At 45.0% G+C, this 60,948-nt stretch overlaps 4 protein-coding genes across 9 annotated transcripts in view; 1 reads left to right on the top strand and 3 right to left on the bottom strand.

Moving 5' to 3' along the window:
* The window catches only part of colgalt2b (collagen beta(1-O)galactosyltransferase 2b), a 22,472-nt gene extending 17,882 nt beyond the window's left edge, over nucleotides 1-4,590 (bottom strand). Inside the window, exon 1 of one of the 2 annotated variants that reach the window (XM_026159348.2) lies at nucleotides 4,271-4,587. In XM_026159348.2, coding sequence (XP_026015133.1) covers nucleotides 4,271-4,506 — 236 coding nt within the window. In that variant the 5' untranslated portion in view covers nucleotides 4,507-4,587. Of the gene's footprint in view, nucleotides 1-4,270 lie in introns of both variants that reach the window. The other variant, XM_026159349.2, reaches the window with a different exon arrangement.
* Nucleotides 4,591-12,037: 7,447 nt separating this feature from the next.
* On the bottom strand, nucleotides 12,038-43,082 carry LOC113015673 (uncharacterized protein C1orf21 homolog). 3 transcript variants are annotated; one of them, XM_026157781.2, is made up of 7 exons: nucleotides 42,523-42,840; nucleotides 29,199-29,274; nucleotides 27,875-28,004; nucleotides 16,536-16,618; nucleotides 15,440-15,507; nucleotides 14,509-14,569; nucleotides 13,261-13,573 (listed from the first exon to the last, which is right to left on the bottom strand). In XM_026157781.2, the coding sequence occupies exons 3-7, from the start codon at nucleotides 27,963-27,965 to the stop codon at nucleotides 13,526-13,528; spliced, it is 351 nt and encodes a 116-aa protein (XP_026013566.1). In that variant the 5' UTR covers nucleotides 27,966-28,004; nucleotides 29,199-29,274; nucleotides 42,523-42,840; the 3' UTR covers nucleotides 13,261-13,525. The 3 variants fall into 3 exon arrangements, with proteins under 3 accessions (XP_026013565.1, XP_026013566.1, XP_080153443.1); XM_026157780.2 differs by lacking the exon at nucleotides 29,199-29,274 and having other exon boundaries at nucleotides 12,038-13,573; nucleotides 42,523-42,790; XM_080297317.1 differs by lacking the exons at nucleotides 29,199-29,274; nucleotides 42,523-42,840 and adding an exon at nucleotides 42,881-43,082.
* A 247-nt stretch (nucleotides 43,083-43,329) lies between these two features.
* On the bottom strand, nucleotides 43,330-54,323 carry edem3 (ER degradation enhancer, mannosidase alpha-like 3). Of its 2 annotated transcripts, XM_026157778.2 has the most exons (21): nucleotides 53,188-53,489; nucleotides 53,055-53,100; nucleotides 52,839-52,939; nucleotides 52,665-52,704; nucleotides 52,284-52,396; nucleotides 51,991-52,144; nucleotides 51,025-51,159; nucleotides 49,800-49,905; nucleotides 49,513-49,610; nucleotides 48,984-49,109; nucleotides 48,818-48,901; nucleotides 48,522-48,605; nucleotides 48,117-48,241; nucleotides 47,620-47,791; nucleotides 47,381-47,526; nucleotides 47,126-47,270; nucleotides 46,604-46,795; nucleotides 46,229-46,394; nucleotides 45,823-46,008; nucleotides 45,438-45,485; nucleotides 43,330-44,498 (listed from the first exon to the last, which is right to left on the bottom strand). In XM_026157778.2, exons 1-21 carry the CDS (start codon nucleotides 53,274-53,276, stop codon nucleotides 44,140-44,142), a joined length of 2,715 nt encoding a protein of 904 aa, XP_026013563.2. In that variant the 5' UTR covers nucleotides 53,277-53,489; the 3' UTR covers nucleotides 43,330-44,139. The 2 variants fall into 2 exon arrangements, with proteins under 2 accessions (XP_026013563.2, XP_026013564.2); XM_026157779.2 differs by lacking the exon at nucleotides 45,438-45,485 and having other exon boundaries at nucleotides 53,188-54,323.
* A 974-nt stretch (nucleotides 54,324-55,297) lies between these two features.
* On the top strand, nucleotides 55,298-60,520 carry npl (N-acetylneuraminate pyruvate lyase (dihydrodipicolinate synthase)). 2 transcript variants are annotated; one of them, XM_026159836.2, is made up of 12 exons: nucleotides 55,298-55,422; nucleotides 55,639-55,721; nucleotides 55,888-55,961; nucleotides 57,546-57,633; nucleotides 57,808-57,865; nucleotides 58,699-58,774; nucleotides 58,867-58,959; nucleotides 59,071-59,216; nucleotides 59,305-59,351; nucleotides 59,442-59,526; nucleotides 59,621-59,660; nucleotides 59,749-60,520. In XM_026159836.2, exons 2-12 carry the CDS (start codon nucleotides 55,642-55,644, stop codon nucleotides 59,889-59,891), a joined length of 930 nt encoding a protein of 309 aa, XP_026015621.1. In that variant the 5' UTR covers nucleotides 55,298-55,422; nucleotides 55,639-55,641; the 3' UTR covers nucleotides 59,892-60,520. The 2 variants fall into 2 exon arrangements, with proteins under 2 accessions (XP_026015621.1, XP_026015623.1); XM_026159838.2 differs by having other exon boundaries at nucleotides 55,334-55,422; nucleotides 55,621-55,721.
* Nucleotides 60,521-60,948: the final 428 nt, after the last annotated feature.

Raw genomic sequence — 60,948 nt, forward strand, 5'->3', positions numbered from 1 at the left:
CATACTTGTAGCAGAACTAAGGAGATCATTAGACACACTCATATTTTTCCTTAGTAAAAAAAACTTGGGAAATAGAAAAGCACTTTTCTAATCATTCACAAATGCCCACGCTGTCAGCACTAACTCACAACAGTTTATCCCGTCCTCAAAATTTATTCCATACGCTCGGAGGAGCTGCTCTTCTGAAAAGTCCCGCTCTGTCCCAACAAAACCAAGAACAATTTCTCCTTCACTGGTGCAATTCCACAGAGGAATGAGCCCCGAGGTAACACACCTGGCACGGCAAATCTGCTCCGCGCTCCAAAACCGATAAACGTCTAAGCCCGTTTTATTCTTTCCACTTTCCTCCACTGTATCAGTCAGAGGGAATATAAAAAGCCTGGTGAGCAAAGGGCTAAAAGAAAGAAACTATGTACTGATAATCCTGCACAGCATCACAGCTACACTCAGCTTTTACTGGACAATATGACAGAAAACTAGTTCTGTACTGTGAATGCAAAGAACTGCATTCGCAAGAGAATTTTGTGTGTTTGAGCCAACAATAACACAGAGGAACTTTAACAATCAATGCCTATAAGCAGGCACGTGGCGACAGAAGGAAGGAAGAAAACGCTTTCAGCAGGAAGAAACCTCTGCTGCGACCTGTTGGGGGTGAGAGGATGGAGAATGGGCAAAAGCTGCACTGGGGAAGATATCGCCAGAGATGAATAATAACTAATAAATGAATGTAGTGAATAAACCAGAGAGGGAGATGTATTATTACTACCTAACTCTGATTGCATATGTCACGTTATGTCACGTGACGCACATCGGATCTTTTCGTGATGTCATAATGACATGATAGATCAAAGATACCGTGGCATACCTGGCAGGATCTCCAGAGTACACGGCACACTGTTCACCAAGGCCTTCAGCATGTATTCACACAGCCGTGGAACATTGCGAACTTTTACACTCATGGTGCCTGAGGCTTTTGGGTACATGAGGACTTGCAATTATCTCATTATTTAGAAAAAATAAAATAATAGCTGTGGTTGGCTTTTTAGCGTTCCCTGTTATTTTGCAGCTGTGCAATATTTCTATCAATGAAATGTAATGACAAGAACTGCTCATTATGTTAAACGCTATAAAAAACATACCACAAGGACCATTCCCCATTGTGTCTGAGTATAAAGTGCAGTGACGGTCATAAATATGGGTTAAGTGGCTTTACAGGATAATAAACAACACGACATTATGAAAGTGAAAAAGAGAGTCCCCCTGGGAAAAGGCAGCGATGCTGGCGCTCTATTTTCCAGATTGGGTCCACAAATCATCACGACCTCAAACTGAGCACCTGGGAAAGCGCTTCAGATGAACACAGCCTGCAGGCAACACACAGCCGGCAGCCAGCGAAAAGCAGCATTAGCAGGAAACTAATAGGAGGCTGTGCTGAGTTTGAGGTTTTTCATGCATTGTGCATCAAACATAAACACAGTTCAGTGTACGGGGAAATCTCCATCGCCTCCTTTGAAGGTGAAACTCTTAAAACTTTTAACTGGCCAAAGATAAAGCATGAAGTAATCTCAACTCAACCTTGTTTCCTCCTACTGTTACAAGAAGCATCAGAAGAAATACAAGCAATCTAATTTCATTGTTTCCCGTCATGTCCGTGCCTATAAATCACAGAGATGGCAACGCCCTTGATGAGTCACTGAGTTTGACGCTTAAATCCAGTTTCTCTGACTTTATTGTTAGCCTTTCTAAACATCGGCACATTTCTCTTTCAGTGCCCGAAAGGAGAAAAACAACAAGAGGATCGAGGAGAGCAGATTTGGTGGAGCTAGTGTGGGAATGTGGATTAACTAACCTGCTACCATTGTTGACCACCTTCTCTCTGCACAGCTGCCCCCTCTCTTGCTAATTCCCTGCATTCTTTCATTCTTTAGCAGCGGTGTGAGAGCTTTTTTCAAGCCACTGCCACTTCTCTGTGAGACCTGTGCCCGCTTGTAGGGGGAAAACTTTTACAGGCGGGCAGTTTTGTCTGACCTTCCCAAAACTGGTAGAGAGTGGTGAAGATCTGAGCGGATGATCAGATTGCCATAGAAACTGGAATAAAATGAAATGGTCATCCCAACATCCACAGCCCTGTCAGGAGAAAATCTTGCATTAGAAATAGCTGTGTGACCTTACCCAGATGATTTAAAGCGGACAAAAATACTTGAAGACAAAGGATTCAAAACTCTAAAAGCTAAAGAAGCTTCTCAATTTGACATCATATTTTATGTTATTAAAAAGCCGTGGATCCAGTGGAAAATATTTAAGGAACAAACAATTTTAGATTTTTTTTTAATTTAAGTACCGTGAGCTTATTTTACTGAAGACTAGAGAGGACTCTCACTTAAAACATTGGTCTTTCCAGTGTCTCCCTCTAAAAATCACCTGAATCCTTCACCACCTTTCCCGATCTGTTCCTATTGGACTGCATTTTATGAAACGGGTATGGAGAAAGAAAACAGTCCTCTGTGGTGTTCAAGCATGAAGATTCCGAGAGCGAGTACAGTGAGGAACACCGTGTCCCCTCACAAAAGTGAAGCTTCACAGCCACAAACTTTCCCTTTAGGTTTTATCACTTGGCCCATAGACAAGCTGAGGATGGTAGTAAAGCACACCAGCTACGCTCCGGGATGGCTGTGCAACATTAAACCACAGAGTCTTTGGCTCTTACCTTATGGGAACTCCAAACTCATGTCTCTATTTGTCCAAGCAGTCCACAGTCAAACATATAATATAAAATAACAGCTCAGATGCAGTAATGTTGAGGTCATCAGAAGGAATTTGTGTTACTGTTTTATTCTCAAAGTGTTTGCATCACCCATCTATCTGAGGAGCTTCGGACACTCTGATGTTTGGGTTTGAAGCTGTCGCACAGCAGTAATGAGTTTTGTAAAAAATGCTGTAAAACGCTCTGACGCGTATTTATGTGTTTAGGGATAACTGAACTACAATTGGGCATTCATTGGGTGGTTTGGCTTACACGATGGGTAACAGTAATGATGACAGCAGAGAAGCACAGAGCTGCAGTGAAACATGTCATTTTCCGGACCGACTTAACCACACAGACACTTTTTGTTAACTTAGAAAAATAAGAACTTTATAAACATTAAAACTGTTTCACTGTTTCCAATTACTCCTCCTTCAAATTACAATAAGGCAGCACCACATATTACAGACTCAGTGTTCTGGAGGTGTTGCTCAAAGTATTATACTGTTATACTGTTATACTTATACTGTTCACATCCTCTTACATCACCAGATGGATGTTAGTGGAAATATTTTAATCAGCTGCACCTAAAACAGACGTGTGTTAGGTGCTGTTATGTTTCAAGAACGTAAAGCTTTTTTGTGCTTCTACTTTGACTGCAAGGTACAGAGATGCCTGTCGTAGCTGATGGGGCCCTAAACCACTCACAAAGCCATGGCATCTCAGGCACTTTGCTGTGTAATGAAGCCTCCCTCCTCTTTGTGAGTCCCTCTAGTGCCTCTGTGTATTCTCCTGAGGGTCTTTCAATTAGACTCTCTGCAAAGAAAAGCAAGACATTCGGCAAGGGAAGGCTGGGAAACAAAGGAAAACACCGAAAGCCGGAGACCAATGCCAACAACATTGCAAAGCTTCAACACAGAGCTGTTTCTATCTGCCATTTCACATGTTTTGCACTTGGATATTTAAGCCTGTGGAAGCCAGAAATCACCCATCTTTGATATGATCCATCAGCCCGCAGAACCCACATCCTGGGTACACACACACACACACACAGTTTACGCATGACTTCCCGTCCTGCTGTCAGACCAGCTCAGTGTTTCCTTTTATCCCCTTCACCTGCTTTTTATTATCACAGTCAGCTCTATGAGACCAAACGGAACACAGGACCTCACCTGGGGTGAGGCCCCTTCATACCCGGCAGCCCCGCTGCTTTAAAGCCCCGTTTCCGCAGGTTTGTGCTGAATCAGACAGAAGGAACCGTGATTAAGGGTTAAGTCGAACCTAACATGCACAGCAGCCCTTTCATCTTCTCCCACAGTGTGCAATTTGGATGCCGGCAGACACGCGAGTTAAGTACATCATAAAACTCTGCAACAGGTCTCGGAGGTTTCCAAGAATTAACGCGCACACCCGCTGCTTCTCGTTACAGATGCTCAGCATCATGTAGCTCCTGGGTGTGCGCTGAGAATCTACGGGCCACTGCCCGAAATAAAACCAGGGTTTGCAGCCTGTGAGTGCGGCTCTCACCAGATCGCTATGCGCTCTTTCGGGTACTCCAGCCTCTCGATGCAGCCCAGGTAGTATGGCAGGCTGTGCGCCGCGTTACGAGCCACGATGGCGATCATAACCTTGGGCTTCAGCAGGGAGGACTCGGGCTTGACCTGCTCCTGCACCGCCGTCACCAGCTCCGACACCCCGCCGGGCACCAGAGCGCACAGCAGCGCCCACAGCACACCGGCTCCCGCAGTCCGGGCAGCTCGCATCGTCGCTTCCAAAATCCGCCGTGAGTCCAGAGAGTGAGGCAGAGAGAGAGGAGTGAGCCGAGGATCAGCCACGCTGCCACTGGGAGGGAGGGAGGGAGAGAGGAAGGAAGGTGTGGGTGGGTGTAGGTCTCCACACCTCCTTACTCCTCCTACATCCCCGAGGGCTGCTGCTGCCGTGGAGCCCTCATCAAACTTCTCAATTTACTCATAATAATCATTATTATCCAGAGTCTCACTGAACACCTTGGATTCTAATAAATTGCCTCCTTACAGTAAGCTGATGATTCTTAAATCATCTCTATCAGTGTTTAGGGGCGATCGTGGCTCAAGAGTTGGGAGTTCGCCTTATAATCGGAAGGTTGTCGGTTGGAGCCCCGGCTTGGACAGTCTCGGTCGTTGTGTCCTTGGACAAGACACTTCACCCGTTGCCTACTGCTGGTGGTCAGAGGGCCCGGGGGCGCCAGTGTCCGGCAGCCTCGCCTCTGTCAGTGCGCCCCAGGGTGGCTGTGGCTACAATGCAGCTTGCCATCACCTGTGTGTGAATGGGTGGATAATGTAAAGCGCTTTTTGGGTCCTTAGGAACTAGAAAAGCGCTATATATCCATTTAGTAAACTGGGGTAAGTGAGCCCCGCTCGCTATACTTCTCCTCATTTCTCCTCATTCCTGCACGTTTTCCTAAATGTTTCTTTCCTTTTCCACGTCTGGAGCCTTGACAGCCTTCTGGATGCCGCAGAGTTGGAGACCATGAAGTCATCAACTCTGACATCAGAGTGCTGCACTTCGCAGAGTGCTGCACTTTTTTCCCTCTGAAATTCTTACAGCACGGTGCAAAAATCTGCAGCCAACCCGAATCTTTTATCATTTGTTAGAAAAATGGGAAATAGAAGCATTGATTTACTCAAACATTTAAACGTAAACGGAAATATAGTATATGAGACAAAGGCAGCCCTTGAAAGTGAGCAGCAGTGATGTTTGGTGTGAGCAGCTCTCTACCAGCTCTCTGAGGGTCTTCAGGAATAGTTCTCCAGTCTTCTTGAAGGACATTTAAAGCTCTTCTTTGGATGTTTTTGCCTTTTTCTCTGTGCTCTGTCAGAATGACCCCACATTGCTTCAGTAATGCTGAGGTCTGTTGTACAGATGGCTGCAGACACTCACTGTTGTACCTCCCTCCTGACTTTCTCCATTCGCACTGATGATGGTTTGAACTAAAAATTTTAAATGTGGATTCATCTGTCTGTCAGGCCTGTTTCCACCAACTTTCAGTCCAGTTCTTGAGTAGTAGCTCAGTGTTCCAACATTCGAAAGAAGGGACTGCTCTCCAGGTTTCCAGGTTTCAATTAGCAGTAAATGGATGAGCTGAAGGTTCAGATCATCTCTCAGGTCTTTCCTGGATTTTCTCTGTTTCCTGAGGACATGACTTTCAGATATTCTCACACTGCTGTAGATATTTTCAGGCCTCACACTTCTGTTTTGTCCTCGACTTGTAAGTTTTTCTCACATTTGTTAATGAATCATCTCACTGGTGCAAACACTGAAGATACGATTTAAAAATGATTATTTCCACAGTTGCTGTTTATCTCTAGACATTAAATTGATTCATCCCTTGAGTTAAGTGCCATTTTTATGCTTGAATGATTCATTACATTTAACAAAAATGGTCAGGTACAAGTACCAGGACTGAAAGCAGAGTCAAAAGCAGTCAATGTTTCAAGAAAAGAGCTTCAGAAAGCTGGAGAACTGTTTTAAAAAAACAAGAAAGTCTGGCTGTTCAGACGAAAAAACATAAAGAATGAGGGTGGTTAGCAACGTTGCCTCATAGCAAGAAGGTTCTTGCATCAGGCCGGGGTCTTTCTGTGCAGAGTTTGCATGTTCTCCCTGTGTTTGCATGGGTTTTCTCCAAGTGCCCTCCCAAAGAAATCCAGTTAGTGTGGATACGTTAAATGGGAAATCTAAATTACCTATAGGTGTGAATATGAGTGCAAATGGTTGTCTGTGTCTATGTGTTAGCCTTGTGACAAACAGGGTGTACCCTGCCTCTTGCCCTAAAACAGCTGTGATAGGCTCCAGCCCCACCTGTGGCCCTGAAAAGGATCAATCATTCTTTATATTTGTAGACATCCTTAAATTTAAATTTATTCTGATAAGTGAAGGGATGTAGCTCTGTAGCTCTGGTGGTAGAGCAGGTCATCTGTTGATCGGAAGGTTGGTGATTCGATTCCTGGCTTCCCCTAGTCTGCATGCCAAATATCCTTGGACAAGAAACTAACCCCAAATTGCTCTCCGATGCATCCATCAAAGTATGAATGTGTGTGTGAATGTTAGTTAGAAAGCGCTTAGAAAATGTGCTTGTGTGAATGGGTGAATGCACAAGTTGTGTAAAGTGCTTTGAGTGCTCAGAAGAGTAGAAAAGCGCTATATAAGAAGCAGTCTATTTCCCATAAACGTTTCTTTGTGGACTGACATTCTTAACTGAAAACTTGGGTGTCTTTTCTTTTTCATTTTAAAACCTGAAGGTTTTTCAAAGAACTTCTACACAAGAATATTTATCTCCACATGTTACCCTGCAAAACCTTTGTACAGATATAGAAGACAAACCAACCAAAAACAACAATACATACAATGGAAAATAATGTAAAACACATTATCATCAGACAAAGATTCCGTTTCCTCCAATCAAAGAGGAGACACAAGTTAAATGGCAGGTCTAAAACTGAAGTCTGTGATGACATTTAAAAGTGTTTAAAGCCACACTGGAGGCCTTTTTTCCTTGAATAAAAACAAAGTGTCTAACTATCCAATCACATGAGGAAAATGTGTCAAACTCATATGAGAACATTTCAGATACAGAGGCAGAAAGTCACAGTCCACTCGCTTAGTGTGTCTAAAATGCTTCGCCTTGCACTCCAAAAGTCAGCCTCTCTACAGCCATCTCTACATCCTATTATGATATTATATCTTCTGCTCTTATATGATTACAGTAACCCTCGGGTAACCTGTTTTAATTATAGCAGACAGACACAGACAGACAGACAAAGCCGGCTTACTGCTGTCCCTGTCTTGACACAGTTGTGTTTATGTAAGCTAGGATCTCTGCCACCTGGTAATGAGAGTATTCTGCCATGTTGTCTGCTGCTGGATGCTCTCTGTCTGCGTGATGCCTCAGCTCCCTCTAGTGCTTTCCCAAAGACATGAAGAGCGATTCCGAATTACAGTCCTGACACCCCACCCTTACAGATTTCGGACCTGTCCTTTTTATTGCTACACACAGCTGTTTTAAAAAAGGTCAGAGATGAGGATGATGGCAGCTTTCTCAGGGCCACATAAACAGCATCAACATTTAGGTCCAAACTCTGGCCAATCTGGACCGGGAGTCTTCAGGTTTCAGCCTAAAAAAGAAGAAAATGCTCATAAACCCGTGTTAGTCACTGTACTCTGCACTTTCTCTGCAGCTCTCGGAGAACAACCTCGCCCTGCTGGACCAGCGTCAGTTTTAGGCACCGCTGGCTTGAATTCGCTCTTCTGTCACAGCAAAACATCTGCTTTGTAATTTTGGTTGCGTACTTGACGTGAAGCCATTTGTCTTTGCTGTAACTGATCTGTGGATGACAGATAGAGCTGAACTGTCTCTTTTTTTCCCCTCATGTTTGGAAGAAATGTGTTTTAAAAGCTGCCAAGGTTCTGGGTTTGTTAAACTGTGGTTGCTTAAATAACCGTGCTTTCTCTGCTCTGGCTTGAAATAGAAGGGTAAATCCTTCCTAACTGAAAAACTAGAAAACCGTGTCAGAGAAAGCTGGAGGATAAATATGTACTGCTATTTTCTCTACCAGGACGCTCATAAAACCAGCTGAAGAAAGGATTGCGCTTCCTTTGACAACAAAGCAAAGGTTATGCTTACTTTTATTTTGCTGTAGATTCAAATGGAAAATACAAGAGTAAAGGCATAGTCGTGTGAAACATTACCAACCCCGCACATATAACGACAGCTGCACACAGCAGTCTTTTAAAGCTGTTTTGCTATGGCTCACTGTAAGCAAGTGATTTCAGGAGAGGAGAGGTTGCAATCCACTCTAGTTGCAATGCCAGCGAGCTGATTTATATGTGTGGACTCGTACATAGGTGGGCGTCCACCCAGGCTGTCTGGGTGATGTACACCTCTAATAGATAGTGCCTGATCATGCAGAGAGCCCTTTTCAGGGTGTGCACGGGCATGTGTCAGCATCATGGGGAAATCCCAAACCAGCAGATGGTGCTGCCGGTTTATCCTTGCTGAATTAGATTTCTCTTTCTCACACATATACAGTCTTATCTTGAAGGACTTCAGATGGAGACTAAACCACTCATCCCCACTTCCAATGGTCAAATTTTTCCCACACTTGTCAACTAAAAACAGCTCCTATTCCTGAAACACAGCCTCCTCAGGACCACTAGACTCAAGGCTGAAGTCTTTCCTCCAGCGCTGGCTGCTTACTCAGCTGATGGGAATTTGGCAGACTGCAGCAAAATACAATACAAGTGCAGAACCAGAAGCCAATCAGGCTGTGTGGCTATCCATTTCACTCCTTCCTGCACCGCTGGTCACTTCGGTGATGCATGGAATTTGCAAAAAATGTGCTTTTTCATCACACTTGAGCCATCATCAGATCGTGATGTTGACATGAAGTAGACGCATCCAAGCGGTTGCATAATTGCTCATGGGCGTGTATGCGCTCAACAATTAGCTTCCTGAGATTTAAGTAGGTCAGTTCTTGTGGGTGTGCAGCGTGAATGCAAATGCATCTAATTCCACCTTTCGTAAGCCTTGGTCTCCCCCTCGTGAGAGCTGCATCTTCTCCAGGGTAATCCATAGCATGGATCCTTAGAGGTTTTACATACGCCTGGTTAAAAGACACGGACATATCATTAAGTCGCGCTGTAGATGGATGGAAACTGTATGCTTCTCCAAACAAAATGAGAACGAGGAGGTTCAGGGGTTGACATTGTGTTTAGGTATGTTTAGAGCTCACAGAGAGGATTACTCCACAGTGGGTATTAGGCAGCCAGGAAGTGCTGGAGAGAGTTAAGACACTGAGCAGAGGCCTGCTGGGCATCCAGGCAGGAAGCCATCCGTTTGCCTCTCACAGCTGACTCATACTGTCTACGTGGGCAACGTCTGCATGTACACACACACACACAAACATGCACCATGCTCCCACATGCAAGGAATATTTATACGTTCATGTGGCTGTCATACGCAGGCGTAGACATGTTCACCTGCATGTGTGAGGTGATTATTTTCTATCCAAAATGCAGTACTGTCTACACACGTGGTTAAAACTGAAGTTAAGCCAGGTTAAATTTTTATAATACATAAAAATTATTCTGCCCTATAACAGTATCTCAAATTTAAGGCCCGTTGGAGTGCGGCAGTCTTAAAACGTATGATTTAAATTGATTCTTTTTTACACTCTGCTCTCTGTCCTATTAAAAATTAATAGATATAGATCTTCTAAAAGCTATCTAGCCTTCCTCAGACACCTTCAGGCGATCCAAATATCAGAGTATCTTATTTCTGCCTGTCAGTTTATTTTCCTTTGATGCTAATAATCCCAGGATGACCAAATCTGAACATTTGTTTTACAACTTGTGGAATTTTTAAGTCTACATCTGTAATCTGGATTAAAACATAAATCATCCAACCAAGAAAACTCAACACAAGCAGACCTGGAGTCACTCTCAGATTAATTAGTGGGTTTAAATCTCAGTTATTGGTGTTTCTCAGGAGGTGCTAAAGTTTTAAGGCTTTTAGGGGGAGTTTAAAGTCACTGCAGTGTCGTTCCACTTTTAATTCATGAAAGTGAATTTAGCTCAAATATTTTTTAAGAATCTGGATTTAAATCACTCAGAAAGCCAAGAACATGTTGTACCTTAAAAAGACTTTCACACTTTGGGCTGTTCACACACACACACACACACACGCACTGGAAGCAGGGAGGAGTGGGCTCTTTATTGGTACTTACGTCAGGGTGGAAAGAACATTTTCTTGCCCATATTCCTGTCTGAGGTTAACGGGCAACATCCGTCTCCTCCTCACTCTCTCCCTCCTACACTCTCACCTCCCCGACTCCCTCATTTTAATTTCTCGCTCCCGCTCTCCCCCTCTCCGTGTCTGCCTCCAACACTTTTATTTCTCTGTGTGGGAGAGCCTTGCCGCGAGCGCCGTCCCACAGGGAGCCTTTCACGCTGCCGATGTGCTCAGCGGCTGCTGATTGTAACCTCATGCGCCCCTGCAAGTGAGTCATGCAAGGTAAAGGAGGAGTTCGTGTGTGTTACAGAGAGACAGCTATTAAAGACACAGCGGGGCCACCAAATGTTCCCTTCATAACCAGGAGATCGGCTCTACCACTGTTACCCACTCAAGGCATCATACGCGCAGTCCCAAGTGTGCACATTAGGCCGAGCTCAGGAGCACTCTGGGGTTTACAGGCATGTGAAGAAGAAAGCAGGCCCGCTATCTCTGGCAGAAGTTTCCCTAACCGGGTCTTAGAATCAGGTGATTACAAGCCAAGGTGAGCAACAGCATAGAGTAACCCACCAACAGCTGCATTTGTGTATCGTCACTGTTATTTTCAGCACAGAAACAGCTGACACTCACCTGTTTAGCTGTGCTCACCTCCACGTAGGCTGCCTCTCCACCTCCACCCACTACTTCTCCATCGCTTTAGTGCTGATATCACATTTTCCCCATCAAACCATCCTTCAGAGAGCTTAAAAACTGACACCCACTCCACCCAACAATTTTTATCAAAAAGGATTCCAGGTAAAATTTCAGCGAAGTAAAGGCCAACACCACAGCCTCAACAGACCCCTGTTCATCTTTACCAGCATGAATGATATTCATTCAGCTGTGTGCCTGCTGCAGCACACTCCTACATCAAGTCTGAGGGGATATACGAGCATATGATTTAAATATATTTTATATTTATATGATTTAAATGTGAGACGAGGTCGTGTCCCCCTGCATGTTTTACAATTAAGCTTGTAGATCGTGTTGTTTTAAGCAGGATTTCGTTGCCTCCTGAAGCTCTTTGAATAATCTTTGTGCTTGAGAGATGTCACGCTGACCTCCGCTTGACAGTTGGGCTGAATTAGCTCATGCACCCGGAGGGCTCACATTCATATAGATAAATAATTTCAAGAGCCGTGATTTGAATACTCATTGGAGAATTGCTGACATCTAACTGATTTATTTTGACCTAGAAAAAAAAATGTGAGTGCCCACGAAGTTGTTGATCATGGCCAAAATATGTTTATATGTATTTATTAGAACGCCTGCAGAGCAGACTGCAGTACTGAGTCTGTGCCAGCAGGTGGCAGAGCACAGCGCTGCAGTTATGAATGAATGTGCTCTGACTGCATGGCTTCAGGCAGCATGACCACAGAAAAATAGACTGACTTCTCCCTCTTCAGTGCACTGCCGGCATCATGGCGCTCCATTACTCTGCTCCGAGTAGCGGGGGCGCGCACGCGCACATTAACATGGTACACACAGGATCAGAGCTTCTGCGCTTTCTATTTTTAATAGAAAAAAGTATTTAAAATAATACAACAGTAAGTATCCAGTAAAGATGACAACAGCAACAAAACAAAACAAATCAAAGAAAAAGAAAAAAAAGTGATTAGGTCTGTGTCTCCACGGCAACCATGCATCCTCCCCTTAGGCTCAGCCCAGTTTGCTGCTTCAGTGCCAGTGTGTGTGTGTGTGCGCGTGTGTGTGAACACTCAGCCAAAGCAGAAATGTGGAGCTACATGGAACACCTCTGACTGATGCACATGACAGTCTGCTGGTGAAATGAGGAGAACACATTAATGTGTTTGAGTGACTCATATCGATACGCCGAACGTGTGCTGGAATGCGTGTGTGCTACCATATGTACAAGAATAGACTGCACGTGCACGTTAGCACGGCTCTGCCAGGTTCTGGTAAAAGGTGGAGGACGGATTGGGTTGAGACACAGATGCGGTGAATTATGCAGCTTCACTCTGATTGCTGTGGCGGTGAGGGCGATAATGGCTTTGATGAGGATACACTACGATGGAAGCCAAGAGTAAAACAAACTGAAGAAAAGAACATCATGGAAGGGAAGGGCTTGAGTGAATGATTGGCTGGAACAGAATAAAAAACAAAAACAAAAAACAAAAACAGGGTCCTTGACTTCAAGGCAGGAGGAGTTGAGTTTCAAATCACCAGCTCGCTCCATATTCTCTCTTATTAAAATATCCCCAAAATATTCCCCCCTTTCTCCGCCTTCCCTCTTCCTCCCTCACCCGTTCTCTCAGGCTGCCGCGGCCCAGGCCAGCCTGACTGTAGCCAGGCAGGCCAAAGAGTTCAGTGTGGATCCTGGTAGTGTTAGATATCTCCTTCCCTGCGCTCTTTCTTCTCCACTCGTGCATCTCGAGACACCCACCAACATGTTCCTCCTTCCTGGGCCTCCGTATTTGGGAAGTTCTTTTGTCCAATTGCAGAGGTTAAATATAGACAGACAGACAGACAGACAGGAGGACAGATGGAGGCCTGCGAAGCCGCCTTTATCCAGCTCGAGGAAACGGCCGTGCCCAACCCGTCAGAGGCGAGTTCACGCGATGTGTGCACATCCGTCACTGCGTCATCCTCCATCCCTCCCTCCTTTCATCTGCCTGTCACTTCATCCCTCGCCACCTCCATCTGTCCACCCGGGGCCTGAAGGGGTGAGGCGCTAAGTAAGGAGGGCTGTGTATAGTCTCTGAAGAAAGTTTTCTTTATGCCATTCTCTCTCTCTGTCTCAAGCATCCCCCACTCTTTCGCTTGTATTTAAAGTATTATCTTTGCCACATGTTCAACAACTCACAAAATCATACCAACATAAAGTGTCCTGTCAACACCCCATTGGTCAAACACTGATTTAGCGCTCTCTCAGGCACACACACACACACACACACACACACACACACACACACACACGGTGAGGCTCTCTGTGGGGGTGACTCCTGGGGGCCTCTGTGCTATGTCCCATCTTCCTCCTCCTCCTCCTCCGAACAGTAGTCTCGTCCCTGCAAACAAAAGCATGACTATGAGAAGAGCCGACACCTGTTACACCACCTCATTTACACAGACCACCATCATTCGCCATTCGCCGTCATTCTCATTTGTGTAGCTCTCTGTTGACGTCAAACAAGTCACAGAGATGATTTATAGAATCGCATTAAATCTGTGGCATGGCTGGAACACGGCTTTAACTACACACACTGCAGTCACAGACCATAATAGCTGTGACTGTTTGGAGGCAACATCCAGTCTGATTTTAGGTCCCCGTCACACAGGCCTAGAGACCGGTTGCAGAGCGGTTGCTGGCAGTTGCACCTCCCCGTGATTTGGTCACTCATAATTTGCAGGGAACATTCAAACTTCTCCAAGTTTCATAACAGTTTAAAAGCGAAGATGACTGCACTTCTTTACGTTATTTAAAAAAATGTTCCACCTCTCATCCAAGAGGCTCCTTGGGGTCTGATGGATGAGAAGGAACGCCTTTGAAAAAGACCACGGTGACCAAAAACCTACATGGACGTACTCTCCGATTTCAGCTGCAACCAAAACAGGTCCCAGGATGCAACTTTTATTCGCAACTCCTGGAATCAACTCCAGATGTTTGAAATATATCGAATACACCAACATTTTACTATCTTCACGCTGTAGCTACATTTCCTCATCCACGTTTCAAGGCCGAGGTGAAAATTTTAATCCGTCATAGCGAAGCTGAATCGAGGATTACTCATTTCACTTTGGGTGCTTCTGACTGTTTATGAGCTTGCAGCGTAATTCAAGAGGCAGACTAAGAGCAGCGAGCGCTCATCACCGTGGCGATCACCTGTTCCTCCCCCTCAGTGAGGGAGATGTTTAATGGTTTAGGATCCAGCTGTTATTTTAAATGCCCTGCCCCTCCTTCACTGCAACCCTCCCCAACAAACCCCACTTCCGGCCTCCTCACCTTCTCAATCTTCTCATCCAGCATCCTGAAAAATTCCTGCTGGCTTTCTGACGTGTGAATGCTGAGAGACACAGACACAAATGGAAAAGTTAGAGAGGGGGGGAGAGGAAGTTGGAGGATGGAGATGAGGAGGAGGGGGGAGGCAACAAATACATCATGAGAATTTTCCATTACAACCCCCCCACACACATATACAGCACAGACACGCACACACATCCCTCACCGCAGTGTGAGAAACAGTTCTGTTTGGAGGATTTTAAAAGATCATTTAATAAAGAATTAATGCAGCAAAAGACTAAAGACTGCAGCCGGCAGCAGCCGTGATGTACGCACGCAGAGGCTCATCAACATGCACGCAGCGGGGGCCGGCCACGAGGCAGGATTACAAAAGCCAGACACAAAATATCGCTCGCTTCACGTCATAACATTAACATACTGAGGTGACAACTTAATGGAAGCAGCCGCTTATGAACGCATCAGTTCAGCCAGATTCAGACGCGCTTCAGTAATCATTTCTGTTTGTTTTCATTAGAACTCGTCAGAATAAAAAGGCTCCGGCTTGAATTCGAGTGAAATAACGTTCAGCCTGATAACTTCGGCTTATTTTTCATTCGCAAGATTATTTCACATTTTTCTAGGTCCCCTTTCTACTGGCTGCATGGCTCTGAGAGGGGGCCCCCGCCACAGTTTAAGAACCTCCGGCTCAACAGTTCATTTTGAACGTTGAAAACAGACGAAATCAGCGTGGAAACAGAAAGAGAAACTGTGGCTTCCTCTGTCACAAAACAAAAAGAAAATATATTACGTAATGTGAGCAAACTGTACCTTTGACATTTGTCATTCAAATTACCGAAGTTGCCCATAAAGAATAGATGTTATTATTTATTCCCACTGCATGTTTACGAGATTAAACCCGCTACTCATGACTTACTTGGATTTGATGTTTGGTGCAGGAACCTCTTTCTGCTGTTTGCCCTTGTGCTGGACATTACTCTTCTCCTGAAAACGCACGCACATGCACACCATTAGTTTTCATTATCAGCTGATAGATACGTTTAAAACAAACAGCTACATCACTGGAAGCAAATGTCACATCAAACCTGGATTATCAAATTACAATCCTCACCCAGACGGCACTGCGTGACGGGCGTGGGACACGGGAAAGAGGCATAATGTATGTATGCCTAATAAAACTGATTATCGGCTCTGATGAAGGTTGATCACCATGCATGCGTTTCCTGCTGTGTTTCCGCATCATGCATTTTCCACCTCTGAGTCTCTGAGTGAGGATTACTTTGTGAGAGCAAGCAGCTACACGGATGCTGGTCAGACCGCAAACGGCAGACGGACCGGGCTATGTAAAAACGCAGCTTGTGTCTTACAACAACTCATTTGGCGCTATATAAATAAAACTGCATTGAATACAGTCCTTATCTGTTGTGTGTGTCTGTACTGAAAATGCGCATGTGAGACAATATGACTCATGACCGCAGACCAAAACTACCTACAGGTAAAATAAAATAACGTGAACCTGAATATGAAGGCAGACCTAATTTACATGACGCTCATTCTTTTCAGTCAGTTAGTGATCTGGAGAGGATAAAAACCTGTTTTTGCAAGTTTCACCTTTTGAGGAATAATGCATCCAAACATTATTATGTAACAGGGAAGCTGTTCTGCAAATTTCTGAAGCAGAATGACTTTCCCAGTCACGATATAGTACGTCTTTGCACCACTGAAGACCTAAAAGTTTTGCAGGAGGGAGTGAAACCAACCGAGCGATCAGCCCACACATTCCACACACGCCTCATGTTGTTTCTACCTGCATGCGAGGCAAGTTTTGTGTGTGTTTTTTGCACTAAGACAATGTGTGTGTGCGTGCAGGCTGGTCAGGCTGATGGAGCCGCCTCTGGACACAAACAGCAGTCTGTTCGCCTCATCTGATGGACTGTCAGGAAAAGGTCTGCGAGTCTGTGAGCCGATGACAGGCTGTCAGCGGATGGTGTGTGCGTGTTTGTGTGTCTCACCAGGTTCTCCTGGTTGCGTGCATTCACTCGGTTTTCATCCCCTCTCATGTACTTCACCTCCTCCACTCCCTTCTTGTATTCGTCTGGAAAGAGAGAGAATGAGGGATGATTAAAGGAGGGAGGAAAGAACAATAAGTTGCATTTATCAGAAGAAACAGGGACCAAATTCCTTTCAGAAATAGTTTAAGAACGGCTCGTCAGCCTTACTGTAACCTCGCTGCAACAGCAACATGGCCAGCGACTATTCCATTGATTGTTGTTATAATTGGTTCAAGGTAATCTGATAACTATGACCTGATGGGGTGTACTGAAAAGTGGAGATGACAGCTGAGGGATAAGCAGGAGGACACAAGTTTCCATTTTAGCTACAGCAATTCATCTGATGAGAGAGAAAGCAACGACGGGCAGACACCGAGGGAGAATAAGTGAGTAGTGGGTATGTGAAATGAGAGGAGACGAAAAGGGGGGGGAAGAAAAAAGAGGCGATAAGGAGGAGTAAGCTGCAGGGGATTTAAGATCAGTTAAACAGCTTCTGGGCTTCATGGACAGCTTAGACGGTTAAGACAGTTAAGACAAACTCAGAGGCAGCAAGAGCGTTGGCCATCACCAAACGGCGCAACCATCTGCACGGTTCAACCACCGCGCCCAGAACGTCCGGCCTCAATCAAGCCCACAGCTCAGACTCAGGGCAATAAATCATCCAAAGTTATTTTCCCGATACCGTCCGAGCCCCGATGATTAGCCCAAGAACAGCCAAGATATCGCGATGCACACAGTCAACCCACACAAGTGCAAACTGTGCAGACTAACGAACGACAGCCGATACTCATTACGGATCTTATCATTAAGTCCATAAACAAATATCACAGTCCTTTATGACTTCCACTCGGGTGGTTCTGTTTCTGGTTTTCACTGTGTCCACGAACGCGATCGCTTGAAGAGTTTTGAATGCCATGTGATCAAACTTTGTGGGGGGCGTAGAGCGGGGTCGTGTTTACAACCTGGCTCGTGTCCATTGAGGCCTTCAAGGTCAACTTCATGATTTTGTCATGAAAACTGACAAAAAGCCTTAGAACGTGTGCATACAGGGAGTGCAGAATTATTAGGAAAGTTGTATTTTTGAGGAATAACTTTATTATTGAACAACAACCATGTTGTCAATGAATCCAAAAAACTCATTAATATCAAAGCTGAATGTTTTTGGAAGTAGTTTTTAGTTTGTTTTTACTTTTAGCTATTTTAGGGGGATATCTGTGTGTGCAGGTGACTATTACTGTGCATAATTATTAGGCAACTTAACAAAAAACAAATATATACCCATTTCAATTATTTATTTTTACCAGTGAAACCAATATAACATCTCCACATTCACAAATATACATTTCTGACATTCAAAAACAAAACAAAAACAAATCAGCGACCAATATAGCCACCTTTCTTTGCAAGGACACTCAAAAGCCTGCCATCCATGGATTCTGTCAGTGTTTTGATCTGTTCACCATCAACATTGCGTGCAGCAGCAACCACAGCCTCCCAGACACTGTTCAGAGAGGTGTACTGTTTTCCCTCCTTGTAAATCTCACATTTGATGATGGACCACAGGTTCTCAATGGGGTTCAGATCAGGTGAACAAGGAGGCCATGTCATTAGTTTTTCTTCTTTTATACCCTTTCTTGCCAGCCACGCTGTGGAGTACTTGGACGCGTGTGATGGAGCATTGTCCTGCATGAAAATCATGTTTTTCTTGAAGGATGCAGACTTCTTCCTGTACCACTGCTTGAAGGTGTCTTCCAGAAACTGGTAGTAGGACTGGGAGTTGAGCTTGACTCCATCCTCAACCCGAAAAGGCCCCACAAGCTCATCTTTGATGATACCAGCCCAAACCAGTACTCCACCTCCACCTTGCTGGCGTCTGAGTCGGACTGGAACTCTCTGCCCTTTACCAATCCAGCCACGGGCCCATCCATCTGGCCCATCAAGACTCACTCTCATTTCATCAGTCCATAAAACCTTAGAAAAACCAGTCTTGAGATATTTCTTGGCCCGGTCTTGACGTTTCAGCTTGTGTGTCTTGTTCAGTGGTGGTCGTCTTTCAGCCTTTCTTACCTTGGCCATGTCTCTGAGTATTGCACACCTTGTGCTTTTGGGCACTCCAGTGATGTTGCAGCTCTGAAATATGGCCAAACTGGTGGCAAGTGGCATCTTGGCAGCTGCACGCTTGACTTTTCTCAGTTCATGGGCAGTTATTTTGCGCCTTGGTTTTTCCACACGCTTCTTGCGACCCTGTTGACTATTTTGAATGAAACGCTTGATTGTTCGATGATCACGCTTCAGAAGCTTTGCAATTTTGAGACTGCTGCATCCCTCTGCAAGATATCTCACTATTTTTGACTTTTCTGAGCCTGTCAAGTCCTTCTTTTGACCCATTTTGCCAAAGGAAAGGACGTTGCCTAATAATTATGCACACCTGATATAGGGTGTTGATGTCATTAGACCACACCCCTTCTCATTACAGAGATGCACATCACCTAATATGCTTAATTGGTAGTAGGCTTTCGAGCCTATACAGCTTGGAGTAAAACAACATGCATGAAGAGGATGATGTGGACAAAATACTCATTTGCCTAATAATTCTGCACTCCCTGTATGGTCAAAATATAAAAAGTAAGATTTCAAATGTCAGATTTGACCTCTGATCCTCCTTTATGGTGAACAGACTGATCTGAAGGTCAGGACCTGAGTTATTTAAATGTTGCACTGACAACATGCTTACAGGGAATGTCACACAGGGATCGTGTTACTTTATTATGACTTTTTTTAGACACATAACAGTAACAGATTAGAACCGTTTCAATAAATGTACAATTACTAAATGTGTAACCGATGGAGTGAATGCTACATGTGTACTGTATGCACATGAATATATGGAAGATACTCTACTATTCCCTTAAAAGTACACAGTGCCCAGAGAGCGAGCTGCCTGGGCGGATGTTTGTGCTCTCTGGCTGCTTCTTGTTGTATTTTAGATGACATTAATGAGCCTTTAAAGACCAAAGTGAACACACTGTACAGTTCCAGTATGATGAGGCCTACTGCCAGCCATGTGTTTATCATGTTTATTGATGATTATTAATGATCAGTGATGTGGGACGCATTGGAATGGTTTTAGGACCTTTAGACAAGCTCTTAATAAGAGTGACCGTAACGTGAAATGATATGTACGGCACATTTGCGTAACCCCGAGCCCCGCCTAACCTTGAGCAACAACACAAGCTCTGCTGACTACCTCGTAACTGATAAAGCAGCTGAGAAGGCGATAAGTACCAGTGGCTTTATCTCTTACACACTTTGTATTTTGCCCCCACGCTCTCTCTGCAGTGTGTCTGTCGGCGTGACGTCCGTCTGTGCCCCCGCGTACCCGGCTGAAGGGTTCGCCCAACTCCTCACCTGATGTGTGCTTAAGCCCACGATCACCTGTGTTTTTACATCGCGCACGTGTGTCTTTAGAGCCGAAATAATTAGCGAGAGAAAGAGAGAACGCTGGCAGAGATGAAGAGAAAGAGACGAGAGAAACAAATGCCAGCTCCTTTTCTGCTGTTTGTCTCAGGAATGTAAACGAGTCGGAGCAAAGCAGCTCCTGTCTGAACATGCCGACAAACACACACATACGGCGCTGTAACACAGCACAGGCTCACCGAGCTCAGGTCTGCTCTGTAAACACAAGTGCATACGGTGCTACTGTAGGAAACAGTACTAAGAGCTATTTCCTCTGCTCTCCTGATGGCAGAGGGGCAACAGCATCAATTTCAAGCTATATAATCTGTTTTTTTAGGGCAGAGACAAACGAACAGAGGGGGTAAAATTAGCAGCAGCTGCTGGATTTACACTAAATCAGCCTAAACTGGAATTTTAAAGCAAGCATTGAGGAGCATGTGGCATTATAATTTGGGTGAGCTGCAGCCTGAGAGGTTAAAGTGTTTGAATGTTCTGCTTCTGTCACAGGATGGCAGCTGAACGCGATGATAAACGGTAGACAGATCAAAGTGACCCAGCTTGCACCAATCAAGAGTCATCACATCACAGACTTTGCTTCGATTTAGATAGGAGCAAAGAAAGTGGTCACGCTGCGCGAGTTGTATGTGAAGCGTGCGTGCGTGCGCGTGGCACGCTGTGTCACAAGAGATGACATGGGTGTTTCGTCACATCGATGCTGGGCTCGCTTTGGGTGAGAGGGAGGGAGCCCGTCGGAGAGGGGAGAGATGAAAGGGAAGAACTATTTTGAGAAGCTGCGATTTTGTGATGTGGACGTCGTTCACATCTCTGATTACAGAGCGGCGCTCCGCGCTGACCTTAAGATACCAGCAGTCAGAGTGTGTGCGCGCGTGTGTTCACATGTGTGTGTGCGCACAAGCATGTTTCATTGCAGATAGAAATGGAAACGTCTTTGAATCAGCACGTTTGTCATTTCATGCGAGTGCAGTGTTTGTTTGGGTATGAGTCATTTAAATCGCCTTATTTAAGCGTGTGTGTGTGTGTCTGCTCTCATAGCTCTCGCTGGCCTGTCCTGTGGCTATGTCACTCTGTCCTTCCTGCTGTGTGTCCTCCCTCTCAGCCAGCCTGGCTACAAGCCATCATCGGTCTGGCCGTGACACTCACACCTGAACGCGAACCCTCATCTCTAAACAGGCGCGCACACACCAACCATCGCTCCAATGAAATGACTATCAGCTTTGAAAGGAGAAGAGAGAAAAATAATTGTTTATGATATTTTGAACAGAAATCTTGCCGGCAGGGATAAAACGATGAAAAGCAGGAAGAGAACGATCTCAAACAGTTTATTACTGCAAGGCCCGTTTAACATTTCAGCTGGAGTCACTGAACTATCGGAGGAAGGTTATACAGTTAACTACAACTGAACTAAAGCACTGGCTGTGGGAACACATTAGGCAACACCTTGCTAATGCTTCAGAACCATCTTTATACTTTATGGCACAGATTCAGCACACTGCTGGAAACATCCCTGACAGCTGCTGCATCCATGACGTTTACCGCATCCTAAAGTTGCTCTATTGGATCAGATTCATCATCACGAACAAACCAGTTTGAGACTATCTGAGCTATCGGAAGATGGGTACGGTGTGGACTGGCTCTTACATAGAGCTTTTCTACTCAAAGCATCAGCGTCAGAAAGCCTGGGGTGGCTTTAGCTCAGGTGGTAGAGCAGGTTGCCTACTAATCGGAAAGTTGGTGGTTTGACTCCAGTCTGCATGCAACAACTGAAGTGTGAATGTGTGAATGTTAGCTGGGTGAGCTGGTGCAGACTGCAGCTTCACTTTCCTGTATGTAGCTCACAGGAGCCGTTGCAGCCCATGTGCTTCAAGCTTCAACATGCTACGGATTCAGAGATGTTCTTCTGCACACCTAGTTTGTAATGAGTGGTTATTTGAGTTATTGTTGCCTTCCTTCAGCTCAAAGCAGCCAAACCAGTCGAATCATATCATCTCTGTGACGGCGGAGACGGCCACATCGGAAAATCCCAGCAGAGCAACAGTATCTGAAGCACTCACACCAACAACTACATTTACAGTCACTTAAAATCACCTTCCTTCCCCACCCTGGCAATTAGTCTGAACTTCAGGACATCTTGAAAATGTCTACACGCCTCAGTGCCCTGAGTTCCTGCCATGTGATTGGCTAATTAGATGTCCGTATTAGATTAGACTGAGAGGTCACGACTGACTCAGAGCCCTTACGTGTTTATTAAAATGCCAAAAAGATACTCTGATATCTCATCTCTGAGTAATACTCCCACACATTATCACCGAAATAGCAAACTGATAACACAACTAATAAAAGTTATTGACTCATGATTAATCAGTAAAGTAAGTAAGAGATGCAGGAGACACGCCGGGTGCCGATATGTGTTTCCAGAGACTGACACAGCTGCTCACAAATGAAAGTCAGTTACAGCTTGTCTCTCACTGTCACTAAAACTCTTCCAAGATGAAAGGAACCTGAGGAAAGTCTCATCTGTGTGAAAACAGTCAAACTTCACGTAAAAAGAAATAAAAACATTAAGTGGAATTTGCAGTGTTGGGACAGCTTCTCAGAAATATCCAACACTGAGACAGATCATGCTTTTGTTTGATGAAGGCTCTCGTCTGATCTGTCGTAACGAGAAAGTTACAAGCGGAGAAGATTAGCGCAGGCTCTCTGCTCATCTGCGAGCTGAGCTGATGGATTCAATAAGTAAACTTTACTGCATAAACACGACTTTCAGAGAACTCTTACATACGGATGAGACCTCCTGTATGCATAAAGAGCTTAAACACTTCTTGTGTGCATTAGAGCCTCTCCTTGATTATCCCAGTGACATCAGGGGATGGATGGCACCGAATTTCCTTAATTTTAAAGGAAAAAAAAGATTGGGGTCATGCTTTTTAAATCCAGTAGCTCCAGCTGTATCCCTACCTTTGACTTTTCCTCCTTGGTCATACATGAAAAATCCAGCATCACTAATTTAGGTGTGAAAATGGACCCCAGCCTAAAACTTAACCGCCACATGCAAGTCGAGTCCTCCCTGTTTTTAAGTGCTTTCAGTTGAGGCAGCTGTCAAAAATCAAGCCCATCCTGTCTAGATCCCACCTAAAGGCATCACCTCTCGTCTGGATTATTGTTACTCTGCCTCCCTCTCACGTCTACACCCGTTACAAAAACGCTGCTGCACGATTTTCACGACCCTGTCGGCTTGTGGCCTTCATCGGGGTCATGATGAAGCCGAAACGCGTTGGTCTGGTAACCTAATAACTTCTCCATGCACCTGGGACGTAGGTGAAATTGTGCCAGAAAAGCAAACAAGAGCACATAACTCAGATTTTAGCGTAGTACTATTTCAAATCTGGCATTTATGAATGAACTTGTAGCTGATTCAATGTTTTACACTTGATCTCTCATTTTTTTCTACAGCACTTATGTTGTTTTTAAGTGCTTTGGAAATAAAGTGATGATCGTGATGATGAAGTGCATGGGAGCAGATATGCATACACAGACACTTAAATGCTCATTTCCAGCTCCACAAATTTTGTTGTTGGACTCCAGAGTAGCTTCCTGTGATTTTCTGCTTAAAACAATCTTTATTTATCTTATACTGGACCTCAGGACATACTTTAAACCAACCTGCTTTCTGATTGGCTGCCTTTCACAGAAGATTTCAGCCGCAGGTGGTTGGTACCAAGGTCGGTATGACCATCCACCATTTTAACAGTAGAAAATGAGGAAAGGAACAACAGGTCAGCACAGGGCTGGACTGTATTTGAGCTGTCTGTGCATGACTCTGAGTTAGCTTCCTCTTTAGTTCAACTTCTGTAATCAGCTGTGGAGCTTGTGGCTTCTGAAGATCACTGAATGAATCAGGTTTTTTTTGCCTCCCCTCTGAACACAGTCCCACTTAACCACTGAGCTGCTGATGAGCCCTCTATTAAAAACGCAACATACCTTTAAAATCAAGGTCCATTTAACCCAACATCTGCTGTCAGGGGTCACACAAAGGTCATTATCAACCCAAGTTAACCTCTGGTTTCTCAATGATCACGTTCACATGACGGAGGCGGTGTTGTATGATTCACTAGAACCACAGACAGGCCTATTGTCAGCAGACCAGTTGAAAAAACTGACAGATGAGCAGTGTTTAAAAGCTCTGTACGGATGATCATCACTACAAAGAGCTGGTGCATTTGTAAAGTTTAAAGGAAGGAGTGTAATTGAACTGATTAGTATTACATCACTGAGTTCACTGAGACTCGGGAAAATCTGACAGATGAAATCCGTGTTCAGATATGCGGAAGACAGTGTCGGTTTTTAAAATCTCTCAGCTGCAGCCCCGAGAGTGTGAGAGCAGGTACAGAACAAGTATAAAAGCACAATTCAAATGTCAGCCTAGCGCACATGCAAATGTGATATAAAGGTCAACAAGTACAAACATAGGTGCCTTGTTTTCAGATATTAGAGCTGATAGGGAGGATAAAATTAGTAGAAATCTATTTTTCTACTAATGTGCGTCAGGGAAAGACAATACTTTAAAAACTTCCTCTTACTCTCAGCACACTGAGGTCTGAGGCATCTTTCCAGGTCGCAGCCTGCTCTGCAGCAGGTTGTGTCTGCAGCAGAAGTTAACATTGCGATGTATACCAGCAAGAAGTGAACTGCCTTCATAATACTGAAAACCTTCTTCTCCTCCTTCTTTTCCATAAGTGGTCGTCACAGCAGACCGTCTGCCCCCATCCCAGCATCCACCTCTGTCACACCGACCCTCTGCATGTCCTCCTTCACTACATCCATGAATCTTCTTCATCATCCTCTCTGCCTCTGCTGCACATGTGCAACCCATTTCTGCCTCTCTGACTCTGAGCTGCCCCTCTGATGGATTCATTTCAAATGCTGCTCTCACCTCTGGTTCCAAGTCTATCTTTCCATCCCAGGGATTGAACCGGTGACCTTCAGGTCTGTGCGCTGCCCCAGAGAGGAGTCGTTTTCACTCGGCACGCAACGTACACAGAAACGATGTCCTTTGTGACTTTGGGCTGTCAGCTGTGTTTTGTGTTCCTCGAGTTTAACAGGGAACCGACGGCACAATCGGTTAATTCAAGAAAGCAACTGGTCTGTTTTGTTTTTTTCATCTGCGATAATATTTCCAAGGTCTGATTCTCATTCGGCAGTCCGATAAAGAAAGCCCCGAGTTTCTTTGAACAATAATTTCTGAGCAATCCCGTTTTACTCCCAGGAAGTGATTGTAGCGTTGTCTGCTTGTGGCACAGAAGGACAGTAACGTGTTCATTCAGTGAGACAGTTGAACCTTTCAGCACAAAAACTGAGATAAACACTGAAACTGCACACCGCCTTGTTTTCTATAAATGTTGAGCTGCCACATATACAATCAGATATACTTGCTATCTCCACTCTAATCTCCTCTGACTGTAATTATTACAGACATCAGCAGCACGATGTTGTGGAGAGTGTTGCTATTTTCCCTCGTCGTCCCCTCAGCGTTTGTGTAATGGAGCTGAGCCTTTTCCGGTTATTGTGTGAGAGCGACTGAGAGAGGGTTGGGGAGGGGAGGGCAGGGCATTTGGGGGGTTGGTTAGGGTTAGCGGCCGGAGTCTGAATATCTGGGACATACAAATACACACTCACGCACACAGAGGGCACAAGGACAGACTGATTGCCAGACAATCTGTTGGAGGCAGATCTGCATGAGCATGAATAGGGCTTACTGTCTAACTGAGCACACTGATATGAAAACATCAGCGCATACGTGAATACAAACACACCGACGCGCAGCCCGCTGGGGTTACACTTGTGTGCGTATAGGCTGACCAGAGCCGACCAGTGTTTTCCGCCTAAGTCATGAGAAGTAAACCGGATGCTGCGAGCCAGTTTGGCAGCGGTTGTAAAGGGCGGCGAGTCGAGTGGGAAAGAATGACTGCACAGTATGTGACGACAGCGACAGCAGAAAGATGTGCACGCGAAGCGGGTGAAGATAAGGAAGGGGGGCATTAAGAAGGGAGATGCTTTTGGGGTTTTGAGGCCTGGGATAACTCTAATCCGCACAATCCAGGTCACTTCCATCTCTACCTTCACACACACACACACACACACACACCTCGGATATTCATATCTTGTGGGGACATCTAATTGACATAATGCTTTCCCTGGCCCCTTACCCTTAACCTAACCATCAAAAATGAATGCCTAACCCTAGCCCTTACCCTAAATATAACTATAACCCAAATGTAACCCTGACGCTAAAACCACATTTTGAGCCTCAAAAATGCCTTAAAATGTGTGGTCCCCATAAGGGCTGTTGGCCCCCACAAGTATTGTAATTGTCCAATTTTTGGTCCCCACAAAGATATCCCCACACACACTCAAATAGTAGTCCAACCCATGCACTGCCATTCCAGATTTCCCTTTAACCAACTGACAGTGAGACTAGGGGATAGGATGGGACTAAGAGGGAGGAAGGAGGAGGGGATGTGAAAGGACACAAGGTTCTGACCTAATGTTGTGCCAAAGAAGAGAGGAAAAGAGCTGGGAGAAACACTGGGAGATGAAGGCAGGAAGAGAAGGAGGAGGGAGGAGAAGGGGGTGCAGAGACCCAAAATAGTGTGACAGAGAGAAAAAGGAAGAGAAGAGCGAGGCCTTGAAAGGGGGGACGGGAAGACACAGAAGTTGAGAATAGATTGAAGAAAGAAAAAAAAAGGCCTGCAGTGCCAAAATACGTCACTCTCTTCCTCTCTCAAGGAAAAAAATGTTCATCTCATTGCTCTCCTTCATGTCTCCTTGCCGTGTTCTGGCGCTGCTCAGAAGACAAAGCGGGAGACGAGAGGGCAAAAGAGAACAGAGAGGAGCACGAAACAGGGCAGGAGCAGAGTTAGAGAGGGGTTACAGGGAGGAGGTGAGAGGCTGGAGAGGAGTTAGAAAGATCAGAGGGAGAGGGGGATGACAGATAGACAGAGAGAGGGGACCTCCTGTGGATCATCATCTGCCACATCCATTCACCCGCCTGCAGCTATACCAGAGTGTTGCTCCTAATTCTTAATCGCTGTTAATCCCTCCGCCACCCATCATCTCTCTCCGGCTCCAGCTTTTATTCCTGCCCCTCATTACACAACAGCCGGCTACACGCTGCTAAAGCAAAGGAAGCAACTAAGGACTGTAGTATATTCATTACTAATGAATCTCTCTGCATTTTTTATTAATCAAATCTACAAAATTAGGTCGTGTTTGGGAGACACATTTGTAGAAAGTGAGCATTGTTAAAACTGTTGTTCTTTTGAGCTAATCCAGCTGTTTTCAAACCTTTCTGGCTGGTTACCAAAGCAGTATGGACTCATGATGCCCATCAAATAGCCTTTGTCTGCTTTGTGACAGCAGTTTACCATTTACAGTTTCAGAAACCTTCACTTTTTACATTTTTAGCATTTGATGTCAGCGAGAAGACGTTTCTCTGTTGTTCTACTCTAATAAAAACGCAAGAATAGCAATATGGAGATGGAACGAACACGCCAGGTCCCATCCAAGGACACGACTCAACGCCGTCATCTCACTAACTGGTTACTTCCTCTCTTACACGAACTGTCAACACAGACATCTCCAATAAAAGCGGCGGTGTTGACAGTTATTGTCTGAATTGGAGAACTTTACACTCCGCCGAAGTACCGTGAGCTGTAACAATGAGGATGTATATTGTGTGGGCAGGCGGGGTAATGGGTCCACGCTGAGCAATCAACTGAGTGAAATGGAGCAGTGAAGATTTTATTGACATCCGTTCGCGAACTGACCGGTGAAGACGTCGCCGTTGCTGTAGGCCTTGCCGCGTCCCTCCTCATCGCTGGGCACGGCCGACACCTGCTTGGCCGAGGTGCAGCCCATGGCCTCACACTCTGAAACTTCTCCTCATCGCACTCTCACCTGCACAGAGAGAGAAAACAAGACTTCGTATTCACGACAGACACAATAAAACGAACAGCGCTGTTGTTTTTACGGCGCTCTGACAAACATGATCGACGGTTTGAGCTTTTATGGCGACTCCCGATCGGTGCAAAATGTCGTTTATGTTGTTTTTTTTCCATGCAGCACAACCCTCAGAGATGACTTGTCTTCATTTTCCCATCCTTTCCATCCCTCTGAATCAGGAAACCAAAGCACACTTCACAGAAGTGTGAATTCACACCTGGCGTTAAGAGGCTCAGTAGAAAGAGAAATGCACATTTATAGCGCATGCTGCAGGTTATTACTTCCTCATAAGAGTTTCTTTCAGAGCTAAAAATAGCCACTGCCATTAAATACATGGAGCAGCAGCAGCAGGGGTGCAGTGCAGGGTAAATAAAGAGCATAACCCATCTGATATATGCTTTATGCTTTTTATTCTTGTTATACAAAACACCTAAAAAAACTAAAAGAAATGCATAAATAAATAAATGTGTTTTGTGAAACTGAACACAAATGTATTTAAATGTGAAAACTTACAGAGCTAGTCACACCTGAATATTTGGACTTTTGATCTGAAAACATTACTAAGTGATGTTTATAGAAAACCTCTTGGTTGCCTGCGCAAGCAGCAACATCAGCATCCGTACCTTTGGCTGCTTGGTGAATATTCACCACCCTCAAAGTTCTGTTTGTCTCCAGCTGTTAAATGTCCAGTTCCCTCTTTTGCTAAATGCCAAACTATGTTCCTCCGATAGATGTTTGCAGTCTATCTGCAGTGGGCCGTGAAACTGCCAGTGTAAAATACACTGTGTCTGTGAAAACTAAATTAACGGGTGAGCTAAGAGAGTGAAGCTGTTGGTCTAAACAACCAAAAATAATTAGCTGAACTCTACCAGTATCACAGGAGCTGCAGGTGGGCTGATCAGTGACACAGTTCAGGTGTTATTTAGTCTTTGGATTCATTAATACAGAGTTAATGACTCTGCACTTATCACAGTCATTAATTGCAGAGTTAAACTAAAAACTAATTACAGCACAGCCCGCATAGATTTTGTGCCAGATAGCAATGCTGATTTTTATTAGTGAGAAGATAATATTAATATAATCCCCAGTATAAGTGGCTGCAAACGAAAAATACCAAGTTCAAGGACAGGGGAGGAGACACAAACCAACCTCAGGGGGTCACGAGTCCAAACATCTGGCATCAAAATCTGCCAAAGCTGCTGAAACTACCCCTTCTTCTAATATCCTGCAAAAAATTCAACATAAAAAGAATAGGTACATATTACTATATATAAATAGCTCATTAGAAACCTCACCTAAAATTACACCAAGCGTTTCCAGTAGTGACAGTGCATGTATATCATGAGTTATCTGAAATGTAGGAGAAAAAGGCAACTTCAGATGACCCCTCCCTGATTTGTTCAACTGTCTGTCCAAAGTTCATGAATGTAAATGTCTGACTAGCTGTATTTATGAAGTTACACAGAAAAGGAGAAGTGATGGGATTTTATGGGAACTACATAGCAAGTTAATGTGATTATTGCACCACTATCTGCTCAGTAGTGATGCTTCTCTGCTACATGAAGCCAACATTGCTGAAGAGATAAACCCTTCCCTAGATTACACCAATTTGTGTTACCATCCATTAAAAATAAACAAACAAAAAAAATTGTTTTGCATATCGGGCACCATGATATAAGGATGCACTGATCTGTTGACACAGAGTAAAAATCCAATAGCTGTGTTAAATGAGCGAGGTGTTCCTACTCTGAGGAAGACACTGCGATTATTCTTATATGGACTGTTAACATCATCAGGATCAACAACAAAAGTGTAAACAGGACTGCGATGCATAAAATGAACGATAAAGTCTCTCTACATGAGCAAATGCTGCTCTGCTACTGACTGTGACACAGCAAACGCAGAGCAACAGGGAGCCACGTTCACCGCATCAGCATCGACCTTTTCCAGTCCGGATATCCAATCCAAATATCAGATTGGTGATCTGATCTACCTGGAACATCGGCGATACGAATACGGCTCTGTGCTATTATACTGTTTGGCCTGTTCATGCTGTTGGTAAACTGATATACTTAAAATTTGAAATGAATATTTTATTTCTAGATAGACAGACATTGCATATATGCTAAAAAGTGTAATTTTGGCCTGTTGCTAGGCGGTTGCTAGCCATGCATAATGAAACTTTTGTGGATATGAGTTTGATGTCACTCCCCTGAAACACATTTTTTTTATGAGGTGTTGAAAGTTCATAAATGCTAAAAACGAATAGTTTTCATCTGTTGCTAGGCAACTTGATGCATTTTTAATGCCTGATATAGATGAGAACCATCAGATAAGTAGTAAAGCACCTGTAGTTCAAGTTTGAGTGCAGATGGTCTCGGAGGAGTTTACAGACAAAGACACCAACAGACTGATTTTATGCATTACAGTAATATTTTCACTTTCAGCAAACCTGTAACCTGTAAACCAGTCTGACTCGGCCGTTAAGTCTCTGTAATTACTTCAACGCACACACACACACACACACACACACACACACACCTGATTAAATCTGTGCCGCCGGTACATAAATAATAAGAGGCAGGGTGAGGAAGAGGCTTTTTGAAGACACTGAAAATAGAGAGAAAAAGACAAAGAAAGGGAGGGTGGGTTGAGCTGAAGGGGGACAAGGTGGAAGGAAAAGGTCTACAATAGGTGGGACAGAAAGGGTCCAGAGAGGAGGACGAGTGCACAGCTTCAAAAGAACGCCGCCTGGCCCTCGCTGCTCCTTCAGAGCGTTTGAAGTTGACAGGAGGCCGTCTTTAGGTTGCGGCCCACCAGCTTCCATCTCACTGGATATGACACAAAGCACCAGGTGCACAGCGCTCGAGTACCTGCGTGTGCAGGTACTATGTAGCCCAGAATTTACTGGCCAGTATTATCAGCAAACTAAGCTGCTGCTGTTCCCTTTATCACAGGCTGCTTCATTCACTGTCACTTGGCAGGTTGTCACTCGGTGAGGCAGCAGAGGAGTGTCGAGGAGACTGCAACAATTCTCAGGAACAAACCATACATAGCAAAAAAAAGAAGCATCCTGAAATTAATTATCTTTCGTTGCTCCTTTGAGACTCTGAGGTGTGTGAATATTCAGTGCAAGATGAGAGAACTCATATATGAATCCCTTTCTCAGCTCTGCAGGAGAAAAGACATTAATCTCTGGAGCCTGAGCAGAGCTTACACATGAATTTCTCTAAGGGCCTACAGGCAAGAGGGAGTAATACCTTGAGGGCAAGAATCCAGACACTTAGACACACACATGCAAGCTCGGGATGAGTGTGTAGGGTCACCTGTGGCTTGAGTAGGAGTTCTGGTCTAGAGAGCAGCTTATCAGCCCGTCCCAGGCAGCCTGGGATACCTCTTACTACAACTACCACTCTGGAACAACTCAATTATGCCTCACATGTGCTCATAAAGCCACCATCACCTCACACACAGCTGGGAGATCTTAATGCAGCAGTCTGAGGCACGCTGTCGTAAAGACACAGCAATAATCGCATCCCGCATTATCTGTCTCTTGACATTGGCACATAAATGAGGGAAGAAGCACGAGGCATGCACCTGGAAACGCTGCCGGAGGAGCCCATGTTATCTGTCAGAGTTACATCACAGTGAAGTGGAGAATCAAATGCCAGAGATGGAGAAAAAAAGATAGAAAAAGAACATGCCAACAAAGGTAACGGGAGAGAGGACACCAAGAGCGAGCAGTCAAGTCTCTCTTCACTATTAGCGTACAACTGAAGTGAACATTAGATGAACAAAGCACAGAAACTCCCTTTCCGAAAACCACCGGAGGACGTACGCTGAGAAATGTGAGCAGCCGTGATAGACGTGAAGTTTCAAAGGGTCTCTAGTGTGTGGGCAGCATCTGTTTGAAGGCTTTGATTTGTGTGTATTGAAACATCAAATTGTGAGTAGGAGCAGGCTTAAAATAGACCTAGCACTCCCAGAGCTATTGTTGTGTGCAGGGATAATGCTAGGCTGTGGATCCTTAGGCCAAGCTGCTATTACTCGGGTTATGCATATAAGCTACAGCCAGAACGGCAGACTATTACACAGCCAAACACACCTATAAATAAATAACACCAAGGCCAAAGGCTCAGACATTCTTCAGTGGCGCATAATTCAAGAAGTCACATCCTTTCAAAATCAGACTTCTGCTCATTTTAACACTTGGTCTTCTCACAAGCATCACAAAAATCTTTGGCAGGTTTTAACGAGGAATGCTTACATGAAGGGTTGAGTGTTGGTTTCATCATAGATAATATATTTTCAGAGCTGCACAATCAGAAACACATGTAGAGGTTTGAACACCAGACACCCAACAATATATATTATGTCCTTCAAGTTCAACTTTATCAGTATTTGTTTTATCTATTATGGTGTAGTTATCTCACTTCGGTTATTTTTTGCTGCCAAACCTACTGAGATATTGCTAAGACAGAATCAGTATGCAAACCATCTACTAAAAGTCTGCCAACAGTCTTCCAACAGACTGCCAACAGTCTGCCACAACTCTACTAATAGTCTACCAACAGTCTGCCAGAAGTCTGCTACAAGTCTGCAAACAATCTACTAAAAGTCTGCCAACAGTCTTCCAACAGTCTTCCAACAGACTGCCAACAGTCTGCAAACAGTCTGCAAACAGTCTGCCAGAAGTCTGCTACAAGTCTGCAAACAATCTACTAAAAGTCTGCCAACAGTCTTCCAACAGTCTTCCAACAGACTGCCAACAGTCTTCCAACAGACTGCCAACAGTCTGCAAACAGTCTGCCAACAGTCTGCAAACAGTCTGCCAGAAGTCTGCTACAAGTCTGCCAACAGACTTCCAATAGTCTACCAACAGTCTGCCATTGAACTGGGTCATTTCCATTGTTTGCTGATGATTCACCAATTAGCTGTGATAAGTCATCAAAAATCACACATTTGTTGTTGCCTACATGGACAGAATTTCACATTTAATCAAACTTCATAATAATAATAATAATAATAATAATAATAATACTTTAAAGAATTCATAATCTGCACACAAAATATGGAGATACCAATCTGAATTGATTCTCCAGCTTTAAACCTCCACCTCTAAACACGTGCATTTTGCTCAAAATATGTCTTAAATCGCCACTGTAACACATCAGTATTAACAATGCAAATGTGAAAATTGTTTTTTGGTTGACGTTTTTTTTTTTTTTAATTAAGTCAATTTTTACCTCTTTATGTAGAGCAAAGTGCAGGTAAATGGCTTTTTGAGGGAACTGCACAGTTTAATTTACAAACTACAATAAAACGCTTCGACAAAAAGCCACCAAAGGCTCGTCCACTGTGCTGCTGCACGAGCCGCGCTGGCATTGTACGTTTGCACGTGTTCCACTGTACAGTGAGATCAGTGCATACACTTTTAGGACTGGCAACTCCAGCAGGAATCAGCCCGAGTTAGTACTGAGCTCTGCCCAATGCGCTATTCTGTGCCACGTGCAAAACCACAGTGGGGCGTTGCTCAGCTTTGATTTAAATACGGGAAAAAAAATCCACACCACAGTGTGGGCCAGCTGTTGAGACGGAAAAAAAATGTGCTCAGCCAATTTTTACCTATTGAAGACGTGTTACAAATAAATAAGTAAAAACTGGGAGTTCTGCAGTGTGTGAGCTCTGTTTTTTCCAGTGTTGATTTAACCCACAGGACAGCAGGACTGAGCTGCTCTGTAGATGCTCAAGTGTGTCAATGGGACAAGCCTGGCAACTCAGTGTATACACACACGGGCCATGTTGGCTCACAAGCTGAGCCAACATGGCCCGATAAACATCCAGTGTGTGAAAAGGATAAAAGGTTCTTAACACCAACTGGCACACGACCGCCTCTGGATCCAGATGCTCAAGATCCATTATGAGCATATTGGCCAAAACAGAGGGGCAACCCAGTTTAAAGATAAAGAAGTTGTGATGTCAGCTAGCAGCTCTTGCGTCATTCAAGCCGATCTTACCCCAGATTTGGCGCAGAGCCTCCTGTTGCTGTTTCACCTCGTAAGCAATTGTAAGCAGTTTGAAACAATAATCCTGAGCCAGGCGATACAAAGAGCTCTTCTTAAATGCAGACCAAGTTGTATATTTAACACATGGCAAATAACCAGACCCTGAAAATTATTTGGCAAACACAGAGGCCTGCCCATGCCTGCATATGTTGGTGTGGGACGTGACCTGCCCTCAGGTCTGTGAACAAGCCTCCTTTACAAGTCAGTTTGTTAAAGGAGGAACTCAGAAAGCGCTGTGAAGAAGATGTGAATGCTTGCACAAACACAGGTCGTGCACACAGACCGAGTAGTGTGCAGTGCAAGGGTTTCTCAAATGCAAGATTGTGCCAGAGGGAGCACAAGCAACCACAGAGCCTGAAAAACGGGCCAAACAAAGGCGGAAAACTGGTTGAAGCATAGCAGAGAGTTTTTGTTTAACGGGTTTATTTCTGTGCGTGAACTGGACGTGTACGTTTATCAGTTCCCACCGTAAAGCTCCCGGCTGTGATGGGGAAGTGCTCGCTCAGCAGCCATTTAAGCCTCAGGGAGAGTGACTTCAGGGCAGCCTCACCTGTGACGACACAGCGACAGTTTCTATCTTTGCTTCATCATCTTCACAGCTGAGTGCTGAGTTACGCTTTAGAAACTGCATGTCAAAAACACAAAAAAAGGTTTGGATGCGCTTTAAATCTAAAACAAAAAAAAAGAAGAAGAAGAGAGAATTCAGTGGTTTGAAACGGCTCAAAGCCTATATTTAATTGAAAATAGTACAAAACACAACATATCATTAGGCTCTTTTTGAGTTTACTGCAAGGAGCACATCTCCCTCGGTGACGTGCAGCGAGCGTGGGCAGCTGGACTTTCAGAGCGGTCATGATGTAATACATGCAGTCTTGGCTGACATAATTAAGGACTTCCATGAAAACACAAAAGCTCATCTGGAATGCAGCATGTGTATAACATTCAGCATTAATGGTGCCTTCTCAGGTGGAACATCTACTGATATCATCAGCCAACTAGCCTCTCTCCCCCTTTATCCAAACCGGAGCTGCGACTGCGCGCCCTGTGTGACCTGCGTCACCGTCGCTGCCTCTGATACTGCAGTTTCAAAGGTGGACGCCAGATCTGCAACCACTCAGTGTCAGTTAACGTCTTGAAAACAACCTTGGAGCATCAAGACGTTGATAAAACAGGGATGAGATAGAGTCAGTCTGATATCTGTTTGGGGCTGAATGGAGTCAAGTTTACAATTATATGTAGTCTGCAATGACGCAGCATTTAACTGTGATAAACAGATCAAATCTGTTTCCGTCTAAATGCACACAAATTCACAGTAACTACTTAGATCCAGAATCCAGCCTAACTTCCATGAGCTGAGACAGAAATTTAGAAATTTGTCCTCCAATAGTGACGTAGGTGCTGCAGGATGGTGACAGCCTTGCTTTTATACATGATTATAGCCAGAATACAAGCAGCTGAACGGTAACCAGTTGGTTGGAGTAACTCCTTGGACTTTAAGCAATTCAATGTAGTCACCACCCACCAATTTTTCCTAGTCACAAGGAAGTTGCCATCCTATTTTTACTCCAGTGAGATGGAGCCAGTAACTGTTTCCCTTGGTTGAGTAAAGCCAGCAACATGATTCACATCATTTTCATACTCAAACAATCCAATGACCCCTGGTGCACTGTAGATTGAGGCATAATCTTTTAGATCAAAAAAGTGCTTCATCATAGGCTTCCCCTGCAATTTCATGGAGCGCAGCAGCATGACAAGATAACAATACGCGACATTCATTCGCTCACAGCTCTGCTCTGTCCTCAAGAGACCCCATAACACCCCAAATACAGCCGGTGCAAAGAAATATGGCAACACATGAAGCTATAAACCACCACAAGTCTATCCTCTGAATATGGAATAAACACCTGCAAGTGTTTGAGGTTTGGATGTTTTCTCTGCGGCACTCGGTCATATGCTGGCTCCCTAACTTGGCACTCTGTCATCAAAAATTTGAGAACACCACGGGACAACTGGGCCTCGATCCATGCCAGGAAAGAGTCCTCACAGCATATCAGAGCCACTGGATCCCTCACTGTAGGGGTCACAAGTTCACAATTTTCTCTGAATTATTCATCCTTCTGTATGTGATGATAGAGGACAACTCCAGAAAAAAGTATGTACAGCTAAAATAAGCAAACAGTAAAGCTCCCTGAGGGAAAAAATATTGCTCTGCATAATTAACACTTTAAAAATCCTTATTTATCTTATACTCAACCCCCTCAGTTCAGCTTATGTGATAAAATCTATGACTAAGTGAGAAAATCTGATTGACAAATCATCTCGTATGTACTAGTCATGTTGCATAACTCATAGTGAGAACGCAAACACACTGCACCAGCTGACCTAATAAACACTCGGCTCAAAAATCAAAACGCTCCACCTGGAGTCACTGCAAATGACTCGTACGGCGAATCGCGAGCTGCGGCGTGTTGAGCGTGTCTTTGCATCTCTATGTGACAGAGCACAGTGCCGGCAACTCGTGGGCCAGTGCGCCATAATATTTACTCTAGCCAGGCAGCAAATGCTGCACCTCTCCTCCTGTCCCACTTTAGGCACTCCATCAGCCTGACAAGCCTGGGAAGTCATGCCAACACACACGCACGTACACACACACAGGCCGGTGGACAGTAAAGGTCCATCATGAGTGTTCTGCTGCTGCTTGTGTGCCTCTCTTCTCTCTTTTTCACCGTCTGCCGTTGAGTGGCTCTTTCCTCTTCCTCTCACTGTAGTAATGAGGATGACAAGCAGCCATGGGTGGAGGAGTGGACGTGGAAACAGAGGGGACCCTGTTCTGCTGAGTGAAACTTAAGCCCGGCCTTGTGACTGACAATGAGAGGCATATTGTGCAGAACTGAGGCATGTGCTGGTGAAGAAGCTGGAGTAAGCTGTAGACAAGCTTTTATGTATTTTTGGGAAGAGGCCAGTGTTGTTACTACAGGCCCACAGAAGTTTGCACGGCTCTCACCATTTCCTTTCAGTGCTGTCACTCAGAGAGAGAGCGAAGAAAGAGCAGTTAAGCACTCTAATTGAAACGTGAGCTGCATTAAGCCGTATCTCGGTACAGGTAAAAATAATCAAGCCATAGAGAAACGAATGATTTCAACTAATGCAGGCTAGACTAGAGGATAAAATGTCTCCTCTGAGGCCTGCAAATGGCTGGCGTTAGTAGCACTCAGTTCCCTGAAAGAGCAAAAGGCAGGTAGTCATTTCTGTGGGACTGAGGCGAAAGCAGGTCAGAGCCTAAGGTGGCTGACTGACAAGATTTCAAAGCAAAACAGCGGAAACAGGAGAAAGATGGAAAAGTAATGGGGGAAAATTCTTGGGCGACATGACGGCGATATAATTAACAGCATCCAGGGAGCGTGAATGAAGTAAACCTTTTTAATGCAGTATTTAAAAGCTGTACTTGTGAATTTTTGCACTTCTCTATAGCTGAATATTATTTTCCATCCTGGGTGCAGGTTCTCCAAAGTAAAAGTACTGCTGCTAATTAAGGGTAGAGCTCTAGAATCAGAATCAGAATCAGAAAGGGGTTTATTGCCAAATGTTGAGCAGGTTTACAACATTAGGAAATTGCTGCGGTGCTTCAGTGCAAACATAGTGTCATAAATAGCACTTAAATAGACATGAAAAAATAAAAGTAGGGATAAGAATTAAAAGTGCTACGTAGAAAGATATGTGCATGAGCTATACATGAGATATATACATGAGAATAAGAATTAAGAGTGCTACGTAGAAAGATATATACATGAGTGCAGGTGGTGATCAGTGCCAAACATGGAATGATGCAGTGACACAGCGTAGGGTCATGTGTTAGTGGTGGGAACGGTCATATGGTTATTGTTCATGTGTCCAACAGCAGAGGGGAAGAAACTGTTCTTATGGCGAGAGGTTCTGGTGCGAATGGACCGGAGCCTCCTGCCTGAGGGGAGCAGGTCAAACAGACTGTGTCCAGGGTGAGAAGGGTCAGCTGAGATCCGAGCTGCACGCCCCAGTGTCCTGGAGGTGTACAGGTCCTGCAGAGATGGGAGTCTGCAGCCAATCACCTTCTCAGCAGAGTGCACAACACGCTGCAGTCTCTGTTTGTCCCTGATAGTGGCTCCAGCGTACCACACGGTGATGGAGGAGGTGAGGATGGACTCAATGATTGCAGTGTAGAACTGCATCATCGTCCGTGTTGGCAGGTTGAATTTCTTCAGCTGCCTCAGGAAGTACATCCTCTGCTGGGCTTTCTTGATGACGGAGGTGATGGTGGGCTCCCACTTCAGGTCCTGGGTGATGGTGGTACCCAGGAAGCGGAATGAGTCCACAGAGGTGATGGGGGTGTCAGTCAGGATGATGGGGGGGAGTGGGGCTGTGTGCTTCCTGAAGTCCACAATAATCTCCACTGTCTTCTGGGCATTCAGCACCAGGTTGTTGTGGCTGCACCAGGACACCAGACGTTCAACCTCCCTCCTGTAGGCAGACTCATCCCCGTCCGAGATGAGCCCAATAACGGTGGTGTCATCTGCAAACTTGATTAGCTTGACAGACTGGTGGGTGGAGGTGCAGCAGTTGGTGTACAGGGAGAAGAGCAGAGGAGAAAGAACACAGCCCTGAGGGGAGCCGGTGCTGATGGTCCGGGAGTCCGAGACATTCTTTCCCAGCCTCACATGCTGTTTCCTGTCCGTCAGGAAGTCAGTGATCCACCGGCAGATGGGATCAGGCACATTCATCTGGGAAAGCTTGTCTCGGAGATGGTCTGGAAGGATGGTGTTGAAGGCAGAGCTGAAGTCCACAAACAGGATCCTGGCGTAGGTTCCTGGGGAGTCCAGATGCTGCAGGATGAAGTGTAGGGCCATGTTGATGGCGTCGTCTACAGACCTGTTGGCTCTATATGCAAACTGCAGGGGGTCCAGGAGGGGGGCCGTGAGGGTCTTGAGATGGGAGAGAACTAGGCGCTCAAAAGACTTCATGACCACAGATGTCAGAGCCACGGGTCTGTAGTCATTTAGTCCAGTGATCCTAGGTTTCTTGGGGACAGGGATTATGGTGGAGGACTTGAAGCAGGCAGGCACATGACATGCCTGCAGTGAGGAGTTGAAAATGCCAGAAAACACTGGGGCCAGCTCGTTTGCACAGTGTCTGAGGGTGGCAGGAGACACGCCGTCTGGGCCGGGCAGCTTTCCGAGCATTCAGGTGGTTTATGTTTTTACATCACCGATTTTCTTGTTGATCACGTTTGCTGACAGACAGCTGCGCAGCTGATGGTGTCGGCCTCCTCTACCACAGCAGGCACACGAGGTCAGACGTGTTTATGTTTTCTTACCCAGATCCATCTGAACTGCCAACAAACCAACCCACGAGGCACACAATTAAAACCGTGCCCGCATTAATAGTCATAAGAAATTACGCATACGAATCTTTGCATAATTGGCAGGACGACTGGCCAAGACCCTTCAGACGACTGTTTGTGTGGGAATAAAAACACACTGAATGTTTCGCCTCTTCAGGTGGCTGCAAACGAGCCCGTGTTTAAAATCTCAACATGGCTGGTATCGCATCTGCAATGTTATTCTTTCAGATGCAAACCAGTGCTTTTGGTCGGTCCATTATCCTACACACACGCTATAAAACCTTCCAGCAGTTTACCCTAAAGACACCCAGAAAGACATTATTATGATTTACAATACGGTGATGCCGACGACATGCATGTGAAGGATAAGTGTTTTGCCACACGTAGTTCTGCTTGTGATGAATTTGTTATATTTGAACAACCAAGCAAGTTCCAGATATGTTTGTGCACAAGATGCTTAGACTAAACAGGAACTAGGGTTTTGCTGAAAGGTAAAACCAACCTGCACTCTCATCTTTATGCACAGACTCCAAACATCAATATGCAGAATTTGTAGGTGAGAGACCATATTTTTAGTACACAAAGCTTTCTGGGTTCGGCTTGTAGTCCAAATGCTACGGAGCACAGGTAAACTCGCAGGTAAACAGTCTAATCCATCAGATAACCATCAGCTACCATCTTGTGAAGCCTGGAAGACAGACGCTGAAATCTTGGCCCTGATGTCTGCTGGTGGTACTGGAAGCTGGGCTCCAACAACCATGGCTCAGTTCATACATGCTTAATAACAGAGCTGAGTTCTCTAACTGAGCATTAACAGCCACACAAGGGTGTCATAGTATGGGAAGATGGAACTGGTATACCGCCAACAGGAACCCCCCTCCTCCAAAACACTGACCTTTTATATAATTTTTCACCACCACCTACTTGTGCATTAACAGCTCCACAGCTGAGACCCCGTCAGCGACCCTTTAACTAGAGTAGAGATTGGAAAACAGGCGAATAAAAAGAAAAAGAAACGGAAAGCAAAATCAATACTGTAGTTTGTCCCCATGTCTCCATCCCAGCTGGACTCTGAACACGAACTGAACTGTAAACGCAGGCAGGGACACAGAGACAGGACCCTTCGTCGTGTGACAGAAAGCATGTGTGCAGGCCACTCAGCCAATCCCTGCTCACACACAGACCGGTGGCAGAAACAGCCCTCGTCCACCGATCTGCACACCGAATGCAAAATAAACAGGAATGCACGGAGCAGAAGGAGCACAGCGGTGGCTAATGACAAAGTGCGGATTTTTTGGGCTTAGTGTTGCAACATTTGCTTCTTGCACTTTGTTTATTCGGCCGGGTAGAAAACCTAATCAGCCTGCAACGCCCTCAGTCAAACTGACAGGTACAGTGAACCTGGAGGATTGAGTTGTGCTGACCTTGTGCTTTCCACACTGCAATACAGACTACCTTATCACAGCTGACAGCACTCAGCTGCACCTCCCACAGAACACAATGCCCGCAAAGCGAACACAAACTGGATGGAAGAGACAGTCACGGGAACTCCCTCCCACACCCACAGACAGAGAAGACATCCTGCGGTAACCATGGAAACCCTCCACTTCCCCACAAGATGACACGACAGGTGTTGCGGGATGACCCTATGAGCGCCTGTGTGTTCACCTGGATCGCTTTTAATCAGTTGAAGGTGAGGAGGCCACAGGTGGACAAGGAAGAAGCAGAAGGACTCAGAATAGAGAGGAAGAGAAGGAGTGTGGAGGAGTGAGACGTTTATATTTCAGCCACCGGAAACAGAAAGGCATATGTGAGAAACAAGCACACACACAGTAACAGATAAACAAGTGAGGGAGGGAGTGTGGAGGAGAGAGGCAGATAGATGGAGATAAAACAAGGCTAAAGTCAGGAGGGGCACCACAACATCCACCCACAGGATTGCTGGTCTGGCCCTGATGGGAGCTGCAGGTGATGGATGCTGTCCCCTTTAACTGTCTGGCTACACCAGAGCTGCACAGCCACCAAAGGGTGTAATGATCTGCTGCTGATGGCACGCTGTAGTCTACAGTAGCTAATGACCATATGGCACATTTAAAGGCAGCAGCCAGTAAGGCGGTTTGGAAACTTCTGAAGTGCCTTTGGCGATCCGGTGTGCTTCATAGTGTCTGAGGAAGGAAGGAAGGATCCATCTGAAACAGACTCGGTAACTTTGAGCTAATGAGCTGCAAATGGTCTGTGTATCAGATGTAATCCTGGCTGCTGTGACTTTGTTCATACAATCCAGCAGCTTCTGTCTTCCTCTGAGGCAGTCATGAGGAACAAAGACGATCAGCAGGTCGTTCCCCCGCAGGCCAAAAGGCTGCTGTGGACAGAAGGCAGCTCAGAAGTTGTACCACAGGTTTAGCAGCAGCAGCAGAGGTGTGAGCCCATGGCCGGCCACAGAGCTCTGCTCTGTCCTGGAGCTCGAGCCGCTTAACAGCTGTGTCCAGCTGTGCTACAGGGAGACACTGGGAGCTTTGTTCCCCACAGGGGGAGTCAGTGCTGTGTGCGTGTGCTCATAGTTTCATTTCCACAAAGGTTAACGGCCTGTAGCTTCGACCAAAGCTGCTCTTCCCTGTGAGGAGTGTTTCCCCCCGCACACACACACACGGGCTCCCAGCAGCGGGACAGCCTGGCACAGCCGCCAGGATGTGTGGAAAATTTGAAATGCGCCGAGCCAACGCTGTCCAAGGCGAGCGAGCGAGCGCATTCACACAGTCCAAACGCGAGACAGGAACACAGCTCCGTGTGGGCTCCTCGTGGATTTTACCACCAGTAACAACAATGATAGTTAAAAACGAGCGAGAGAAACAGAGAAACAAAGCGTCGTTAGCCCCACGGCCAGCCCCGCCAGCGAGAAACCATCGACAGTGTGCAGGAAGGAGAGCGCCCGGTAATCACGGACACTCGGGAAACAACAACAAAAGAGTCCACGAACAGCAGGACAAACCGCACCTCTGGGACACATCAACAGGCAATCCCCGCTGCTACTTACTCAAATGAACCGGTTCCACTCGGTCCGGTGGAGGAGGAGAGTCGGGCGGTCTTCCGGCTGTGTCGGGCGGGATCTGCGCTATGGAGACTGGAGAGCTCAGGCTCGGAGCCGCGAGGACTGAACGTAAACTGTGGCTTGCGTCATTTCACCAGGATGCCACTATTGCGCGCAGCAATGCAGCCATCTTGCTGAGGAGTGCCCCACCGAGCCACCAATCAGCGCCGGGCCCGAGCTGCACATCACCGCTGCGTAAAAACGCTCCGAAGGCGCTGAACAGCAGGAGAGCCGCTCGCATTCATGAGACACGCACGTAAATGTGCACATAAACAAAAGTGCTGGAAATGTACCGAGTACTCACCTACCTCTGTCGTGTACTTTTACTGTGTTTTCATTTCTTGGCACCGGATTAAAATAACCGCCAGCGAGTGTAAACATGGGATCGGTTCAGCAGATACTTGTACTTCTACTCAAGTGACAAAAACAGATTTAAATACATATTTCTGCTAAATATGATGAGCACTCTTGCAGCAGGGTTTGAATCACTCTGACAGTAATACCATGGCGCATACTGACAATTTCCCAATTACACGTCTGTCACATTGACTCGAGTGATTTGATGGGGGTGTCCGCCCACTGCACAGAAACCTCTGTCGGAACAGAAGTGATTTTCACATCTCCTGCCTCTTTGTTCCACAAAAGCCAGCATGTGTTCATCATTTCCTCTCAAACAAGATAAAAATAATGGAACATTTTAATCACATGAGAACAGTCCGGTGCAGTAAAACAGGAAAGCGACATTGTTAAACCTTCTGTTTGACTTTTTTTTTTTTATTAAATCAAGCACTCTGTGTTCAGACAGCAAGTTCCTCTCATTCGTTTTTATTTATTCTCACCCTGTCAACTTATTGGCTTATTACTGCAGATCCCACAGTGCCCCCCTGTGGCGCCGTTATCCATCCCGTCGTGCTGCTGAGGGTGTGTCTGCTTCACCCTACATGGTCCAGAGGCTGTTGTGGTGTGAACCAGAACCTGAGCAAACAGCCCTGTAGTAATTTCAGTCAACATACATATTTACACCGACACGCAACTTAGTAAAGCCTTCAGCAATATCAAGCCTGGTGATCCCGCAGCTTATCCATCACCAATCCTCATCAACTGTGGTCAACGTGTACATACAATAAGGCCCGAGACCACCAAACAAGTAAACCTATGAACACGTTTAAATAAAACTGATTGGTCAGTGGGTTAATTTGTGAGAAAGCCACTGAGTTAAAGTGGTCAGAAATGCATAGAGAGAACAACAGTGAAGTAATGTGAAGTGGAAAGTGAGACAAAGTTAGAAACAGTGTGGTCCATGTCATGGTCATAATCCATCAGATAGAATCTGCTCAGACAAATAAAACAGAAAGTGTAAGAACCTAAAAACAACTCCCTTATGGCCCAGAGACAGTACGTGGGTCGCCTTGGCTCGCGATACCATTTGCCGAGGGCAAGAGAATGCATCATCCCCAGCTTCCATTTGATTCATAAGACTGAGGCCGGTGACACGTGACACCTCGCGGTCGCTCCCCGTAGCGGGATCAGACCAGTCACAGGGCAGAACGCACCTAACGTCTGTCAGAGCTCATCCTTTTCCATCTGCTTGAAGGCCTCCAAGTCTTCTCGCCAATCAGCCAGCAGTTCGTCAACCGACTGGCTGCTTGAGTCCGTGTCTTCCTCTGGCTTCTCCACCTTCTCCGAGTCTCTGTCCTCTTGAGGCTGAGCCACAGCCGGCTCCGCCTCTGCAGGTTTGACTTCCTCTTTTGGTGCACTAACTTCCTCTGCAGGACTAGTATCTTCATCCACTGGACTGACTTCCTCCGGAGCACTCTCGTCTAGCTCCACCGTGCTCATCTGCGACTGGCCTATAGGTTCGTGTGAGGTGGGAGTCGTTGCCTCAGTCAAGCAGTCCTCCTCCCTTTCTTGCACATCTGCACCTGAAAAGGAAGCAGGGGCGTGAGACGAAACAGCTTTACACACAAACACTCCTCCCCTCCCTCCTCTGCAATCTATAGATGCCTCCTGGTAACCATTCTCAGTCAAAAATAGAACCGTTTTCATCAAGAGGCTGACAACTAAAACAGCATGATGCTGAATGTGAGTCATGTTTCCCAGAAGATAAAACCTTCCTCACATAGCTCCACAACTAAACTGAGAGTCAGCTGCGAAAATGAACCTGGCAGACGGATGCAGTGTGAATTTGACACAGATCTGGTCAGCGATAAAGCGTTTTCAGTCTGTTACCTCTTCTAAAAATGCAGCCGCTTTTTCAGCTGCAGATTGTGAGCGAGTTAAGGAACGAGTGCGCCCGTTTAGGACTGCCGCTAACCCAGAGGCTTGCATGATTCAGATGCAGATGGGTGCAGGCGATCTGGTCATTATGATGTCACAGTGGCTCTGTGGTGGCACAGATTCGCCGTTAATCAAAGGATCTGAGATCCAGGGTCTGCAGAGTGCACAGCAGATGCTCAGACCCAACCGCTCCTACGGTGCAGATGTACAACTGGAAGTCATTCTCATAATAACGGCCTCTCTTTAAACTGTTCAGGATTCGTTAAAAAGATTTGTTTTTACAGCTGTTTATATCAAAGCAAAAGCAGATAAGTGTGGTCAAACCCTGTCACTGTCCTGCCTTCCTGTGAAACCTATGATGACCAAAGACAGAAAAGGCTGCTATGACTTAAACTCTTCGAGGGAGGAAATAGCAAATGACACATTTCTGTGATTGCACCAAGCTTCTCTGTGAAAGTCAGAAACAGAAACCTGAGGCAACGAGCCAGACTGCACAGGATGAAGACCGTCAAGCATTACTACAAAGAGGAAAAACAGAGATTAAAGAAGAGAGAGGAAAAAAAAAAAAAAAAGCGCATACTTACTGCCCTCGATCAGGCTTCCAGGAAGAGGTTTACCTTTGAATATGGCCGCTGCCCATCAAAAAGGACAGAGTATGCAAGAAAGAGAAGAAAGCAGGACAGAGAAGAGAGAAAGGCACCGTTACACAGCACAGAGAAAAGGAGGGAAAGAGCGATAAGGATGCAAACCTCCCCCATTTCCCATTATAACCACAACAAGTGGGTGGTTTTGGAATAAGCCACAAGCTCTGAGACTTCAAATAATGCCCGAATCCCTGCAGCCCATCTTTATTTTATGAAGCCACGTTAAGGCTCAGTCAGCGGAGGCATAAATAAGCACACTGACGTGATGAGTCTCACGAACCGAGTGGAGAGGAACAAAGAGGAACCATTAGGGAGAGTGTCACACCTCTGTCTCTGGCTTTGTCGCTCAGCAGCACCTCCACCTCTCTGTACTCCTTCAGCGCCTCCAGCAGGATGTTGCCTTCCTTGTGGAACAGGAAGAGGAGAGGCAAGGTGATGTCATCGGTGCTGCGGCCATCCCCCGCCATCTGAAAGAGTGGAGCTGTGTCGCTGCTGCTGCCCTCGTTATCGTCTGCAATGATATGGGTTTTTTTGTTTTTTAAAACAGCTGCTCGTTTTTCTATATGAAACATAAAAAGAACTTATTGTTCGTGAATCTGGTCAGAAAAGTGTTGCTTTGCTGTTTAATCACGATGCTGTGAGCAGAAATTACTGGGCTGGCTGTCTTTGAGATAATTAGGTTGTCGAGCGCTAATCTAGTCACTGAGCAGTCATCTGCTGCTCGCGCTCACCAACGACTATGCCTCCAATGGCGCCAGCCTTCTGGATGTGCCGGGCCTTCTCTGCAAACATGCACTGACCCCTCTGGAGCAGAGCGATGTGACCCTGGATGTACTCGGCGTTAACGATCTCACTGCAGCCGCTGTAGGGCTCGGCTACAGTGACAAAGCCCCGCACCTGCACAGACGAGGCGGAAAAGAGGCGAAGTTACAGAAAGAACAAAGACCGACACTAACAGCACGTATCTCAGAGCTCTGCGAGCAAGCACTCGTCTCTCCATCTGTGATCCTGAAGAGGAAACGTGAGCGCCTCGCTTACAAAAAAACAACAACAGAAGGACCCTTTAGTGACCACTTGTAACCCCGAAGCTTGGCGAGCCCACTCACCCCTGTGGAACTTTTGGACAGATCCGTGCCAAACTGTGCCGGGCCGGCGGTCAGCACCACCCTGCCAAAGAATGGATGAGAGACGATTTGAATGGCTCTCGGAGGCAGCTGCTCTTTCTGCTGCTGACTGGACAGCTCCATCATCTCCTGCATGAACCGCACGCCGTCCTCCGCTGCCACTGCGCTCACCGCCTGCGGGCGACAGAGCGGGAGAGAGCGTTTAAAGGATGAAAAGACCTGTGAAAGTCATCTGGCCCAAAATGTCGGATATCTTGTATGCGCACATGCTCTTCTGCATTTATTACTTATAAATTATAAAGAAATATTTTCAGATTTTAAAAGATATTTTTCCCCCATTGCTTCCAGAGACTGACTGTGTGGTCAGAGCGGTTCGTAAAGAGCTTCTTAAACCTGGTTATTCTGATTCTAATGCTCAGAGTGAAACAGCTGAGAAGCAGCAGTAAACCCACTTATCTCAGCTATGGATACTGTGTTTGTTCATCTGGGCTGTGTGGTGTTGACCTGTGTAGCATGCTGGACCAGCTGAACCCTGCCATCCTTTAGGTGGATGAGACTGACTCCCATCCTCCTCAGCAGCTCCAGATGTTCAGGGTTGTTTGCCATGAAGTCCTGAGCCCTGAGGGGAGGACGGCCCATACCAGGTTCCCTGACAGGAGGCATGGGAAGAAGCAGAGAAAATGAAAGACAGAAGAGGTGAGCGACTATAGAAAACAGATCATTACTGGCAGCCCGGTTTAACCTGTTTAGCGTGCATACCTGTAAGGGGCAGGGCGCGGGCAGCTCTTATCAACGGCACTACGGATCGGCTCTCTCAGGATGCGAGGGAAGGCAGGGTCAGGAAACAGGAGGTGCGTATTGGGACAAGTCCAGTCAAAGTTTGAGTCGTCCAGCTCCTCATCTGACTGAAACATCAGGAACCAGACGTTTAAATCAAAAGGTGTCCATGCTTTCATCACTTTCTAAAAGTTTCGTTACAGTGGAATCGTTTTCGTCACCGTTCGATTTGAGGGAGCAGGCGAGGAGTGAGGGGCCATGGAGAGAGACAGGGGCAGCAGGTGTGCCTCAGTCGTGAAGACGTAGTCCTCCACGTCAAACGGTATGTCGTCCAGTTCAGCAAACAGCAGGAACAGATACTTAAACATCTCAGCGAGGAAGAACGAGTCCATTCTGGGGAAAAAAGACCAAATAAATTCTTTAATTTCTGGGAACTGCAAAGAAGTTTCCTTACTGCACAGCGACATGGATGCACATGTTTGATTCAGCAATCGGAGACACCTTCACCAGATTTCTATCTTCTCCCAGTGTAGTTTATAAAATGCTTTTGCCACAATCCCCATCCAAAGATTAAATGATGGCACACCATCGAATGTGATAACATTTTGTTTTGCCCATGCATTATCTCCTGTATGCAAATCTAATGTGGTGTAAGCATATCTAAACACAGTGCCTGATTTCACAATCATCATTCAAATAAGGAGTCTATCGTTCCCACCGATCCTCGTGGCTGCCTGTCCGTACATCCTTCATTGCTGCAAAGCCGCAGGGAACACGAGCAAAGCGATTGAGGTTGTCCATAATGGTGCGACCTGCCTCCAGGTAGTAAGGGTCTCCTGTGGCCTGGAAGAGCGAGAGGGCAGGAGTGTGATCACAACACAAGGAGAGCACATCAGGGATTTTTAATGAGACTGCATATCTAGAAACACATATCAGTGATCTGTATGTTGAAGGGTGCTTAATTATTACAACATTTCTGACAAACTAGATACATTCTCATGCACCTTGAGATGTGTCAGAAACATAGTAGAAAAAGCAGGCTTAGCATAAACTACTGCATGATATTAATCCGGCACTGTGAAATGAGAATGCCTGCATTATGTCACACTACTTGATAAATTACCTTGTAAAGGAAATAGGTGCTCTCTGCAAATTCAGGCCTCAAGGGATGTTGGGCCCAGTGTACCCTGAAATCAGTAGTGAAGGCCTGAGGACAACCGGAGAAGGACAAAGGGGTCAGCGCACTCGTGCTAAGCAGCGTAAATAGGACAGACAGATGAAGGGAAAATGCAGCAGTGTAGCAATAAATGCAAGCTTGTTCGTTTCAAACTGTTTTAGTTGGCAGCACAAGTCACGTGAAGTTATCTGACCGAGTGGTTAAATTTCACTGAGAAGATGAAGCCAACAGTGACAGACTACCTCTGGCAGGAAGTTGTGTTTTTTGGTAACTTGGTACAACATCTCATGAGTCTCGATGGCAGGCCGGATATCTCCCTTCAGCACCTGGGACATAAGAAATGTTAGTCGTGTTACTGAAATGCTAAACGACCAGCAAATGGTTCGAGTTCACGTGATCTAATCTGACCTGCAGCCCTGGGAAGAAGGCCAGCAGAGAGTCCATCCAGGTGCGAGCAGGAAGCAGAGGTTTGTGGATGTGGACGTCCAGCAGCAGAGGAGGCTGGCTAATGTACTTCATGATAGATGCGTAGTGCTAAATGGGACACGCAAAGAAGATACAACCGTTAAGATAAACAGAACAGACTGCATTTTGTTTTATTACTTATTAACTGTAAACTGTGACCAGTTTTGGTGTGACTTGGCAGGTGTGTGCATGTTTCCAGTCCCGTCAGTGAGAAGAGAAAAGATAAATACAGAAATCTGTCATGTATAAAAAAGTTCAAACTATTCTTCTTGGGTAACAAAATGTTCTAGGAGCGTCACACGAACAGCGACCTTTGTGATCAAGGACTCGGCTCAAGCGAGCAATCTTAAATCTGTAACGCTGCTTCATAAGGGAGATGCCATTGTGACAAATGCTATTATTCACACAGTGAAGCATCAGATTACTCCACCAAAGTGTGTGTGTGTGTGTGTGTGTGTGTGCGCGCGCTTACAATATTGAACCGTTCCAGAAACAGGTCGTCTCCCAAGAGGACGTAGGCCTTTAGCAGGTATTCATAATACGAATCAATTCCCGCTCCGACTCCGCTGTCTGGAACACACAAAATCATCACTTTATAAGACGAGAGGAGTCAGAGGACACACAAGAGTTCTAGTTCACCCACAAGATCCTACCGTACTTCAAATCACTTTTCCTATTTCCTTCCTTTAATAACAAACACTGCCCCAGTCTTTCTCTCTCTTCCTCAGTCACAAGTCCTCCCTGTACCTGCTCTCTCACCTCTTCGGACCCACTCTCCAGAGTGGATGTTGATGGTGGTTCCCACCAGATTGCTGTTTCTCTGCCTCTTCTCCCAAAGAAAGTCCAGAGCTCTCCGGGCATGGGCCTGTGATAAGGGAAGGGTGCTTTATCGATTGACCAGGAAAAATCTATCTGCAGCAGCTCTGCACTCTTTGAAGGATTACAGAAACTGACTCTGTGCTTATTCAGCAGTTTACTGCTGCCAGGAACTGAAACAGTGTGGAGCACAGAGAAAGCCAAAGAAAAATACCTGTAATCAGAATAACGCTGATTTTAAAAAAAAAACTAAACACAGAGCAAATATTTCCTGATGTGACTCGTTTTATTATATTTCCACGAGCGGCTTTTTAAAAAAGGAAAATGACACGTGCGGAGGATAAATAAAGGCATATTTAGCTGAATGACAACATGGCGTTGTGCTTACTGGAATAGTTAAAGGAAACAAAACTTGCCATTAAAATGACTTGACTTTATGCGAGGTCAAAAATCTGCACGGCAAACTGATGAAACAGAAACACCATCAGGTGCTTCCTGATTAACATCAGCGCAGAAATGAACAGAAATGATGACAAACAGCAATTTTCAAGTCTGCGTGCACTTGTGTAACAGCAAAAAGGGAACTGGGAAGATGTTTTTGTTCTCAAAAAGAGGTGACTGAGCTGAGTTTACTCAGTTACTATAAATATGTGCAGCCCCAGGCGGGGGGTAAAACACAGGTGGTTACGGTGTATCATCATTAAGATACGAGCACTGTAAAAAAAGTACATGTTAAACAAGAAAAAAACAGAACGACATCTCACCTGTAAATATGAGACACTACGTGGCATTTTAATATTTACATATCATTACATAACAGGGTGGTTTCATAAAGGCAAGGATCTGCAAACTGATCTCAAATGAAACTTAAACTGCATGTTGGGTGTGGCTGCTTGAGACACAATAAGAGCTCTCAGACAGCCATCAAGTGCCTCAAGGTGCAGAAACGGTGAGGCGATACAACTAAAACAGAGACATGTGGTGTGTAAGTGACTGCAAATGTTAAAAAGACTAACAGCTCAATCTGAACTAGATCAGCAGAAGAAAACGGATAATGGAAAAAGATGAGCCGATTTTAAATTACTGCTGAAATGTGTTGCTCGTGATGCTTTGCTGAGTGCTAATGTCCCCGCTGCACCACGTGATCATACGACCGGCCGCGTGTTACCTCAAACACAGGGTCCCCAGTGAAACGGCTTAAAGCGGCAAACTCCAGGATGATGGTTCCTGCGCACGCTGTGCAGGTGTCCGTTTCTGTGCCCGTCCTCGTCTCGGGCCCCCTGACGCCATGTTTCAGGTTCACCTGTCAATCGGAAAGGAAAAGAAAAACATTAAAACTCTGCTTTGAGAGACGCGTTTGATCTTGCAAGAGGATTTGCATGAAAACAAGTCGGCCGAGAGAACGTCTGCATCGGGGAGCGGTGACAGCTGCGAGCGGAGCAGCGAAGCAGAAAATGGAAACATGAAGCCGTGAAGTGAAAGAATGCCCCGAGCAAACGCAGGTAACTGTTTGCTGTATGTGAATAAACTCAAACATTTATTTTGTAATACACATAAAACAAAACATCTTTACTAAAGATTCTGCAAGTCTTCTATTTTTTCCATCGCACAAACGTGGATCGCCTCTATGACTGCGTCACATATGACCTGCACTCTTCTTACTGAACAAGGAGCGAGCTGCTGCTATCCTCCAAGCCGCAGAACATCAATAACACCCCTTTTTTTTTTTTAACTACATTTGGAAACCTCCTGTGGACATTTAGTGCATTTAATAAAAGAAGTAACAATGCTAGAGTTGGCTTTTGGCTTTATTCTTGCAAGAAGGAATTCAGTCAGTACAAGGTACTCATGGCGTTGTCCTGAGGACTTCATCAAAGGATCCATACCCTGCTGCCATACCCCCCCCAAATCTGTTGCCAGGCAGAAAAACAGCCAATCTACCCAGATCAACCACAGTTCAACAGGATATATGCAGCATGTAAGTTAAACAAAAATGTAACTGCCCAGAGGCAGGAAGCAGGACACTGCCTCAATTAGGGAGACCCTGCATACCTGCACTTCTACGACCTGCAGGGGTCAAGCCTACATCAGCTTACATACAGTCTGTAATTCCGCCCAAGTGTTTCTGTCTCACCCTGGGATAAGGCAGGCCGCTGCTGGTGTTGAATGCGGGCAGCAGTCGAAGCCCCAGGTCTTTGGCCATGTGTAGGAGCTCATCCTGGTACCACTGCATGTGCTGACCTCCTTCTTTCAACATCACGGCCATGGAGTGTCCTCCCAGCAGACCTCTGATCAGACGCACGCACACACAACATCCACATACAGCGAATTTAGTACAACGCAATCCTATCATTTTAAATGTGGGACAGTGCACGGGCTTGTATTTGTTGACCTTAACTATCTGAAGACAATTTAATCCAATCTCACCCGAGGACTCGAATGTTGGTCTCAAAGACGGACACGACGATGTCATTGTCCAGCCGCACGTCTGACAGGACTCGTCTCACTGCGTCTTCAAACTCTGTCGTCTTATTTAAAAGCTGCAAGCCAGAAACGGATGACTGTGAAACTGGGCTCAATTACACATAGTTTAAATATCAAATGAAATGCACTGGAAAGAAAAATAATCCCAGAAATACCTAACTGGGAATTTATATTTAGTATTAAGGACTCTAGACACAGTGCTCCGATCTAATTGTTAAGCAAAACAGCATATGGAATCATCTGTTCTACACAGCCTGTGATCCTTATTCATTTACTATTTTTCATTAAACAAATAAACATCAGATGCAAACAAAGCCTACTCACCACCAAAGTGTCCAGAGTATCGATGAGGGTCAGCGAAAACCTTTCAGGGGGAAATCGTAGCAGTTTATCAAGAGTGACACAAACAGACAAAACTTCCTGACGAGTTCCAAAGCAGTAAGGTAAGTAAATCGCCTCGGACTGCTGTGGTCATAACAAAGGCAGCCTGCTACTCACTTGCCAAGTGCATCATCTATGTCTCCACGACTGGGCTCGAGCCCACGGACTCGTCCTCTGCACGTTAGAGGCATCAGCTCATCAGCTGGGTACGCATGGTCCTGGGAAACACACAAACACACTTTAGACAAAGTGCTGATGCTGTTGACCGGACTGTGTGTTCGCAGATTTGAACAAATAAATAATGAACCTCACTCAGCTCTTCTGTTTACTCACCATATAGTTCTGATATGCATGATCAAACATCTCAACCACTTGGTTCCTTAAACAAAAGCAGAACGGACAGAAGTCAGCAGGTATAACATCTGCTCAGATGAGAAAAAGCATGAGTGTTTTTTCTTCAACTTACTTCAATCTCTGCTTCTCCTCCCGGGACATGGCCTGTCCAGGGCTACATAATGCTCCAAACAGCATCAATAATAACAGTACTAGTGGCATTGCGGTGTGCTGGGAAGATTACAGCTAAATGCATACAAACCTAAAAGTACACTATCTAATCTTTGAGACCACCCTGACAAACTAACTTATGCCATCCCAATCATTCTTTTTTTTTTAGTTTTCCTTGTGAGGTAATGTCTAATGAGCAATGCTCAAAAACAGCACGAAGAGTTAGTTTTGGCTACTTCGACTCTATCGGTGTAGACCCCAAGGAGTGACTAGGTAAAATGTGCGTCCACAGCTGAAACTACAGGTAAATATCTAAGCAGGAATGAGTTCAAGTAACCAGATATTTAAGCCTAGCTGACAGTATGTGCCAGCGACTGGTTGTAGTGGAAATGTGCGCCACCTCTTGGGAACGGGTCCCTGTACGTGTCACACCTGTTTACTTTCCCTGGGCTGATTCTACACAGGATGTGTGACACGTTGTCATGGAAAACCCTGACGTTACATTTAAAACCCCATTAAGACGAAACCCCGCCGTGCCAAACCAATCCAGCTGGAAACCAAACCGCTGTTTTCCAGATGTTTTCGCCTAACACACCAGTGGGAAATGTTGGGAAAGCTTCTCTTTTTTTACGTTATAACGGTTCCCGGTGATCTTTATAACTCAATGTGAGCCAAACCAGACTGTTCCGAGTTAACAGTTCATGCCTTATCTGTGTTTATAACTCATGTCCTCAAACAGCCTGGAACAAATTAAAGAGTTAAGGCAACACCTCCGGCTATCGCCCGGCCTGTTAGATGAAAAGCTTACTACAGGAGAGTTAATGATTTCCTCCTCTTGACAGCTCTCTATCGTCTGCTACTCAGAAGAAGCCGAGCACTTGTCGGTCTCTAATTAGCTGAGCGGCGCTAACTAGCCGGGCAGGTGACAACGGGCGACCCGGGAATACGAGATGGGTCGAAAAAACACCTCTCCATCGCTGAACAGCGGGCCTTTCCTGGGTATCTTCTCCGTGTTTTTTGCGATTAAGTTGATAATTTCGCTGTACGGCTGTGTTTCCCCAAGCTAGCTGCCGTCAAAAAACCGGATGCTGTTACGATGAAAACGTCAACAACATCCGCTTCCTGGAAGAGTAGGCGGTGTGATCGTAGGTTTTATTTGTCCTGCAGCACTTTCGGTCAGGCTCAGAGATGCAGTTAAAGAGCTATCGGTTGGGATTTAATGTAACTCCGAGTCAGTAACCAGCCTGGCAGAAAACACATAGCATACTGATGATGTTTGTATGGGAGTTACACACATTACACCCCCGGTAACATGACGGTTACACAACGAGGCGGGAGAGCTACCTGACAGTCAAAAATGAGGAACACAAAATAAATTTGCACTTCTGTGTCGTTCATGAAAGCTCAGAAAAAGTACAATCACAGCGATTAAATTTGCAATCACGGCGTTTAATCTAAGGCAAAAAACACAACAATATTCTAATAATTATCAATACCGCAGACGAAACAAATTCAGCCAAATATCTGTCATTTTATGTGAATTCCTGCTTTTATTATGTTTTCTTTGTTTACTATTAGTAACTTTTGCTTGTATGGCACAGCGTTATTGCTCCCCGCCTGTAAAACTAGATATTTTACTTATGTGACTGTCCCGTAACTGTATGGCCACATACAAAATCTATTCTAACTTTTTACTACTTTTCTGTACGCGCTGGTAGCGCTACAATTAAGAAATATCCTGATGGAAATTGAATGCACCATGAATGCTGAGTAAATTCAGTCCTATCAATACATTAAAAAAACAGTCAAATCAAATCAAATCAAATCACTTTTATTGTCACATCACATGTGCAGGTACATTGGTACAGCACATGTGAGTGAAATTCTTGTGTGCGAGCTTCACAAGCAACAGAGTTGCTGTCCGATATGTGTGTGCGTGAAGGTGAGGAAGGTATTTAATTTGAAATATTTTAATATAAAAGCGGATAAAGTTCATATTTACTTGTTATCCAATCCCCCCCCAACTAACTACATTTCCCATGAATCTTTGCGATGTCCATTGACGTTTAGTTGTTTGATGTTCACGTGACGAGCATTTCAGCAAATCCCTGTCCAAAAAAACAAGTTATAACCAGAGATCCACTTCCCTTAAAACTAAAACCTATGCCAGCGCCTCCCAGAAGGAAAGACCGTGCAGGTAAGCTGGAGATCGTCTTTGGAACTGCTTTTGATGCTCCATAATTTCCTTTTCATAGTATATCAGTTTACAGCCATTCTTCTGTTTACACACCGTGCCCCAGCGCTCTGTGGTGTATTATAAAGTTTGTGAGTGTGCTGATGTCAAAGGCTGTGTCTCGCCTGTTTGTTTTGCGGTGTTTCTTTTGTTTCACTCCAGTGTGCCTTTCTATGCCAGAACATGTCTATCATGGCTCCTGCCGCCGACAAAAAGCTCACCGGACTTGTTGCAGCCACATTCACTCCGATCACCAGTCAAGGGTAAGGGGATCTGAAGCCTCTTTCCTCCTGTGTGTCTGTTCAGTAAAAGTGTGTGAGATGTATTGAAACTGGGGAGGCGCAGGGACGGGCATCTTACACACCTGTTGTCAGGTATTGTTATTTGCCACATGTGTAGGTCTATATTTTTCACATTCTCCCAAAACAGTGAAATCAACCTATCAGTGATTGGACCTTATATTGACTACTTGAAAGAGAAGCAAGGTGTAAATAACGTGTTTGGTAAGTTTACCTGTGGATTCTTTCTTTTTATATTTGTGTTTTTTTTCTGTATCCCCACCTGAATCAACTCTAATATTGCATGATTCATCTGCTGATTTGTATACATACTGTTGTTTTACTGTGGTAGATATGTTGCTCCTTTGTTAATCACATTCCCTGGTGTAAAAATAATCTAAAGTATGTTTTTATATGTAGTCAGAGTTGGATAAAACCATAGCAAGTTAGCTGAATTGCACAACTCAATAAAACATTATTGACTTCTAATAAAAATCCCATGTAAACATTTAACTGATGATTCCTTCTGAGTATAATATCCAGCTCTTTAGAAACTTTCCATCAATTTTTACTCAAATTATTGCCTTTATGAAATATTGTATATCACACCTATCATATCCATGCAAGAATGCAACACACTGGTCTCCTGCAGCTGCTGGGGCGGCGTATTCAAAATTAGTCCCAGCTAATGCATACCTTTGGTGTGAAATTTCCACAGATAAACAGAGAAAACAAAGAGTTACCGCAAAAATCAACTCTGGATTATGAATGCAATGTTTTTGTTGAACTTGCAGTGACGTGTGGCTGGAGGCAAAATAGCCCAGAGAAAAGAGTGAAACATGCAAAGAAACCCCACTCAGTCTCAACCTTTGAATATCCCTTTGTGTAATCTGATTGGTGGGATTATTCTGCAGTTTTCCTGCTGTGTCCAGTCCACAAAACACTAAAAACCAGGTGCCGTGAGGCCGTTATTGCACCATTGTTCCTCGAGGAAACCAACCTCCACAGGGTGCCTTTTTAATGCTGCTGTGAGCTGTTAATGAAGACCATTGCTTCCCCGTGTAATAATATTCCTGGAAAAAGGGCACATTGGTCTTTACGCTTGTTATTTGCAGTTTAAGCATTCTTCTTCAGTTCAGACACTCATCCTTGAAATTTCTGCACAAGCTGAAGTAGATTCCCACGTCTCGAGTGCCGACTGTTATCTGCGGCTCTTTTGGTGGCACATACATGGAGAAAAGTTTAGACAATGTCAAGATCCTGCCCTTTCCTCTGCACAGCTCTCCCCGTGAGCCAGGCGTGACTCTGAAATGCTTACCGCTTCATTTTCCACTTCACCAAAAGCCCTTTGAATCACTATAGCTCAGCCTGAGCTTCTCCTGTGTTAACGTCTCATTTCCACACTACTTTCTGTGAGTGCTTAGTCAGCAGAGGATGTTTGTGCTGATCTTTGTACCTCATTGTGTTTTTATGCTCTTCCAGCTCTATTTAATTTCCCCATCATTGTCTGCACCACTGCTTTCTAGACTTGAAATAGTTTTGTGCTGTGAATTATCGCACAGTCAGCAGTCTGTGGCACAAGTTCCACGATGACTGGTTCGCCGTGGCGGTTTCCTTCATTTCTTACAGTTTTTCTATCCTTTGCTGAAGCGGTGGCAAGTGGGCTGTGCTAGACTATTATAGGCTACGCCATCCTTTTATGTCTATTTATTGACATGCTTTTTGATCTTGTTTGGTTTTTAAGACTGAGAATCTTGAGATTTAAGTTTCAGTGATGTGGATCTTGGACAGACGTTTCTTTGCTTGCAGTGAATGGCACCACGGGTGAGAGCATGTCTCTCAGTGTGGAAGAGAGGAAGCTCCTGGCTGAGGAGTGGTGTCGAAAAGCAAAGGGCAAGTGAGTCATCGCAGGCAATTGGATTTTTACTCAAAAACCCCCCCAAAATTACGCAAATAAACAATCGAACAAGCACATGCACATTGTAGCTATTCCCTAGAGTCACCATGGGCTTTAAAGTGATAAGTATACAGTTAAAAAATAGATATTGAGGAAATGTTCTCCTCTCCACAGGATGGATCAGGTGATTGTTCATGTTGGCTGCCTGAGTCTTAAAGACACCCAAGAACTGGTGAGTTATGTCATGATTCCATTTTCTGTTGAGCTCCTGTGTGAAAATGTTTAAATTTAGTAACACAGGGTTAAAGTGGAGTTTCCGCCACATTGACCTAGTCAGGCAGTATTGCAGGCTTAGCCTTGCCTTAACCTGAGGTATACACAACATGGCCATCAGATAAGCCAGATTTAATATTAGCGGTGTGTTCAGGCACCACATGTGCCTGCAGTAAAAATAAAACACTGTTTCTATATTACTTTATATTAAATGTGTTCAGTTTAAATGGTAAAGCTATTGAAATGTGAGGCAGTCACTGTGTTTCAGGGGGCCGAGTCCAGGAAATATCTGGTCCCAGTCAGCGAATAATCTGGCACATGACGTCCTGTGTGACAGTCACATGTCAGTTAAAGAACAGCATGTTGTTTGGTGCGGGTTAGAGGTCCGTTCATTGTGTCACAACCCTGCTTAAAAGAGGCTGACAAAGAAGTCAACAAATCAAACTTCTGTGCGTGTGTGTCTGTCAGCACATGAGCGTGCATGCAAGGCCTGAGTGCACAGTAAGTCTGAGCGAGTGTGTCAAAGAGGAAAAAACAGCCAGTGAGGAGGAGAGGAGAGAGCAGACTGTGAGGCCTGGTGTAAAGTCTCCAGAGCACATGATGTCACACATCACGTGACCAGTCAGATGTTATCAGGCAATGGCGTTTATTGTGGGGATTATAAATCTATTCAGAATATCCAAATGTCATAGGTAATAATTTGCCTTGTTATTAATATCTAATGGAGTTTCTTTTCTTTTTTAGATAATTGATAATCCATTCATTTCCCATCTTTCATTGTCCTTCTTCCAGGCTCACCATGCAGCACAGATTGAGGCCGATGGTATAGCAGTCATTGCTCCGTCCTTCTTCAAGCCCAGCAGTGCAGGTGTGTGATGTTTTTAGACATGCATATTGCAGCATTAATAACACATTTCATACATGACAACATGCATCTCTTTTCTTGTCACCCCGCTTCAGATGTTTTGAGGACCTTTCTCCAGGAAGTGGCTTCAACTGCTCCAACTCTGCCCTTCTATTATTATCATGTCCCATCAGTCACTGGTGTCAACGGTGAGGCAGTCTGAGATTTGGACATTTCTAACCATTTAAATTTTTATATGTCTTTTATAATGTGGGGGTTTTTTGGGTTTTTTTTTTTTCCTGTTTGTTTTATTTCTTCAGTGAACGTGAGAGAACTAATAGAAGGTATTGAGAAGGTCATCCCTTCCTTTAGAGGCGTCAAGTTCTCTGGGAGTGACCTGATGGACTTGGGCCAGTGTATCAGTTACATTCCGCCTCACTGGTCAGTCCTCTATGGCATAGACGAGGTCAGTCTTTCCTCTTTTTGTAGCATGTTGTCACTTTAACCTTAGCCATGGAACTATCCTAAAAAATGTAATTCGTTTAAAAAAATAGCAACTTCTAGGAGCTTTGGTAATGGGAGTCCATGGAGCAGTTGGCAGGTGTGTATGTGTGTGTGTGACTTTTCATTTGCACGATGCTCTGTCTTTATTCCTTCTCTATGCTCAGTAGTTTTATTTCTCTGCACGCAGCACATATAATTACGTAGGATGTCACGTCAACAAGCTCATATCGGCGTTCGAGACCGGCGACCTCGTCCAAGCCAGGACGATACAGGTACTGCTGATCTCTCTACCGCTGCTGTGTGTCCTTGATCATTTGTACCACTTTGCTCACATCTGTACATCTTTAATCTGATTTTTACGAGCAGTTCAAGATTCAGGAGCTTGTGAGTTTTGCCATCAAACTTGGTAAGTGATAGCTTTGCACTGACATAGTAATCCTCTAATGGTGTCTTTTTTTTCCCTGCATTTTATAATGTGCTGTTGTTGCTGACAGGTTTTGATGTGGGAGTAAATAAACAGTTGATGAACGAGCTGTCGGGCTTGGATCTGGGACCCCCTCGTCTCCCGGTGATGACATGTCCAGCTGCTCGTGCTCTGGCCATCAAACAGAAATATGACAGTATCTTTCCTGAATAACTTGAACATGCTTGAACATCCCTCATTCCAATAATAGATTACACAGACTCTCTCCAAAGAGTTTCTCCATATTGTTAGGTCTTTACCCAACTGTGTTAAGTGTCCTCGTATTAGTTAACTGCGAACATGGCATTATACAGGACTGTGCAAAAGTCTTGAGCCACCCTTCATTCCTTTATATTTTCCTTCCAAGGAGCCAGACTTTCTTGTAATCTTTAAGTTCTCGAGGCTTTCAGAAAGCTGCTTATTCACTCACTTGTGATCCAGTCCTTGCACCTGAGCATTTCCAGAGGAATGTGAATGATTCAAGTGTGAAAAGGTTCCTAACTCAGGGAATGAACCAGCGATGTGTCAACAGAGAATAAATGTTAAGTTGGATCTTTAGGCACATAATTTGTTCAGCTGAATCTAGGGCTGCCACAGATGATTATTTTGATAGTCGACTAGTCACCGATTATTTTTGCGATTAGTCGACTAATCAGATCATGCATCCACTGGACGTACAAGTACAGCTTATTGCACCAGCATGCATCTGCTCTTATGTAACTATCATTAGCTTACAGCTTTAAGTGTTTGAGGTATGTGCTAACTAAAAAATAAAGACAAGATGATAATTTATTGAATTTAAATGAAATTTGCAGATTGTTTCAGTGGAGTTTAATAAACTCCTTGCTCCTTGCTATCTAAAATATAACAGGACACCGGAGTATACTCTCGAGCATCTCACACTTCTGATAATCAGTTGTCTGCTTGAGGTTTATTCAGCTATCTTAAAACTATAATTTTAATCTCAGCCAAACCGATTTACTCAGGAACAAATAAAATACTGAAAATATGTTAAACGTTTATTTTGTGACCCAGAAAGAATAATAAGAGTAGTATTAAAACTAACTAGCTGCCACCAATGTTGGAAACTGAGCAAGGCCGCGATAGGCCGCGCTATGAATTCTGGGACACAGTTTTTTCTTCTTCGGGTTTAACAGCAGCTGGCATCCTTATACATGCAGTGCTGGCATTTTCTGTTTTGGTCGGTTATTACACTTAAATCCTACTACTT

This window comes from Astatotilapia calliptera, chromosome 23, assembly GCF_964374335.1.
Source record: "Astatotilapia calliptera chromosome 23, fAstCal68.1, whole genome shotgun sequence".
Classification (NCBI taxonomy): Eukaryota; Metazoa; Chordata; class Actinopteri; order Cichliformes; family Cichlidae; genus Astatotilapia; species Astatotilapia calliptera.

Coding starts and splice junctions, on each gene's coding strand:
- edem3 (XM_026157778.2), bottom strand. CDS start 53,276: ATGCCACTAGTACTGTTATTATTGATGCTGTTTGGAGCATTATGTAGC. Junction 53,101..53,187: donor GAGGAGAAGCAGAGATTGAA/GTAAGTTGAAGA, acceptor CTTTTGTTTAAG/GAACCAAGTGGTTGAGATGT. Junction 49,110..49,512: donor TTCTGGAACGGTTCAATATT/GTAAGCGCGCGC, acceptor TGTCCCATTTAG/CACTACGCATCTATCATGAA.
- LOC113015673 (XM_026157780.2), bottom strand. CDS start 27,965: ATGGGCTGCACCTCGGCCAAGCAGGTGTCGGCCGTGCCCAGCGATGAG. Junction 16,619..27,874: donor CAACGGCGACGTCTTCACCG/GTCAGTTCGCGA, acceptor CTCTCTTTCCAG/ACGAATACAAGAAGGGAGTG. Junction 13,574..14,508: donor TGGATGAGAAGATTGAGAAG/GTGAGGAGGCCG, acceptor TTTTGTTTGCAG/GGACGAGACTACTGTTCGGA.
- npl (XM_026159836.2), top strand. CDS start 55,642: ATGTCTATCATGGCTCCTGCCGCCGACAAAAAGCTCACCGGACTTGTT. Junction 55,722..55,887: donor ACTCCGATCACCAGTCAAGG/GTAAGGGGATCT, acceptor CTCCCAAAACAG/TGAAATCAACCTATCAGTGA. Junction 57,634..57,807: donor TGTCGAAAAGCAAAGGGCAA/GTGAGTCATCGC, acceptor TCCTCTCCACAG/GATGGATCAGGTGATTGTTC.